Source organism: Vicugna pacos, chromosome 7 (genome assembly GCF_048564905.1).
Source record: "Vicugna pacos chromosome 7, VicPac4, whole genome shotgun sequence".
NCBI classification, from domain to species: Eukaryota; Metazoa; Chordata; class Mammalia; order Artiodactyla; family Camelidae; genus Vicugna; species Vicugna pacos.
The window spans coordinates 2393503-2464456 of record NC_132993.1 but is presented as its reverse complement, the minus strand read 5'-3'; the positions used below and the strand labels follow the sequence as shown (position 1 = coordinate 2464456).

The 70954-nt window shown below is 53.1% G+C and overlaps 3 long non-coding RNA genes across 7 annotated transcripts; 1 reads left to right on the top strand and 2 right to left on the bottom strand.

Annotated features, from left to right (window-relative positions):
• Positions 1-5004: 5004 nt before the first annotated feature.
• Positions 5005-6880, bottom strand: LOC140697269 (uncharacterized). The gene is made up of 2 exons (XR_012074121.1): positions 6675-6880; positions 5005-5271 (listed from the first exon to the last, which is right to left on the bottom strand). It is a non-coding gene; the product is annotated as an uncharacterized lncRNA (long non-coding RNA).
• A 35967-nt stretch (positions 6881-42847) lies between these two features.
• On the bottom strand, positions 42848-49015 carry LOC116278575 (uncharacterized). 4 transcript variants are annotated; one of them, XR_012074123.1, is made up of 3 exons: positions 47988-48082; positions 44438-44966; positions 42848-43343 (listed from the first exon to the last, which is right to left on the bottom strand). It is a non-coding gene; the product is annotated as an uncharacterized lncRNA (long non-coding RNA). The 4 variants fall into 4 exon arrangements; XR_012074124.1 differs by lacking the exon at positions 47988-48082 and adding an exon at positions 48762-49015 and having other exon boundaries at positions 42848-44966; XR_012074122.1 differs by having other exon boundaries at positions 42848-44966; positions 47988-48098.
• On the top strand, positions 48136-49494 carry LOC140697270 (uncharacterized). Of its 2 annotated transcripts, XR_012074126.1 has the most exons (3): positions 48292-48414; positions 48969-49145; positions 49250-49494. It is a non-coding gene; the product is annotated as an uncharacterized lncRNA (long non-coding RNA). The 2 variants fall into 2 exon arrangements; XR_012074125.1 differs by having other exon boundaries at positions 48136-48414; positions 48969-49494.
• Positions 49495-70954: the final 21460 nt, after the last annotated feature.

The window sequence follows — 70954 nt, the reverse complement described above, 5'->3', positions numbered from 1 at the left end:
GGTGATACATGTTCATCGAGGTGTGAAGACACAGACTGCGGGGACGAGCTCTTCTGCAGCAAGAGGTAACTCACACGTCTGACAAATCGTTTCCTGAACAATCTACTTCCCTGCTAATTATACTAAGTTCCTGCACGTACGTGGACCTATTTCTGGATTCTCTCTTACGTTCTATCGATCTATTTCACTGGGGGGGGCCTGATTTAATCATAAAATCTTTCAGTTTTAACGTCTGGTATAGGACAAATCCTACCTACCATCCTTTGTTAATCCAACCTCAAAATTATATTACTATGATTACTGGAATTGACTTTATAAATTAAGTTAGGGAGAAATGACGCCTTATGATATTCTTGTAAACCAGGTCCCCCAGGAAACATGCTAAGATGAAGATCTGCATGCAGAAAAACTTTCAGGGTATGCCCTTCGGACCAACACCTTTGAGAGGGTGAGGGACTCTCCCAGATCCATGGAACAGAACAGAACTGGACAGAGAGAGGAGCTGAACGGCGACAGAGACCTCAGCCGACCTGTGGGGGCTCTGAGCTGGGGGTGGCCCTCCACGGACGTGCACAACCGGGGCACATGGGGCACGGCCCTTGTACCCTGCACTGGCCAGTCACTGTTGACGGCTGTCCTCAGTGTACTCCTGGGCAGGGTAGCGCCCTCGGGGCAACCTGAGGACAGAAGCACCAGGCAACGCTCCCAGCAGCTCAGGAAACCGGCGCCTCAGCCCTGACAGGGAGATCTGGGCGTCACGCGCACGGGCCAGGCGCAGAGCCTTCCTACGCAAGACCACGGGACAACCGCCCGTTCAGCGAAGTGTCCTCTGTAGCCCTCGGGGGTATTTTAACGCATCCCTGGTACAGACCTTGTCAATTACTTGTTACGTTTATTTCTCATAATCTCAAGTTTTGTGTTGCCAGTGTAAATAGGATCATTTCTCCCAATCAGTTATTTCTCGTGTTTGAAAGGTGAAAACTATGATCGCTGCACTACAGCTTTGTGCCCCGACGCCTTACTAAATTCTCTCGTTCGGTTTCGGGTTTGGGTCCTTGCTTACACACACGTGACCTACAAAGAACCAACTTTACATGGGTTTTGGGGTTGAGATAGATATATTTTGTCATGTTAAAGGAATATCCTTGGTGACTTTTTAGAAAATGAAGCCAGAACTGTGCTTTACTACTTCCTCAGCTTTATCCTAAATCTTGTCAAAGATGACAAATCATGGCCTTTTTTAAAAAAATTCAGAACTTCTGATTAACTGCACCAGTGATCACCTTGAAATAATACAACACAGGAGATGAAGGGAGTTGAAAACTAGGTTCTCGCCCTGGTTCTGCCCTTGATGGGCCAATGGTGGCCACTCATGCCCCCTTCGGCGGCTTGGGTCTGCCGGCGTGAAGCCAAGGGGAGAGATGGTGGTGGAGGCAGGTAAGATTTGGTTGAGAGACAGGAGCCCCCAGCCGTGCGAAAAGGGTACAGACGCGGGGCAGCCAAGGGAATGGATTACGTCCGCTGACTCGGGGAATCCTAATTTACCATTTCTTTAACCCTCAATTAGTGAGAAACACCAGATTATAATTATACTCTCAAGGTGTGAAGCACTTCCAACGGGAAGCAAAGATGATCAATGACGCTTGGAAGTCCCCAGGCTGTAGCTCACCCCAGACCCTGCCTTGCGCCCAAGGGCAAACTGTCCCCCCAACCCCGTTCCCCGAGAAGCACTGCAGATTACAGTAAACTTGGGGGAATTAAAACAACAGCCAACGGGGTTTGCCTCTCTTGTAATAACCAATAATGGAAAAGAATCTGAAAAAGAATATATGTGACTGAATCACTTCGGGACCCCTGAAACTAACACAACATTGCAAATCGACACCTCAATTTAAAAAAAGCAAAAGCAGGGTCTGCTTCACCTCCGTGCCCCGGTTCCCACAAGGAAGAGGGAACTGGACACAGAAAATACCAGAGACACGTGTTCCCACTGCGTGGCTGCTCTGACTGAAGGGTCCCCACGCGCTTCCCTGGAAGCCACACTGAGGGGCACAGACCTCCTGAGTGAGCTTTCGCACTGGTGTCCGCTTCCCGCTCCCTTCTTAGAGCTTAGAACATCCACACGGACGCTTGCGTGAATCTTCCCGGGGCGCTGCTGTGTGGCATGCGGCTTCTTCACATTTCTCACCCTAATACTTAGGAATAACTGTTGCGTACAATGTGCAGACTGGTGTCTCCGTCCCTGCGGCGGGGGGGGCACACATGTGCACATGCGCACCCGCTCAGACACACCCGTGCGCACACTTTACCAGAGGCGCAACGACAGTACACACGAGAGAACACAGCGGGTGAATTTAGCTGGTATCGTAAACTTCACAGACATGAAAAGTTGGACTCTTTTGGGGGCTGTGCTAGTTGAGAACATAAGAAAGGTACAGAGGGCATTTTAACATGTGCTCTTACACATCACTTCTTGAAAGAAACCTTTGGATACTCAGAACTTCCGGTTAAACTCAGCCTGCCGCCTCTGCCCCCTCGGGGCTCTCCCCTGACGGGGGGCCGGTGACTCCGCCGGGCCTTTCCACACCGGGTTCTGTCTGGCCCCTCCGAGTCCGGGGCTCACGCCCTCAGGCCCTGGACACCCCTGTGGTCGTAGCAGCCCAGTGAAACCGCTGTCGACCAGCCCAGCAGAGCGGTCCTCGGCTCCAAACATCTAAATCATCTGACCCTCTTCCCAGAAGGAAAACTTCCTTCTATTACAGAAATCTGGAAGAAATTCTGAAAGACCTCTCAGAACTGCACACATTTCTCCTGGTTTCATCAAATACTGTCCACTGTGTGCTCTGAATGCCTCCCTGCATCCCACGAACACGCAGTGAACACTGAGCGAGAGGACAGCCGGTCACCTCTGTCCCAGGACGTGGGCTGAGTCTGGTCCCCAGAAGCCCATCCTCCGGGGAGAGCAGGTCAGGGGGCCGCACGTGCCGGCTGGGCTGGGACCCCATAAGGGGCAGGCTTTCCAAACCACCTTCCTGAATAAATGATGGATTGAGCAGACAGTGTCAGCACTGTGCTGAACATTCTCCATAAATTATCTCATTTCATTCCTTTCAAGACATTTGAGAAACAGGCAGATTTACCCCCATTTTACTGCTTGGACTCGGGCACACCAGTGATACCAGCGTCTCAGACTGTGACAGACACGAAAGCCGAGCGCTTCAGGGAGGGTCGCAGCAGGTGCACAGTGTGGGGAGCCTGCAGGGGTGGTCCCGGCAGAGGCAGAGGGGCCCCCACCCGCAGAGTGGCTCAGATGTGGAGCTCGCTGCCACCACACCCCCAGCAAGAGAGGAAGAAAAGTCCATTACTTGCATGAATGAGGCCTCCTTCGGAAGGGTCCAGGTGCCTGAGGGGGCCAGGAAGGAGACCGGCCTCCGCTCTGCCTTTTTTTTTTAATGTATGTCAATTTATTTTATCTTATCTTACTCGGGTAAGAACGCTTAACACAAGATCCACTCGTAACAGATTTTAAGTGACAGGCAGTCCTGCTGTCGACACCACGCTGTCCAGTCTCTGGAGCGGAGCCCTCCTGCTCGACTGAAACACTGTACCCGCCACAGAGCAAACCACCCCACCCCGCCGGCCCCTGAAAAGCCACCACCCCACTCTGACTCGGTGAGTTCGGCTAATTTAGGTACCTCTTATAAGAGGAATCACGGAGCACCCGTCTCTCTGTGACTGGGTTATTTCACTTAGCATAATGTCCTCAGGGTTCAAGCATGTTCTTGCAAATAGCAGGACCTCCTTCTCTCTTTGAAACCTGTTTTTCCAGTTTTATTGAGATAGATAGATTGATAATAATTGACATATAACATTGCATTAGATTCAAGTGAACATAATGGCTGGATATTTGTATATATTGCAAAATGATCACCACAATCAGGTAGGTTAACTTCCATCACCCTAAAGAGGTAAAACATTTTTTCTTGCGATGAGAGCTTTCAAGATCTACTCTCTTAACTTTCAAATGTTCGACACGGTTGTTTAACTACAGTCACCACGCTGTGCATCACATCCCAGGGCTTACGTATCCTGTAACTGGGAGTTTGCACCCGTCGGCCCCCTTCACTCACGTCTCCCACGTACCCCCCCCAACTCTGGCAATTACCAATCTGTCCTCTGTGCCTATGGATCCAGGTTTTTTTCAGACTCCACATATTGAGGGAGATCATACAATGTTATAGTATCCATCTACCTCCGTCTCACTTCTTCACCTAGCATAGAGCCTGCACAATGTCACAAATGGCAGGATTCCCTTTTTAATGTCTGAATAATATTCCATTGTACAATGTATACTCCATGTTTTTCATCCCTCTCCCACCTTCCCCCTTTGGTAACCGTAGATTGTTTTCTACGTTGGTGAGTCTTTTTCTGTTTTGCAAGTAAGTTCATATCCCACACTTCCAAAATCCATGATCCATCAATGGGCATTTGGGTCTTTCTACCTTTTGGCTCCTGAGACGAGTGCTGCCGTGAACACGGGTGTACAAACACCTCTTTGATCTCCTGGTTTTGATTCTTCTGGATAAATACCCAGAAGCGGCGCTTCATTTTCAGTTTCGGGGGACCCTCCATGCTGTTTTCCAGAGCAGCTGCCCCACTTTACACTCGCACGAACAGTGTGTAAGGGTTTCAGTTTCTCCACATCCTCGCTGACACTTGCGTCTCCTGCTTTCTTGACAGCAGGCGTTCTGACAGGCGTGAGGTGCCACCTCGCTGTGGTTCTGCCTTGTGTTTCTCTGATGACGAGGGACACTCCGCACTACTTCATACACCGGTTGGCCGTCTGTGTGTCTTCTTTGGAGAAATATCTGTTCAAGTTCTTTCCCCCTTTAAAAAATCAGGTTATCAGTTTTTTGCTATTGAGCCCGAGGAGGTCCTTATATGTCTGGGATATTAACCCCTTAACAAGTATATGGTTTGCAAATATCTCCCCCATTCAGTAGGCTGCCTTTTCTTTCTGTTGATTATTTCCTTTGCCTTTTGGTGGCAGTCGGTCTTCAGTGTTTCCCTGGTTCTCTGTAAAACCATTTGCACCAAACTGCATTCCCACCAGCAGTGCAGGAGGGTTCCCTTTTCTCCACACCCTCTCCAGCATTTATCCGTTGTGGACTTTTGAATGATGGCCATTCTGAATACTACTCTTCCATTAAAAAAAAACCAAAATAATGCCATTTGCAGCAATATGGATGGACCTAGAGATAGATCATCATTCTAAGTGAAGTAAGCCAGAAAGAGAAAGAAAAATACCATATGATATCACTCATATGTGGAATCTAAAAAAAAGGGGGGGACACTGTGAACTCACTCACAAAACAGAAACAGACTCCTAGACTTAGTAAACAATCTTATAGTTACCGGGGATAGGGGGTGGGAAGGGATAAGTTTGGGAGTTTGAGATTTACAAATGCTAGCCACTATATATAAAAATAGATTTTAAAAAGTTTCTTTTGTATAGCACAGGGAACTATGTTCAATATCTTTTAACGACCTCGAATGGAAAAAAAAAGAAAACAAATATATGTATGTATATGCATGACTGGACATTGTGCTGTACACCAGAGATTGACACGTTGTAATTGACTGTACTTCAATTAAATAAATAAAAATAAATAAAAAAACATTTGCAAACCCTCCCCTTCCTTCCCGTGGCCCTGCCCTGCTGTGGGTGCAGGGAGAACTGAGGTAAGGCGCCTCCCTCAGCAGACAAGCTGTTGGTGCCTGACCAGGACCGGCTGCCACTACTTAAATGCTGCAGTGTGATGTGGTTTCTGTGAACACACACGACCAGTGGCAGCCAACGCCTTTTCTTTAGAACTGACATTCTCGCACGTCTGCTCGAATGGACTCCATCACTGCTCAGGTTTTGAAGAGGTGAGCAATAAGTGAGCACTGGGCTCACGTGCACAGAGGAGGCTGAGCACGGCACGTCTGCACTCGGAAGCGTGAGGAAGGCCCAGTGGGCACTGACTGTCCCATTGGTGGCCTTCTGTCTCATCTGTGCTGTGTGCCTTCTGAGCAGAGTGACTTTCACTTCTTGTCTAAACCAGGACACTTTTAAGATGGAAAGGAGCATGCCTAAGAATTATGCTGGGATAGCATGTGAGAACGAGGGCTGTTAAGATCCAGACTCCAGAGCAACTCCAGGACGTCCTATAGAACAGTGTGCGGAATTAACCTTTACCTGGAAAGTAAAAACCAGTCTACCAGCAATGGCTTCCCCACCTTCCCTGTGCTCCCTGAAAAAGCTGTGCCGGGCAGGGCTCTGCTGGGCCCCAGGTTAGGTGCAGGTGCCAGTGGAGGGGCACTGCTCCAGCTGGTGACCTCTGCGTAGGGCAAACATGGAAATGTGGTCCTGTCGATGGGGGGGACATCAGGGTGCCAGGCAGTGTGTGCTGGGGGTATCTGGCTTAAAGGCTTAAGGGACCCAGGAGCCTGGCGTCCAGGCCCCAAGTTTATAGTAAGAAATGCAAGACAGAAGGTGAGGCGGGCAAAGAGGAAGAGAGAGGAAGGGGTGGGGAAGCGGTCCAGAGCTGTTGAGGATGGGGTTGGGCGGAAGTCAGCCTGCTTTGGCGACAAACAGTGCGACCGGGCACATCAGGCATGAAGACACTTACCAGAAGGGCCTAGAGGGGCTGCAGAACTGAGAGCCCCTCTGGAGAACCAGGCGAGCAAACGGAAGGCCGCAGGGCACCCGAAGGTTCCCAGCGCTGGGCGCGGGTCAGCTCCGGCTGTTTCCTCAGTCTGCTCTCACTGCGCTCCGAGCTGCAGGACAAGCATCCTGGCCGCTGGGGAAGAGGATCTGATGGCAGCTCGGCCTGAGGCACCCACCGAGACAAAGACGCTGCTTCAAAGAACACCTGGTGCTCCATCCAACAGAAGAGAGAAGGCGTGCTAAGTGGCCCCACAAGTCGCATCCATTCCTACCAGCGTTTCTTTCTTTGGGAACTCTGACTCCTGCGCGCGGAGGGTCCCGCGGTGGGGGGGGGGGGGTGTGTCCAGCTGACCTGGAGCAGCTGGTTGCAGAGGAAGCTGCAGAGGACAAGGAAAGTGGAGGAGGCCGGGCGGGGAGCAGAGGACCGGGGGTCGCAGCCCCGGCTCCCTGCAGGGTCAGTGCTGTTGGCCACGCCCTCTTCCCAGAACTTAGAGCTTCGTCCTCTGTGGGCTGCTGCCACTCTGATCCGGATACCTCTCCCACCTTCCGACCTCTTCTTGCTCCTGCAGTCCCTTCCTCCTTGCCCTGCCCTTGACCTTCGCTGTTCCCGAGTCCCACCCCCAACAGTGCCTTTTCCTTCTTACCCTACACTACCTCCCTGGGGCTGGGGGCTCTCTAGAAGCTTCCGTCATCGTCTCCCGGCAGAGACCCAGCATCAGCGTCCAGCCCAGGTCCCCCGCAGGGCTCGGACCCGCCCAGGCCCCCGACGTCCCGGGGCCGGCGGCGCACGCAGCACGTGCCCGGGAGCTCCCACTCCCTGTTCCGCGCCTTCTCACCCCGACTCGCGGTCGCTTCCTTGCTCCAAGCCCCAAGCCCTGGGGCCTCCCCTCGGGCTCACGACCGACTCACCGACTGGTCCTCCTTCGTCTGTCTCTCTGTACTCGCGGCTCCGGCCACCCGCACGGCCGCCGTCGTCCTGGGCGGCCGTGCCCACGCCGGGGCTCCGGGGTCCTGCGCCCAGTCCGCGCGCAGCCCTTCGACGCGAGCTGGGAGGCGCTAAGGCCCCGCTCGCTGGTGGCCTCCCACCTGCGCACCTTGAAGGGGTCGGTGAATCAAGCCGCGAGCCAAGCACGGAGCCCCCCAGGTTTGTCCCCCAGAGGGCTTCTTCCCGAGGCAGCCAAGCAGACGGAGGACAAATCTCTAACCTGCCTCCTGAAGGCAGGCGAGGGGCTGGGGTGCTGGGGGACAAAGGAGCGGGGCGAGCTGAGACCCGCGGGTGGTGGGTGGCGGGGGAGGGAGGGGACTGGAAATGCGAAAAAGCCCGGGGCCTCGTGGTTCTGCGCAGGTGCATCCGAGCCGCAGGGTGCTCCGCGGAGGCGCGAAGCACGTGAGGCGGGGAGGTCCCGCCCGCCGACGTCACAGCCCCGCCCCCCATGCCCAGCTCGGGGTGGGGCGGTCCCAGCAAGTCTTAGTGAGTTGGAGCTCCAGCTGGACACAGCTGACTCTCAGTTCCTGTAAAAACCCTCAGATAAACATCTTCCTGCTTAGGCTACGTAAGGCTAGGAGGACACGCAAATTTTTGTAAAAACAATTAAAGTGAGCTTGCTCCATGAGCGCGGGGCAAGGCTCAGTGTCTGCTAAGCAAGTTACGGTTGAACGGGTCCAAGTGGTGACTGCCCTGGCTTTCAGAGGCCAAGGTCCTGACTGGCCGAGCTCCTGGTGCCTCCTCCAAAGCGCCCTTTCTTTTCTCTTGTCCGGTCTTCACAGCCTTTCTGCTTGTGCGGGCAATCCGCCGTCCTCTGTGTGTAAGTCTCAGCTCCTGGGAACTCAGCTCAGACGGATCCCCCCAGGACGGGCTTCTGTCCGCCCGCATGCGCACACTCAGGCAGCGCGCACACTCAGGCAGTGCGCACGCGCGCTCGCGCACACAGGTGCGTCCTCTCGGCCCGCCCAGGGGCACGGTACAGAGTCCCTGCCCTAATGTTGCGATTGCTCTTTATTTGTCCGGGTCCCCACCTGGAGGCATAGGCGGTGTCTCATTCATCTTTAATGCTCAGGGCCAGCACAGGGCCTGACATAAAAGGCTCAATCGATGTTAATTAAACGAACCCTGGCTGAACAACGGCTGGGTAAGAGACCAGCTCAGAAGCATGCCCTCCCTTGGGGTCTGATAGCCCAGGAAACGACCGTGTAAATTGAAAGTTAACTGGAAACAGGAAAAAGTGTTGGCCCACGTAGCATCCATCCCTGTATGGCAGCCTGTCTCATAAGGCGGTACGGCCCTACGTGTCCCCTCAAGGGGCCAGTGGGGCAGGTGACAGAAGCTGAGAGGAGGCTTCAGTGCAGGGACCGGAGAACTTCCTGCCCCCTCCTTAGCCGCGCACAAAGCTCTTCCATTATTGTCAGTCAGCTCTTGCCTTCGTTCAGGTGTGTTAGGATTCAGTGACTGCAGGAAGAAAGGGCACACGTGGCCAGGCAGAGGGACCCGGTGTCCGCTGAGGAGCACACGTCACCTTAAACTCCGGTAACGGCCAGCAGCAGCAGTGCTGGACAGCACAGGGGACAGCGGGCATGGGAGGCACAACTGTGGTCAAAAGATGGCTAGGAGGGTCTGTGGAGTCACCCAGACACCGAGGAAGACGAGCACGCTGACTCCTGTGCAGAATCCCCCGCACCCCGTGCGCTGGGACGGCCCGGGGCGACACAGCCGTGGTGCTTCTCTGGTGTCTTTCAGTTCCCCAAAGAGCTTAGAAAGAAAACCAAAACCCATGATTTTCTAAAGACTGAAGCTATTATTTTAAAGGGTTTACATTTTAGCAACCAGCCTCAAGTTCTGTTTCCCAGGAAATACCTTAGGCCTCACACAAAAACAGGTTATTAAGGAATGAAGCTGCCATGCTGACCCTGCCTGCCAGCCAGGGATGGGACGGGGAACCTGGACATTCTGATCGGTGGATGCCTCCAAGAAACACCCGGCCCCGATAATTTAATAGAAAAATTACGTCAAGTCGTTGAAGATTAGAGAACTCTTTTGCCTTTCAAATTGTTCCGGATGATAGAAAGAGATGGGAAATGTCTTAATTCATTTTTTGAAGCTTTATATTACTGCCAAAACAAGACAGAGTGTTTTTTTTTTTTTAAAGAAATACTATTTAATTAATCTCACCTGGTAATGAGGACTCAGAAGTCCTGAATAGGAAATGAGGAAGTGGAATCTGGTGCTACATTAAAAAAATAACAACCATGACAAAGTGGGATTTATTCTAAGAGAAGGGTCATTTGATAATAAGAAATACTTTATTATAATTTCTAAAATGGATAGGTGAAACCTACTGCAAACATGTCATTTCACTTAGGTGTGGACCTAGCACACAATAAAATCCGTGCTTTGCTTTTCCATGCACGATTATGTAACAAGTATTTCCCCGCCATCCTTATAACCATCACTGTGACTTGTTTCCTTGGTCTGAAGTTTCTGGAGAGGGACTACTTTGTCAAATTATTTGGATGTGTTATATTATATAAAAAATTGACCCCCCAATTGTGTTAGTATGTAGATTAACACATAAGTGCCAATTTCACCATAATCTCACCAAGTTTTGGGAGTTTTTTTTTTAAATTTATGCAATCTAAGAAGTATAAAGCTATTTTATGGTTAAAATAGTTAAATTATGGTTTCCAATATTTTACACAATATGACTTACTGACACAATCTGAATTACTAGAGATTTTGATAATTTTTCTTGTATTAATTCACAATTTGTCTAAGATAACCCAGAATTTGCTCCCTTTAGCCCTACCCAAACTTAGTCCCTCCAACCGGACACCTAGAGCACAATTTCCTTCTGTGTGGTTTCTGTTGGGAAGCCTGGCTTGGAACCAAGCCTACTGCACCTTTGCCTCACCTGTGACAGCCACCACTCTTGTCTGTCACTCATTCTGGAATCTCTTGTCTTTTGGGGGCTCTTTTGCTGGGCTCATCTCTCTAACCTGTCCCTCACTCGCACCCCTTGGGGCTCCCAGGATCATAGCACCTTAGAGCTCTGCCGTCCAAACCCCCACCCAGAGCAGCCACCCTGCAGCCATACCTATGCCCTGGGCCTGGCTGGATGACATCTGTCAGCATGTGTCACCACAGCCCTCACCTCTCAGCAGAGGCAGATGGACACCTTATTCACACAGCACCGCAGGAAAGCCATAGACCAACTGAACTAGCCATGTCTGCATCACAGAGGAGCCATGTGTCCCAGCCAGTCGCATCACTCGGAGGCTTTGCTTTCCAAATGTAGAACAAAGACACTTTGTGGTCTTTGGGTTTTGAGTAACCTTCCCCGTTTTGGGCCCTGGAACCACATTCCCAGGAGCCCACCCAGACTGCTGTGCCCGGACCCCAGCTTGGCAGTCAGTTCTGCTTCTCGGTGCTAAATCTTTGCGCTCCAGCAATCTTTCTTCTTCTTTTATACTGGTCTAGGGGTGTTCTCACAATCCATGTCCTATTAATTAAACCAAATAAGGATAAAAATAAAATGTGTAGCCAAGTGCAAGCAAGTATTCACAGAGTGGCAAATGCTCTCAGTGAAGCCGTTGCGAACTGGCCTCCCACCAGCACCTCTTAGGTGCTCTGTGGACTCACCCCACCCGCCCCAGGCCCATTCTCTGATCCCCACCCCTCACATCGCACAGACACTAGGGAGTCTGAGCTGTACTGCACAGGCAGGCCTGCGGATGAGGATCCGGGCTCCTGTCCCTCCGCACTGCCGCTGGCCTCTGCCGGGGGCTGCACTGACTGCCCCTCCTCCCGGGCCTGTGTGGCCACGCTGACCTCTGTCCTGCTAGGGTTCTTACACCACTCCTTCCCCTTGACCATCTGGCCTGGAGGTGGACCCAGCTTCCTGCTGTTGCCCGTCCTGGGGGATTTCACCCTCCCTTCAGATTCCCTCCACCATGCCCTCATTTTTGTGACAATTGCATTCATTAAGTTATCCCGTGTTGCTCCAGTGGGGACAAATGGTCCTGGGAGAACAAGATCACCCGTCTCTCCACCCACATGACCTGGGCTGGCAATCTGCCCCTCACTTCCCAGCATGTGACTGGCTCAGAGGTGGTCAATGATCCCAGCAGGGCCAGCAGAGTCTGGCCTGCAGTTTAAGTCTGGTCCTGGGAGAGAGAGGGTCTCTCTGTTCTTTGGATTCCAGGGTATCAGGATTTAGGTCTGTCTCTGCCAGTGGCCACTTCCCCACCCAGTGGAGCAAGTCTGCCCGAGAATGAAGCTACCACAAGGAGGGAACAGAGCCCAGAAATGGGAACTATCTGTGACACTGTGTGAGCCTGCGGGTCCACACCTGCGTGACGCCACCCTCTGACCTTCCAGGAGTGAGCCATGAAGTCTTACTTGGCTTAGTTTAGTCTCTGTCACTTGCCACCTAAATTTACATATCGGGGGAGGCACTTCTACAGTCCACAGCCCAGTCTCACAGGAGACTGTGCATGTGTGTGGATGATGTGCGTGGACCAGGCACCTGCCAGCACAGTGCTCGTCACGACTCCCCTTCGTTCTCACAGTGTCCTGAGTCCTACTGCCCAGCCCACCACCAACACCAGCACGACCTCCCTCAGCATCCTGCATCACTGACCAGCGCGGCCCCACACGCAGGCTTCCGGCGCCCGGGGTCCAGCCAGCTGGTCAGAGCTCCCCTGGACCCGCCCCAGCCAGAGGCTGCAGCACTGCCCTAGGAGGATTCATCGACCTTCTTCTGCTCTCCTGGTCTCAAGTCTTCGTGGCCCCTGCCCTCCCGGAGTGAATATTTTGGTGATGGAAACAGACATGAAATGATCAGCATTTTTTTCCTAAAGCACAAAACTGCCCTCCTCCTGGAGAGACCGCTGCTGGGGTTTCCACCACCTTCAGACGAGGAGAATTTTCACCGGGATGTTAAACAGCTGCTGGTCCAGGCGCTGCCTGGCCTCCCTCCCCACCCCTCCCTCTGAGCCAGACTGGCCCGCACACGCCCATGCTCACTGTCTTCCCCAAATCAGAAGTGACTGCGCCGCCCCTGAGACGCTCATTGTCTTGGGCAGTGACAGATGATGTCGCAGGGTCCGAGGAAATTAAGTCATCAACCGCCAGGCACCCCTGACATCATCAAAAATGTGCAGGCTGGAGAGCCACAGGCCCTCAACTGATTGTTGGAAATAATGGGTGAGAGGCAGGCAATTATGTGCTGCCATCGGGCTGCGCCGCTGTGAAGGGGTGGGGAGCTGTGATGCCTGCCCGTGGGTCATATCAAAATTTGGAACCAGAGCCCAATTTGAAATAACATAAACTAAAAGAATTGATTAGACCGAGTGTCATTTGGGGTGCACCTCTCTGAACTGCCCATAAATCCCTGCAGGTTATAATCTAATGCACAATAATTACACCCACTTCTAGGGGGCCGGGCAGGTGGACGACGCGTGGGTGACGGATGCTTCCAGCCTTGTCTGGACTCACCTTCCAACCCACAAGACTGCTTACTTCCCTGGCCTTTCAACCCTCCTGCATCATGCAGACCGCAGCCACGGGCACGGGCAGAGCCCGCAGTCATTAAGGAAGATAATTATAACCAGAGCTGCCCATTGAACTCCCCTAGAGGCATGTCACAGAGGAGACAGCAGAGGTCTGGCCCCTGGGCACCAACCCCAAGGTCCTGGGCAGGCCCGGGTGTAACAGACGACACAGAGAGAGGGGCTGGCCTCCAAGCCCATTAGGATGCGGGCTTGCTCCAGCCCGGAAGCGGGGAGGGCAAAGGTCAGGAAAGAGCTAGCCTGGCTTCCCCGAGCCACTCCAGACCTTCGCCTGCACGCCCTTTGTTGGGGCACCACATGCATAACTCCCTGATTTTCAAGTGTGGAGAATTTCCAGGTGGGCAGGGCAGCCACCGCCTCAGCTTGAAGCTTAAACACCCCCAGCATTTGCCTTCCCTTGTCAAGACTGATCTCCCCTCGCTCTGTGCCTGGGGCCTGGGCCTGGCAAGAGCCTCTCTGAGGCCCCAAGGCACGCGGGTAACACGAGAGCCTACGTGGGCCGTGAGCACGGGCCTCCCTGGTTCGCAGCCCCGCACCTCCAGGTCACCGCCCCTCCGCTGGCAAGCACTGCGGACCTGGCTGGACGTCCCCGGGTCCCTGCAGCGACCTTCCCGCTCATCTGCTTACTCATTTAAGAACCCTACTCTGCTGCTCACTGTTCCTGGCCCTCGAGCTGCAGCGGCGAGCTGCCCTCGCGGGGCTAACATCGGTCCAGGGAAGACAGACAATAAATAAGACAACAAGTAGAAACGCCAGCTAGTTACAGGGACTTACAGACACACCCCACGGTGACGTGGTGCAGAGTGTGGAGCCAGTGCTACTCTGGGGCGTAGGTGATGCAAGTCTGGATCGATATTAGTGAGTGGAACACGGGGGTTTGTATGAGTGTTTTGTTTCTTCTATTATGTGTCAACTTATGAAGCACAGGTATCCACTTGTTTCCGTCTGTTTAAGCAGAAAATACACACCAGAAACTGGGAGTCACTCCCAGGAAAAATCCCAAGTAGCCAAGGAAGGGGAGGGTGTAGCTCAGTGGTAGAGCACATGCTTAGCATGCATGAGGTCCTGGGTTCTATCTCCAGCACCTCCATTAAATAAATCAGCAAACTCGTAAAGAGATAAATAAACCTAATTACCTCCTCCCTCAAAAAAACCCCGAAAAACAAAAAACAAAGTAGGCAAGGAGAGGAGGACAGATCAGCACTGGCTGTTGCACAAAAGGACAGGCAAGAGCAGGTCCCACAGGGTCCTCCGAGCGGCCCGTTAGCCAAAGAGGCGGGCCCACCTCACTTCCCACGAGGCGGAACTCTGGATGCCCCTGCTAGCCACAGCGAGACACGTTTCCCCCGAAAGCTGACACAGCAACACACAGAGCATTGGCGAGTGACACCAGCCATTCAAAAAAAGAACGATTTAAAAATACATTCTTGAGAAAAACACAAAGTCTTAATTAATTAATTAATTAATTAAAGCAAACATGCAAGAAGGAGGCTTTGAACGACCCGAGACAGGCAAGAAACCCACCAGCTGGCTGGTGGCCCAGGTTGGAAGTCTATGGACTACAGCACAGGGGAACAGCTGGCTGCCCATGTTCCTATAATAAAACTTTATTAACAAAACCAGAGAGGCGGTCCCCACCAAGGAGAGTCACGAGGAAAGCCCGGAGGGCAGAATCCGTGGACTGGCAGTGGCTGGGAGGGGCTGTCTGGCGTTGCAGCATCCATGTACGTTCTGGTACAATTTTAGTTTTACAAACTGTGAAAAAAAAATATGGATATTTTAGGGATGAAAAGTAACAAAGTACAATTGAAGATTCTAAATATGCTCTCTTGACAAAACAAAATATAATGAGTAACGGATAAGCTAAATACAGCATCAATATTTAAAATCCAGCAGCAGCTTTCACTGACATTTCGTGCACACACACACAGCTTCTCAAACAGCTGAATAAGCAGAACATTTATCCTCCAAGGATAACAATATGATGCTTTGTGTTACAGAAAGATAGAATTTGAAATACAGATCCATTATTCTGTAAAATATGTTAAAATCTTGAAAACCCAAACTCTGAGAGGCGTGGCTGTCTCTGTAGAGAAATCAAGTAAAGCAGGGACTGAAGTCACCACAGGGACAGCACGGGGTCTCCAAGAGCAGGCAGGAGGGAGGGTGGAGGGGGCCGGTGGGGGGAAAGAAGGTCACGGGAAGGGACCACTGGCAGGTATGGGAAAGTGCTTGGGAACTGGGAAGTGCATTCACAGGGTGCTGACAATTGACATTCTAACTGGCAATCGGGGACATTTGCGCAGAAAAAGGCCCGGTCGAGGAAGAGCTCTTCACTGAGAAAGGGCATCCTTCAGGACGCAGCCTAACCATGGAAACCAAGGAGGGGTCCATATGAGGACCCCCTTCCGGTGGTGGACACAAGTTTAGGCTGCTCCTTTTCTGAGCCTTATTTTCCTTCAACCCATCCTGTCTGCCCCCCAACCTGCAGCTGGAAGTAAAAATGAAGAGATCCACACACTTGCCCCACAAAGATCCTGGCACCTGTGAAGGCTGACGTCTCAAGGTGTCTGGAAGGGTCAGCACATACCAGAGAATCAGGAGGTGACGTGCTGGCTGCCCTGGAGGCCACTGCCAGTGCTGGTGGTGATGTCCCCTTTCAGGTCAGTACCTGTCCCTGCCGGGCAGAAACATGGGGGCTTTCTCGGACTCACGCAGCAGGAACAAGTCCACTGTAGCTCACGGTCAACTCCGCTTCCAAGAAGTCCTCCCAGATCACCCCAGAGCCACCCGCCTCGGTGCCAGGATGAGCCACGTGCTGGGGTGCCCCTACCCCCTTCCCATCTTCACTCAAGACCCCAGAGGTCTGGGCGCTCCCCACTCGGGGCTTAACCTTAGGGCTGCTTCCTCTTGGTCAAGCATGTGCAGCTCCGATGACCTCACAGATCAACACCACACTTAGTGGGAGCTCAGCCCCGGCCTGAGTGTGGGAAACATAAGGAGAGGACAAGCCGGCGCCTTCAAGGACCCTAGAGAGAGGCTGAAGCGAGAGAACGTACCCGGAGAGGCATGTGATGTGCGTTTGCCTCATATCTACACTTACAGTCAAGCAAAGCTCAGTCCCGGGCTCCCTCTGTGGGCGGGTCTGGTCGAAGCAAACACTGAACGTGGAAAGAGAGAAACGACTTGGAGACAGCAGTTCAGAATTGGCTCAGCTTGTGCTTGTGCGAACTCCTCCAGGTCTCCTCATAGTAAAACAGTGGGAAAAGCATGCAGTTTTGAGGCAGCTGGACCTGATTTAGAACCTGGATTTGTCTGCTGGTACAGTTTCTTAAACACTCATAAGCCTGCTTTTGGCTTCAGTAAAGTGGGAGTGTTCACACTATCTAAGAACCACCAAAGCCCCAGGCCTGAGAAGCAAGCACCGCACAGGTTTTGACAAACATCTTTTTGTCCTCGCTCCTCCTCTCCCGCTGACTCTCAGGTCAGGCCCCAGGTCTCCCGAGGCCGCACGCTTCTCCCTGAAGCCCCAGCATCCAGCATCGCGGGCTCTGACTGCCGCCTTCATCCTTCCCGCCTCCTTGCCTGAGCACGTGCGCGCCAGCAGCCCTTCACCCCACGAGGACCGGCCGCCCATCCATCCATCCATCCATCCACTGGCTTACTCACTTCTCACCAGCCGGCTCGGGTCTCACAGACATCCTTCCACCATGAATACTCTTATTATCAAGTGGAACCAGGTGAAATTTCTGATATTCGACCATTTGACCGACAAAGTGGCAATTTCATAAGGTTCAAACAAAACATAAAAAGATGGCAATTTTCCAAGTAAGAACATCCCAGACCATCGGACCCCTGGCTCCAGAGTCCTGGGAGATGGATGTCAAAGGCACGAAACAGGCACGCGGACTGCCGCTGCGTTTTCAGCCCCTGTGGCTGCGGGTGCTGGGCCGCTAGCAGGATCCAGGCTGGACCGGGTTCCTGCTGAGAGCGTGGCTGGCGCCACCCTGCTCCCTTGCAGGAAAGGTGACCTCATTCTAGACAGGGGCCTGGGGTCCTCTGCGTCCTGGTGATGCAGGTCGCATCAGTCAGAGTGAAAACAGCCCTGGACAAAGATTCGTGAGCCTCATCCTTGGTTCCGTCACCGTCCTGGTTCGTCACCTGGTCCCGGATGTCTCCAAACAGACAGGAACCTCACTCCCTTCTGGCACAGCACACACCTGCGGAGATCCCCCGTGGGCCCTTTCTCCGCGCTTCTATGCCCTGTCCCCCCTCGTCCCAGGTGTCTCCCTCCGCTTTGCCTCTGTGGTTTGCAACAACCGGCATCTTAGCACCCCCTCCTGAGAAGAAAATGAACCTGCACAGGAGTTGACGTCACCAGATGGCCGAAGCTGCTGGAACCAACAGATGGAAAAACGAAAAATAGAGCCTGACCCCAGGGATCCGAGAGACCACGTGACCTCCCGGGGCCCCGGCCTTCAGATCGTTCACCAGCAGGTCGGGGACAGCCCGGCTCCCATCCTGGACGTCGCCTCACTGTCTGAGTGACCTTGAGCGAGCTATTTATCCCCTCGAAGACAGGTTCTTCATCTGTGAAATATTAGCTACGGCAGTTTTTTTGTTCAGAAGGTGGCTATGAGGATAAATGAGGAGGAAACACACGCGGTGCCCGGAGCACAGCGGCCACGCACGCTGCAGGGGCTCAGGGCGCGGGTGTGGCTCCTGGCGGGTCGGCCCTTGGAGGGGACTCCACTTGTGACAAAGGATTGAATCACCCAAAGCTGTGTGTGGAGCAAACACAGGAAATCCCATGGAAGGCTCCCCTGCCGAAACCCTGGCCAACCACCCGTCCAGCCCAGCGCCGGCCCCCTGCGCCCTCCCGCGCGCACGCCTGCTCCGCACCGCTGGCCGGGGATAACGCACAGGCTGGCCGTCCACTCTGCCAGATGCTTGGGGGCACGGGGGGGGGGGAGTGAAAGGTCCGGCTCTTTCCATGGAGAAACTCCCCCCAGGGACGGAAGCGGCACTGCAGAGGAAGGCCTCTGTCCCTGGGGGAGTGCCACCCCTCCTCCAAGGCTGTCCCACGTGAAGAAGGCGCATGGGTCCTGCGGCCTTAGCGCCCCTACAGCGCGCTCGGGACGGATGACTGAGCGTCTGCATGAACTGGTGTTTTTTCACCTTGTCTGGGTCACAGGCCTCAAGAACCTAAGGAAAGCTGTGGACTCTCTACTTACAGAAACACACCGCACACCCCGGGACTTCCTGGGGAGCCTGGGCATCCGTCTCTGCATGAACGGGAAGGCGCTAGAGGCAGACAGACCCGAGCTGGGATCCCAGCACCGCCTTCCACCAGCTCCAGCTCCACAGACAGACTTAGTCTTGCTGGGTCTTGGCTTCCTTATTTGTGAAATAGGGGTCGTAGCTGCCTGCAGGGCTGCAGCGAAGGAGCAATAAGGTGCCGTCTGCGAGGCACCAGCACATGGCCGGTGCTCCAGTCACGACCATTCTCATCTCCTAGAACAGCATTTTCCAGAACATTGTTCCCCAATAAATTACCAGGTATTAAGTAGAGAAAGTTAGATAAAGAAGGAAAGGTGTTAGATGATGATATGAACGGGAAAGCTTGCGAAAAATAAACGTATCAATCAGCTTCTCAGACTCACATTTTCTCAGAGGCCTTGGTTGGAAACCATTGGTGTGATCCCCGGGTGGAAGACGGAGGCTGTAGCAGTTTATCTGACCTTAGAATCCTTGTGTCCGTGGCCCCCATCTGGACACAATTTGGGAAATGTGACCCTGAGTGGTAAGGGTTCCCACTAGATGGCCAGGTCCTGCAAGTAAGAACCCTCACATGCACTGTCTGAAAAGGCAGCCAACTGTCCAGTGAGAGGGAACGGTCCGCATAGCACCCTCACTTCTGACATCGGTTGTAAGTTTCCAGGTTCCCGAGATTGTCCACAGGTTTAGTAATTCACTAGCAGGACTGACTGAGCTCATAAAAGCTGTTGGAGCCACAGTCACCGTGTATTACAGGGAAAGGCTACAGATTAACATCAGTCAAGGAAAAGTCCAGGAGAGGTCCAAACTCAGAGCTGCCACGGTCCTCTCCCCAGGAGTCCGGACAGCGTGACACTCCCAGCATCAATGGGCAGCTGAGCTCACGGGCTACTGCCAACCAGGGGAGCTCAGCCAAGCCGAGGGTTCAGAGCTCCGACAAATAGACACCACACAGGTTAATTAATTACCCACGTGGCTGATTCCAGGCTCTGTGGGGATCTTCTGATACCACGTGACCGAAGCCCCCACCCTAAATGACATTGTCAGGCTGTCCAGTGTGACCAGAGCCCCAGGCAAACAGGCTCTCCTATCTGGAAGGGTATTCCAAGGGCTCTGAAGTTACATCCCAGGAGCCGAGCGCTAAGACTGGACCCATTTTCCAGCACTTGTAAATTCCTATCCTCACACTGTTGTATTCCTGTAACTAGCACCCAGTAGACCTTCAATGACACCTTGTTGAATGGAAGAGTAAGTGAGATACACTTCTGGAATCGTGTGAAGTCTTGTTAAGTCCCAGCCTGCTCTGGCTCTCCTGTTGGCCCTGTTGGCCCCAACACCCACTTCCAATGATAATTACTGGTTCATATCTCTCTTGTCCAACCTTACCCTAGTTAGCAGCTGAGTGAACGTGGCAAAATGTCAAATTCAATATCTTTTCATGATTAAAACCAAAACCTCTTATAATTAGAAATTAAAGAATTTTCGTAATCTGATAATCTACAAAATACTTAAGAAAATTTACACTCCATTGAGAGCTTTCCTTCAGAAATCGGACATTAGGTAAAATGCTCACCATTGTCACTCCTACTAGCATTGTACTAGAGGTTCCAGCCAGCACAATAAGGCAAGAAAAGGTAATAAAAAACATACAAATGGAACATAAGAAACAGAACGTTATTATTCACAAATGAGAGATTTTATATGCAGAAAGTCCAAAGGAATCTATAGTCTACTAGAATCAATGAATGAACTTTGCAAGATCACTAAATATAAGTCTAATATATAAAAAACAATTGTATTTCTATTCATTAGCAAAAAGTAGAGAATAAATGTAAAACACACACACACACACACTAGCATCAGAAACTTCAAATACCTAGGAATAAATTTAATAAACTTCAGATACCTAGGAAACTATCAGACATTACTGAAATTAAGTAAGACCTAATGACTAGAGATACATACCATGGTTCATAGACTGGGAGACTCAATGTTATAAATATCTCCCAATATTGATTTACAGATTCAACGCAGTATCAACAAAAAGCCTAGTAGTGAGTTTGTTTGTTCGTTTTGAAAGTTGAAACACTGACTGTAAAACATATTTCAAAATGTAAAAGACCAAAAATGGCCAAGGTGACCCTAAAGAAGAAGAAGAAAGCTGGAGGACCTCCGTGACCAGGTCCTAGGACCTGTCATAGAGTGACAGTCATTAAGACGTGGTGGCAGTGACGCAAGGACATTAAGTAGACCCACAGACCAGAACGCAGAAGTGCCTCAGTGGCCCATTACTATGTGACAAGTTTCCCCAGTGGACGCCGGTCAGGAGCACAAAGAGAGAGCAGCGCCCTTGCTCCGCAGTGACTAGGCTTCAGCTGCAGCGGCCCGAACACCAGCGGACTGGCTGGAACAGCCGACCAGAGTCATCTTTCTGGGCCTCAGTCCTCGCCATTGGCTATTTGCATCTGTTCTCCCCCTTGTGGACTCTGTGTGGCTCACTCTGCCTCCCGCACAGCACGGCGGTCTCAGCAGTCAGATTCTTTACGCAGCACGAAAGTAGAAGGTGCCAGGTATCTTAGGGCTGAGCCCACAGCTGGTGCAGCTGCGCCCACTATATTCCATTGTTGAGAAGGCTCACAAGGAGAGGGAAACGGGGAGACAACCTGCATCTCTTGATGGGTGGAGTGTCATGTCATGCATCTGCTATAAGCCCATGTATTATATGGGGCCACCTCTTTGTGACAAAGGTGGCACTGCAACACAGTGGAGAAAGGATAATCTTTTCAATAAATCATGCTGGTCAAACATATATCCAAATAAAAAGTAAAATGCATCTTGATACCTATATTACACAAGACACACTCAAAAAAATCAGTTCAGGGAGGATACAGGCCTAAACATGAGAAATAAAATAACCAGGTTTTTAGAAGAAAATCTAGGAGGATACAGCTGTTGGAATAGGCAAGTGTTTCTTAAACAGTACCCACAAAATATTAATCATAAAGCAAAAAGATGATAAACTGAACTACATTAAAACTAGGAACCTCTCCTCATAAAAAGACACTATTAAGAGAGAAAAAAGTCAAGCCACAGAGTGAGGCAGATATTTGTAATACATAAAAGATGGATATTGAAAACATATTTTAACAACCTATAAATCAATAAGGAAATGACAGACAAACCAATAAATAATAGCAAAATAGGAACTTCACAAAAGAAATGTACCCAATGGACAGTACGCATGTGAAAAGGTGCTCGACTTCGTTAGTCATCAAAGAAAAGCAAATTAAAACCACAGCAAGATACTCTTCCCCGCCCACCAGAATGTAAATGGAAAAGACAGACAAGACAAGCATTAGCAAAGATGTGAAGACTCTAGCACACGCGTGCACTGCTAGTGAGTGTGAACCGGTACAATTACGTTAGAAAATTGTTTGGCAGAACATACACACATACCATCTCTCCTGGCAGTTTCTCTCCCAGCAGTTTCTCTCTTGGTAGAAAATTTCACATATATTCACCAAAACACATGAATAAGAATTTCACAGTAGCACCATCCCCCATAGCCCAAAACAGGAAACCAAGAACGTTTATAACAGCAGAATGGATCATTGTGTTGTGGAATATCTACGCGATAGACCACCACACAGCAGTGCAAATGGATGGAATACTGACATGCAACACTTGGGTGAATTCCCACACGTAGTAAACAACAGGAACCAAGGTCCTGCACATTCTGAGTCCCCTTAGATAAAAGTTCAAAAATCAGGCAATGTTAATCTATGTGCTGGACGTTGGACAGCACCCCCCCTGGCGGGGGCAGGTAACTGCTGGAAGGAACCGAGGCAGCTCCTGAGATGTCAGTCATTTTTGTTTCTTGATCTGGGAGGTGGCTGTGTGAGGTCTTCACTTTGTGGAATTCATTGAGCTGTAAACTTATGATTTGTATATTTTTCTGTGTATGTGTCATGTTCAGTTAGATTCAGTAAAATAAAAGGGGGAAGTCTACTTGCTCAGACATTTGCTTACTCAAATTTCTCCATTTTTCACAATTAACTGCAAATCAGGAGAGAGAAAAGGGGGTAGGTTGGCTTATGAACTCAAGAGAAAAATGAGAAAGAGAAAAAAATTAAAATCAGGGTGTTTACTGAAAACAGTAAACAAAGATATAAAAGGGAAAGGAAGTAATTCTACATCCCCAGTCCTTCCTGTGTTGAAATTAAGTTTTTGCAATTAGAGTTGGGAATGTCTCATTCTCATTATGTTTTGTATATAGGCCATGAAATCACCATTCTAGGACACAGGATAAATTGGAATTATTTTTAGTTCTTATAAGGGCTCCAACTTCAAACAAAATGTCAAGTTTAATGATCCCTCCAACTGCTAAGCTAGAAATCAAATTTTAAACTCATTTATTGTGCCACAGCCAGGTCACCAGTAGACACTGTATTTTCACAAGAAATGGCAGCTCCAGCTATGAGAGTTATGATTTTCTGTACAAACTGTACCAGACTTTTTTCAGAGAAAAATGATAACTGCCTCTATTAGAAGAAAAAAAATCCCTCCCTAGGAATAAATTGAGAAATTAGAGTGCAAATAACTTCATGAATTGAAATTGATTCTCCCAGGGAAGAATTAAAACTGAATCCCCACCAGAACCCCTACATGTGAAGGTGGGCTTAGATGAATGAAAAGCCTAAATGTGAAAGATATAACGTTCATGGTAGAAAATTCAAGAGAATGTCTCTTGACCTTGAAAGTTGGGAAGAATTTCTTCAACAAAACTTCCAAACCCAAAACCGTGAGGCACATACACACAAAATATGCAACTTGATTACGTCAAATTAAGGGTTTCTCCTCCTGCACTGTTGGTGGAAATGTAATCTGGTGCAGCCACTATGGGAAATAGTATGGAGATTACTTAAAAAACTAAAAATAGACTTACTATATGATCCAGCACTCCCAGTCCAGGGCATATATCTGAAGAAAACTCTAATTGGAAAAGATACATGCACCCTAATGTTCATAGCAGCACTACTTACAATAGCCAAGACATGGAAGCAACATAAATGTCCATCAAAAGATGATTGGATAAAGAAGTTGTGAGATTTTATACACAAACACACACACACTAGAATACTACTCAGCCATAAAAAAGAATGGGGGATGGGGCCAAGATGACAGAGTAGATGCAAGAAGAGAAGCAGGGCACAGCCACAGCCACCATGTCCTCCTGTGTGCAGTGCCCAGGCAGGGGCAGGGCCGAGACCTGAATCCGTACCTAAGGGTTTAGCAGCCTCAAAGACCAGACGGAGACTTATTTACAGCCCGAGGCAGATAGGATCCTTCTAGCCTAGTACCTCAGAGAACTCATGCTGCCGAGACAAACAAGGAGCTGAGTTTTGGCACGGAGCAGGGTGGGGCGGTTCCACGGTCTTCCCTGAGCCCGCCTACAGAACGCTGACCCAAGGCGGAGTGCACAGCTGCACAGAGCAGTAGAACGACTGGTGCCAGGAGAGGGCGGGCGGCCACCTGCCTTCCTGGCAGGAACACAGCACCTGACCACGGTGATGGGAGGGGGCACGATCCCCGCCTACCTCACCCAAGCGCAGCGTCTGACTGTGGCATCAGGAGGGGGAATGACCCACCTGCCCGCCATGAAGGAGAGCAGCACCTGACCCAGTGCTGGGAGGGGGCATGATCTGCTTGCTGACAGGCACTGGGAGCAGCGCAGATGAGGGCACCAATGGAGGGCCTCTGGAAACAGCAAGCTGAGTTCACGAAACAGGACACAGACAGAAAGACTTCTTGATAAAATCATTAAGAGCAGTCTCCAGGGAAACACATCCCTTTTTCTTCTTAATCTTTTTTTTTATCTATTACCTTTTCAATCTTTAGTTTTTAAACAATTGTATATGTCTACAGTTTTAATTGCTTTAAAACATTTCTTTTAAAATAACTTCATTATTATTATTTTAAAAAATCCACCTCATTTCATTTTTATTTCTCTTGGTTTTGATCACCTGTTATTGATTATATGTAGGTTTCAAATATTGTGTTTTGGTTTTTATCCATTTTTTAAGGTTTTTAAAAGATGTCTCAACTCGATTGCTATTCTGCTTCAACTTGCTCTTCTATTATTCATCATACACTGTTTTCAAACCTTTTTTTCTCCCTTCTTTTAAAATTCTCTCTTGTTTTATCTCTTTAAAATTCTGTTCTATTTTCCATTACCTTTTAAAATTTTACTTTTTAAACAATTGTATATGTCTCCAGTTTTAATCCCTTTAAAACTTTTCTTTTAAAATATTTTTATTATTATTATTTTTAAAAATCTACCTCATTTTATTTTTATTTTTCTTGGTTTTGATCTCTTGTTATTGATTATACACAGGTTTCAAATATTGTTTTTTGATCTTTTCTCCTTTTTTTAAGGTTTTTAAAAGACATCTCAACTCAGTTGCTATTCTGCTACAACTTGCTCTTCTGTTATTGATTATACATTGTTTTCAAACCTTTTTTTCCTCCCTTCTTTTAAAATTCTCTCTCTCTTTTTAAAGTTTTACTCCTGGATAGGCTTTAGATAGATAAATAAATAAACTCCTTAAGTACCACAATAGATAACTGATACTCCATAAGCCACAGTGCCAGAGAGATATGAGCAATATGAAGAAGCAGAGGAACCACTCCCAATTAAAAGAGCAAGAGAAATCCCCTGAAAGGAAGATCAAGGAAATAGACATTGATGGCCTACTAGATCAAGATTTCAAAAAAGGAGTGATCAAAGTACTGAAGGAACTAAAAGAGATAGTGTTTAGAGATATAAACTATGTCAAAAATGAAATTGAAGCTATAAAGAAAAGCCAAGTAAAGTTGGTAAACTCATTTGCTGAGATGAGAGCTGACCTAAAGGCTGTACAAAGCAGGCTAGATAATGCAGAGGAACGAATAAGTGAACTAGAAGACAGGACAACAGAAAGCACCCAATCAGAACAGCTGAGAGAAAAACAAATAAAAAACAATGAAAGCAATATAAGGGACCTATGGGATAATATAAAGGGTGCCAATCTAAGCATAATAGGGGTTCCAGAAGGGGAAGAAAGAACAAAAGGGATTGAAAAGGTATTTGAAGAAATCATGACTGAAAACTTCCCAAATCTAAATAAGAAATCAGATATCCAAGTACAAGAAGCTCAGAGGGTCCCAAACAGGAAGAACCGAAACAGACCTACACCAAGACATATCATAATCAAGATGGCCAGAGTCAAGGATAAAGAAAGGATTGTAAAGGCAGCAAGAGAAAAACAAAGAGTGAGTTACAAGGGAACCCCCATAAGGCTCTCAGCTGATTTCTCTACATAAACGCTACAGGCCAGAAGGGAGTGGCAAGATATATTCAAAGTCCTAAATGAAAAACAGATGCAGCCTAGGATACTCTATCCAGCAAGGCTATCCTTTAGAATAGAAGGAGAGATAAAGAATTTCACAGACAAGCAAAAACTGGAAGAGTTTAGCAACAATAAACCAATGCTAAAAGAAATATTGACATGTCTACTCTAAATAGAAAAGAAGCAGGATGCTACAAAAATGACAAACTCATAAATGGAAAGGTGATAACTATCATGAATTACAAATAGAATAAACACAAAATTGTAAAAGAAGGCATCTAAATCATAAAGAGTGGGAGAGGGAAGAAAGAAATTATAGAGTACTTTTTTTTTCTTTTTTAAATTTTTTGTTCTCGGTGGGATGGATTTGAGCTTATATTACTACCTGTTTAATACAAACAGTTCTAGTAATGGGTTAATAGACTTACAAAAAAGGGTAACCACAAGCCAAAAACCTACAAGTGAGTCACAAAAACTAAATAAAATCCAAGATAATGCAAAGGAAAATTACCAAACCACAAAAGGAAGAAGAAAGGAACAAAGAGGAAATACCAAATCAACTGCAAAAATAAGTTCAAAATGGCAATAAACACACATCTATCATTAATTACTGTAAATGTTAATGGACTACATGCACCAATCAAAAGATGGAGAGTGGCAGACTGGATAATAAAGCAAGAACCTTCAATATGCTGCATACAAGAGACACATTTTAGGGAGAAGGACACATACAGACTGAGAGTGAAAGGAAGGAAAAGGATATTCCATGCAAATGGAAAAGCCAAAAAAGCAGGTGTAGCAGTACTGATTTCAGACAAAATAAACTTTAAAACAAAGGCCATAAAGAAAGATAAAGAAGGACATTTTATAATGATTAAAGGAGTGATACAAGATGAGGATATTACACTCATTAATATATATGCACCCAATATAGGAGCACCTAAGTACATAAAACAGTTACTAACAGAGATAAATGGGGAAATTGATGGGAATACAATCATTGTCGGAGATTTTAACACCATATTAACAGCACTAGACAGATCTTCCAGACAGAAAATAAATAAGGCAACAGAGAAATTAAATGATACAATAGAAAAATTAGATTTGGTGGATATTTTCAGAGCATTACACACCCCCCCAAAAATAGGATATACATTCTTTTCAAGTGAACGTGGAACGTTTTCTAGGATTGATCATGTATTTGGGCACAAAAGAAGCCTCAACAATTTTAAGAAGATAGAAATTATCTCAAGCATCTTTACCAGTGGGTCAAAGATGAAATCAAAGTTGAAATTAAAAAATACGTTGAGACAAATGAAAATGAAAACACAGCCACACAAAATTTATGGGGCACAGCAAAGGCAGTGCTAAGAGGGAAGTTTATAGTGATACAGACCTTCCTCAAAAAGAAGAAAAATCTCAGATAAACAATCTAACCCACCAGCTAAAAGAATTAGAAAAAGAAGAGCAAAAAAACCCAAAAGGCAGCAGAAGGAAAGAAATAATAAGGATCAGGGAGGAAATAAACAAAATAGAGATTTAAAAAAAAAACAGAGAAAAAATCAATCAAACCAAAAGCTGGTTTTTTGAAAAAGTAAATAAAATCGACAAACCTCTGGCCAAACTCACAAAGAAGAAAAAAGAGAGAGCACAAATAAGCAAAATAAGAAAGGAAAATGGAGAAATTACAAACAATAACAGACAAATACAGAATATCATACGAGAATATTATGAAAAACTGTATGGAACCAAAATGGATAACCTAGAGGAGATGGACAAGTTTCTGGAAACATACAGTCCACCAAGACTGAATCAAGAAGAAACTGACCACTTGAACAAACTGATCACTAGAAATGAAATTGAATTAGCAATAAAAAACCTCCCTACAGACGGCTTCATTGGGGAATTCTACCACACATACAAAGAACTCATACCAGTCCTTCTCAAACTCTTCCAGAAAGATGGAAAAGGAGGGAATACTCCCAAACTCATTCTATGAAGCCACCATCACCCTGATACCAAAACAAGGCAAAGACACCACCAAAAAATAGAATTATAGACCAATATCACTGATGAACATAGATGCAAAAATCCTCACCAAAATATTGGGAAATAGAATCCAACAGCACATAAAAAAGATTATACATCATGACCAAGTGGGTTCATCCCAGGGACACAAGGGTGGTTCAACATACGCAAATCAATCAATGTAATACGTCACATCAACAAGAGAAAGGACAAAAACCACATGATCATCTCAGTAGATGCAGAAAAAGCATTTGATAAAAATCAACACCCATTTTTGATAAAAACTCTTACCAAAGCAGGTATAGAGGGAACGTATCTCAACATAATAAAAACTATATATGACAAACCTACAGCCACCATAGTACTCAACGGTGAAAAACTCAAAAGCTTCCCACTAAAATCTGGGACAAGACAAGGCTGCCCACTATCACCACTCCTATTCAACATAGTCTTGGAAGTCCTAGCCACAGCAAGCAGGCAAGAGAGAGAAATAAAAGGGATCCAAATTGGAAAAGAAGAGGTAAAAGTGTCACTATATGCAGATGACATGATATCATATATAGAAAACCCTAAAAGGTCCACACAGAAACTACTAGAAGTAATTGAAAAATTCAGCAAGGTAGCAGGTTACAAGATCAATGTTTAAAAATCAGTTGTATTTTGTTATAATAATGATGAATCAACAGAAAAAGAAAGTAAAGAATCAATCCCCTTTAAAATAACACCCAAAGTAATAAAATACCTAGGAATAAATATAACCAAGGAGGTGAAAGACTTACACATGGAAAACTATAAAACACTAATGGAGAAAATTAAAGAAGACTTAAACAAATGGAAAGACATCCCATGCTCCTGGATTGGAAGAATCAATATTGTTAAAATGGTCACACCGCCCAAGGCAAGCTACAGATTTAATGCAATCCCTGTCAAATTGCCCAGGACATATTTCACAGAACTAGAACAAATCATAATAAAATTTATATGCAACCACAAAAGATCTAGAATTGCCAAAGCTTACTGAAGAAAAAAAGAGAGGCTGGAAGAATAACTCTCTCAGACTTCAGACAATACTATGGAGCTACATATAGAGCATGGTACTGGTACAAAAACAGACACATAGACCAATGGAACAGAATAGAGAGCCCAGAAATGAACCCACAGACTTTTGGTCAACTAATCTTCGACAAAGGAGGCAAGAAATACAATGGAATAAAGACAGTCTCTTCAGCAAATGGTGTTGGGAAAACTGGACAGCAGCATGTAAAGCAATGAAGCTAGAATACTCCCTTACACCAGATACAAAAATCAACTCAAAATGGATCAAAGACTTAAACATAAGACAAGATACAATAAACCTCCTAGAGAAAAATATAGGCAAAACATTATCTGACATACATCTCAAAAATGTTCTCCTAGGGCAGCCTACCCAAGCAACAGAAATAAAAGCAAGAATAAACAAATGGACCTAATGAAACTTACAAGCTTCTGCACAGCAAAGGAAACCATAAGTAAAGCAAAACGACAACCTACAGAATGGAAGAAAATATTTGCAAGTGAAACCGACAAAGGCTTGATCTCCAGAAAATATAAGCAGCTCATACGACTCAATAAGAAGAAAACAAACAACCCAATCCAAAAATGGGCAGAAGACCTAAACAAGCCATTCTCCAAGGAAGAAATACAAATGACCAATAGGCACATGAAAAATGCTCAACATCACTAATTATCAGAGAAATGCAAATCAAAACTACAATGAGGTATCACCTCACACCAGCCAGAATGTCCATCACTCAAAAATCCACAAATGACAAATGCTGGAGAGGCTGTGGAGAAAGGGGAACCCTCCTACACTGCTGGTGGGAATGCAGTTTGGTGCAGCCACTGTGGAAAACAGGATGGAGATTCCTCAAAAGACTAGGAATAGACTTACCATATGACCCAGGAATCCCACTCCTGGGCATATATCCAGAAGTACCCTACTTCAAAAAGACATCTGCACCCCAATGTTCATAGCAGCACATTTACAATAACCAAGACATGCAGACAGCCTAAATGACCATCAACAGATGACTGGATAAAGCAAATGTGATATATTTATACAATGGAATACTATTCAGCCTTAAAAAGTGACAACATAACACCTTTTGCAGCAACATGAATGTTCTTGGAGAATGTCATTCTAAGTGAAGTAAGTCAGAAGGAGAAAGAAAAATACCATATGAGATCACTCATATGTGGAATCTAAAAAAAAAAAAGAACATAAATACAAAACAGAAACAGACTCATAGACATAGAATACAAACTTATGGTTGCCAAGGGGGCAGGGGGTGGGAAGGGATAGACTGGGACTTCAAAATTTGTATGACAATAAGGCATATGCAGAATAGACAAACAAGATTATACTGTGTAGCACAGGGAAATATATACAGGATCTTGTGGTAGCTCACAGCAAAAAAAAATGTGACAATGAATATGTGTATGTTTTCATGTATAACTGAAAAATTGTGCTCTACACTGGAATTTGACACAACATTGTAAAATGACTATAACTCAAAAAAAATCTGTATTAAAAAAACAAAGAATGCGGGGTAGAGCTCAGTGGTAGAGTGTGTGCTTAGCATGCACGAGGTCCTAGGTTTGATTCCCAATATCTCCATTAAAAAAAGAGAGAAAGAGCAAAAAAAAAAAAAAAAGATGAAGTAAAGCCATTTGCAGCAACATGGATGGACCTCGAGATGATCATACTAAGTGAAGTAAGTCAGATAGAGAAAGACAAATACATGACATCACTTACATGCGGAATCTAAAAAATGATACAAATGAACTTATTTACAAAGCAGATACTCACAGACACAGAAACAAACTTCTGGTTACCAAAGGGGAAGTGAGGGGGGAGGGATAAATTAGGAGTTCAGGATTTGCAGACACAAACTACTGTACGTAAAATAAACAAAAAAAAAAGTCCTACTGTACAGCACAGGGAACTAGATTCAATAGCTTGTAATAACCTATAGTGAAAAGCAATATAAAAAAGAACATATAGATGTATGTTGACTGAACATGATGCTGTACACCAGAAACTAACACAACACTGTAAATCAACTATGCTGCAATAAAAAATAAAATAAGATAAAATAAAAAGTAAGGGTTTCTCTTCCACGGACACCCTGGGCTCAGTCGTGGCAGACAGCAGGGATGGGGGGAGACAGTGTAACGTCCAAAACTGACACACCATTAAAAAGCATTCTTACACCAGCCACAAGGATGCCAGCGCCAACAGGATATGGGTAAAGGGGCCCAACAGGTTGGTTAACAGAAAGGAAACCCAGAGAGGCATTAAGCAAATGAAGAAGTGCCCGCGTCACCATTAATCAGAGAAACACAGATTAAAACAGTGCGCTATCACTTTACACTCATTTGATTGGCAAAAGCTGGAGATTTGGAAACGCCAAGTGCCACAGGCCCCTGGGGACGCAGGCCCCCGTGCTGGTGGCAGTGCAGCCCGAGGCCCCCTGGCACTGCTTAGTCGGGCCAGGTCTCCGCATGCCTGGTGACCTGGCAGTGACACGCGGCAGTGTACCCTCTGGATATCCACACCCTGTCCACGTCGTCTTGCTGCCCCTTCCCTGCGGGGACAGTACACTCGCACCCCGTCCATGCTGGTTGGCCCAGGTGACAGGCCTTGGCCTGTGTGATATAAAGGGCAGGACAAAAGCAGAGGCTCCAATGTGCCTGAGTGTTTTGGCTTCACCCCTTGTGGTCCAACTGTTTGTCATCAGAGGAACATGCCCAGGCTGGACACTGGTCCAAGGGAAAGGAAGAGGTGCGTGGAGCAGGCCTGGGCCCACCCCGCAGCCCAGAGCCGGGCTCTCCAGTCCAGGCACACCCAGGCGACCCCTCGCCAGCAGCCCACCGCGGGCCTGTGAGAAGGAAAGCCGAGGCCTTGCCGTCGTAGCACCGCGGTTAAGGACAGCACAGCAATCGCTGATCCGGGGGGCCAGGCCCAGGAACTCACGGCAGGGCCACCGCACTGTCCAGGCGCGGCTAGCTGAGTGGTGTCCCCCCGAAGACACACACACCCAGAACGTGCCAACGTGACCCCAACTGGGCACAGGGTATTCGCACGTGTGACTGGACACGGGCTCATCCTGGATTACCGTGCGCCCCGAGTCCAGTGGCAGGCGTCCTTACAGGAGGGACAGGGAAGGAGACACACAGGGAAGGAGGCCGAGGCCCGGGCGATGCGTCTCCGGGGTGACGAGCGCCACAGACGGCCGGGAACCACCGAGAGCCAGGAGCGGGGCCTGGACAGACTCCCCCCAGAGCCTCCAGACGGAGCCAACCCTGTCGACACCTTGACTTTTAGCTTCTGGATCCAGAACTGTGAGAGAATAAGTTTTTGTCTTGTCTTTGTTTTTCAGGCAGCCAGTCTGTGGTGCTTTGTTACAGCAACTCTCGGAAACGGATACGGCAGATGAGGTGGCCACCGTGAGGGAACTGCGGTGGTCACTAGCCCAGGGAGGCACCCAGATCTCAGCCCTGGTGCTGCAGCCCCTCAGCGGGCGGGGGCGCCAGGAGCCTCTCCTTGTCCAGGTGGGGGTGGACAAGGGATCTTCCGCCCCCTCTGGGTCCGGCTGGACAGCCGATGTGACGCACTGGTGACATCTGAGTTGCGCAAAGGAGGAGGGTCAGGGGGGCAGATGATCGCATCCCCGACCTCGTCCCGGGGGGAGGACGCTGCTCCCCACGACCAGGGGTTGCTGCTGAGACGGTGAAGCCACAGGTGCGAGCCTGGAGGCCCGGCCCACGCGCCACCTCAGCCCCCGGCGACCTGTGCCAACTCGCACGGACTTCCCAAAGCACCGCCTGCCCACAGTCATCCGAGCTGAGCCCGACGTCACACGGGCCCCCAGAGCCTTCAGAGCGCAGGAAGGACGGCTCGTGTGAGACAGAATGCGTGTTAAAGTCCTGGCCTCGGCAGGTCACAGGGACTCACCCGTCCGCACAGGTCGATGAGTTAACACCGTACTAACCCAGGCTCTTCTCTGCAGGCTGCACTGGGTGGTGACTGCTTGGCGACGGATTAAAGGGTTTCCGTTGGCGCTCTTTCTAAGGGAAACCTTGGCTAAATTCTGCGACTAGAAAACGGCATGCATGCTTATCAGCAGAGCTGTGCGAACAGCACATGGCCCCTGCAGGACGGCAAACACAGCCCGGGGGATCCAGGGCGCAGCTCGGTACTGGACGGCGCCTCTCAGACAAGAGCTTCTCCACAGGGTCTCAGCCCACTTGGGGTGCCATAGCAGAACACCCTAGACTTGGCGGTTTATGAACCCGAAACTGATTCCTCACAGCTAGGGGGCTGGGGAGGCCGGGGCCACGGCGCCAGCAGACTCTGGGTCTGGTGAGAACTCACCTCCTAGACGGCTGCTTTTCACTTGAGCTGAACAGGATGGAAGGGGGCAGGGAGCTCTCGGGGTCTCTTTGGTAAGGACACTCACTCCATTCGGGGGGCTCCACCCTCCCACAGGCCCCACCTCCTAACACCGTCACACCGCGTGTTTCAACACGGGTTCTCTGGAAACGCAGGTGTGCAGTCGTTGCACGGGCAGCTCCGGCCCGGCCCTGGTGCCCTTGCCGGGAGAGCCCAGCTCCCTCGCAGACTGCGCCCTCCCGTGGGGGGCCTGGTCACCCGCACCCTAATTACTGTGGCTTGTATTTGCTCCGTCAAGGCAAGGGCTGTGTCTTCACAGAGCTGGGAACAGATTCATTATGTTCATTAGAGCGATTACAGGACGTGGGCTGGGGGCGGTCCAGCCACGCTTGCTCCTCAAACCCTGACGGCTGGCAACTGCGGGTGAGGTGGCTTGGTTGTCACCATTTTATAGCTACATTTTTTTCCCCATCCAGACGTGAATTCTTTAATGTATCTTTGCATCTAGACCTCTCCTTTGGGAAAATAACTTCAGTGGGTGGGATTCTGTTTTTCCTTCAGAAATAAAAGTCCCATGAAGGAACCACCGGGTGACTGCGTCAGGGGTCAGGCTTGTGCTGTGGGCCTATTCGCACCTCTGCAGACGGTTTCCTTCAGGAAAGGGCTCATTTCCTTCAGGAAAATGTTAATTAAAAAAAAAGTTTATAGCACACCGCCCCTGAAATGTATCATTAGTTCTTGGGAGATGTGTGTGATTATTCAATTAATGACCCCCGGGAGCCTGGGAGGAGGGGGACCTGGCAGGAAAGTGTAGCAGGACGTCTTCACCTCCCACTTTGGGGGAGGAACCCTGGAGAAAATCGGTCTGGGAGCCGGGGGTTACTGGAATGGATGGGGGGTCACGGACGTGGGACCCTAACGTGAGCCTGGCCTCCCCAGTGAAGGGGCAGGGCCTGGCTGTCCAATGTCCGGCAAAGGCGCTGATCTGAAAATGGGGTGACTTCGCACCTGTGCCCTGAGCTGCTCGGAGATCCGCCCCCACAAGGACAGACTAACGTCCCAGCTCGGGGCCGGCGGGGCTGAGGGAGGAAGAGGTCCCCTTGGAGGAACTCGGGGCAGGGCATCCCCTGACGGCCACCCCTCCATTCAGCAGCTGCGTCTCTTCTTGAGCGATCCAGGAAGGAACCTGGCTTGCACGTGCTGTGCTGCCGCGGGGAAGTGCCCTTGGAACCGGAGGGTGACTCCCGCGGCGGCGCTCTAGAAGCGGAGGCTCTTGTCACAACTTCAGTCTCCCTGGAGGCAGATGATAACCAAGCCGGCCAGCGATAACACGCTCATCCATGCTTCAGGCATACCTCTGACAAATACAAGTTAAGGAATTGCTATTAATTCAGAAGTCACAAAAAGACCTGATAGCATGGGTCAGAAAACAGTTTACCGCTGTCAGGCGAGAACCAGCAGGAAGACAGAGGAGCAGCTGGTCCAAGGGGTGTTTAAGGGACAGAGACTCGCCGTCAAAAGAGGGCCTGGCGACAGGACGCGGGGGGTGTGACCGCTCAGCCTCCGGCAGGGGGGTCTGAAGCCGCTCTGGGGCCCCCTCTCCTGGGCGGTGAAATCACAACAAGTAACCAGTGCGTGGAGTTAACCTAACCCTACAGGGAGGTAAACAGGCAACACTTGTCGGGGTTGCAGCGTTTTAATCAAACCCACAGGAGTGACAGCTACGCCCCCAGGGGTGTGGGCTGAGCGCTCACGGACGCGCAGCAAGGTGCCGTACTGCTCAGGCAGGCTGATTAGGGACACTCCGCGTGGCACCGACTATTAAGCAATGACAAAACGTCCACTGTTGCTTTCCCGCAAGTCTGGGGCGGTTCCTTCCTCCTCCCGCCTTCGCACGGGGCACCGCGGAGGGGCCGGCTTGGAGGGAAGGGAGGCCTGCACTTGCTCCGGAGGACCCGGGCAGTGCGAACACCTGCACCGAGTGGCCGTGCGTACGGCGGGAGGGGTAGGAAGGGTGCTCAGAGGCAGGAAAGTCTCTTCAGGAAACTGAGTGCGGAAGTCCCGGGGCGGCTCTCCAGGCCGTTGGGGCGGCAGGGGGCGGCTCGTCACGGCAGAGGAAGCAGCCTGTGCAAAGGCAGGTAGGGAGCGTGGTGGACGCAGAGGCGTGCCCGCATGGGGCTTGGGCTGCAGAGCTGGGGGAGCACGGCGCGGAGGCTGACCCCTCAAGTCCTGGGTCGGGCAGCCGGGGCCACACCTAGACCTGCCCCATGTTGTGTGACTCAGAGCAGGAAGCTCAACCTCTCTGAGCTTTGCCTCCCTCGTCTGTGATACGGGTCTCGTACTGATCTACCAGCCTCAGCAGAGATCAGGAGACGATGTAAAGGTGAGGCATTTTGAGCTGCACCTGCCGCACGGTAACCTTTAGTGAACGTTAGTATCACAGCCGTTGCCACGAAGCTAGCCGGGGGTACATGTCGACAAGGACACTCCTGAATGTCTCCTGCTGGGCAGTGAGGACTTCTGTCCTGCAGCGGATGGGAGGGAAGTCCTGGAAAAGCTATGCAAGGGAGTGGATGACGAATTCTGGGCAGAGCAGCTGAGAGCTGGGGCAGGTGTCCAGCCCCGAGGCCCAGGGCCCCCGGTTTGGGAAGGAGTGGGCCTTTCTCATGTTCAGCGACAGCAACAAAAATCTTCAGGGGCTGCGCTAGGACCTCGGCTGGTTCGGGGACAACCTCACTGCAAAGCAGACTGCACCACAGGCCAGGGCTTCTCAAGCTGGGTACAGGAGAATCACTGAGGGGCAGTTTCTAACTTTGATGTCTGCACCACACCCAGGCCAAAGGAACCAGACGCTCTGGGGTGAGTTCCCAGCGTCAGCCCCCACTCCCTGGACATCTCAGGGGCCTGAGGGCGATGAACAGGGTAGTATCACTCCTGATCATCAGGGGAGTTTGGCACATGAGGCCTCAAGGAACGCAGACGTGCATGAGGATGAAAAACAAGCGAGGCTCAGGTCGGAAGGCCTGGGGTTTGGCCTCAGGGCCATGGCTATCCAAGCCAAGTCACAAGGCACATCGACAGACTGTCCGCTGGCCAAAACCCCAGGCCAACAAAGACACCCCTATAAACAAGACATTCCAGGGCCTGGAGGCCACCTCTCAGTGGCCCAGGGCACAGGCCAGATTGCTATCCAGGTGAAGTGAACTCTTCACAGCACAGCCTCTGGACTTCCATTTTCTTTCTGCTTTTCTACATTTTCCATAAAGACCAATTTTACTTGTATGATTCTTGCTAATATGATTAAGAGCCAGGACTCTGGAACCTGCCACCAGCCTGTGTCCCCTCCCGGCTGCTCAGAAAGTGAGGACATGCGGGCAAAGCTGCAGAAGTGGCAGCTGGGGCCCTGGACTTTCTGCGACCACCCCCAGGCCTCTGCCCTACTCAGTGTGTGCAGACGCTGAGCCGGCCCCAGGGACCTTCCCGACTGTCTCCCACCTGCCCCACGGCCCTGTCTTCTGGAGAACGAAGTAGTCGCTAGACAGGTTACAACCCGATTCCATGCAGCTCTGAGCAACCTTATTTCACACTCGGTGTCACTAAAATCAGCCTCTTCAGTCAAGGCCACGTGGGGCCACATACGTCCTCTCTGTAGGCTGTGGCAGGTTCTTGGTAAATGTCAGCTGCCCCCAAAACCAAGCCACGTTGTCCACAGCACTTTCTCTTGCCAGTGGCACCTGCAGGAGTGGGAGGTGGGCCCACCCTCTGCAGGACCAGGAGCCACAGGAGCAGCTGCTGGTGGGGCAGCAACCTCCCCAGGCTGGCGCCCTGGGGCAGGGGGTCTGGCCGCAGCTTCCCAGGCAGAGGCCCGTCCTGGCTGGGCCCGCCGAGCCAGCGGGAGAGGCTGCCCCTGTCGATGGCGCGTGTGGCCTGCCTTTCCGTCGGGAAGCAGCGGCGTGGCAGGGCGCTGCCAACGGCCTGTCCGCCAAGATAATGGAGAGGCCTCCCCAGTTACGTTGCCCTAAATCGGAACACAGGCAAAAGGAAAAGCCCAGAGATGGAGAAGATGCCGGGGGGAGGGGCCCGGGCCTGATCCTCCCTCCACCTCCATCCACACCTGGACGCCCGGCCCTGTGGCCTCCACTTGCTGATCTGGGTGTGACCCACAGGCCCACATCTCTCCTGATGCTGATTCAAACGGTCCAAGCCCTGCGGTGAGCCCGGTCTTCCCATGATGTCCCTCCCAACCTGCCTGAGAAACTGCACTGACGCTCACGCTCTTCGACCCGGTGGCATCCTAGGCTCACCGGGTGGAAGGAGCAGCAGCTGCACCCCGGGCAGGCCAGAGCTGCTCCTGGCCACCCGCCAGTCCTCCTGCTGCCACGGCCCCGCGCAGTCCCTCCAGGCACGCTGGTGCGTCGGGCAGGGTACTCAGACTGGAAGGTACAGTTCTGGGGGCATAAAAATGGGAGGCTGTAGAGACAGGCTCATTCAAGCACCATCCAAGGGGCCTGGGGACTGGGATAACTGGACCTCAAGAATGGAACCCCATTGGGCCAACCCTGCCTAACGGGACTGGGGAGGGCCCGCCTGGCGGGTCCCAGTGCTTCCTGACCGCGGTGCTGCTCAGATTCCCCTACGTCTCAGGGAGCCTGAGAGTGACAAACAGTTCAGCGTCCGCTGCCCAGCTGGGCCCTGTGCCTCTTGGGGCTACGTGACTCGGGTTGAAGCTGTGCACAGAGCCTGGAGGGGTGGGGCCCAGCCGCTTCCCAGACCAGCCTCCGCACAGAATGCACAGTCACAAGCCCAGAGGCCTTCCTCCAGCTTCCGGGAAGCCTGTGGGGACCCTTGCTCACATGCACCCCAACACCGGTGTCCCTCCTGGGGAGCCCAGGAGCTCCCCTCTCTCCCCTCTGCCCACGGGGCCTGTGGCCCTTCTCCAGCCGCCCTGACCCCTCGGCTGCCTAGGAAGCCTTGGAGGACCAGGTTTGTCTACGGGACGTCTGTGCCGGTCTGGGTGTCCATCCACGAAGGACAAGGAGGAGCAGAGAGACGCTGATGGCAGCTGCAAACAGCAGCATGAGGTGAGGCGCTTGCTCGCTTCGTGGAAATCAGTTACTTAGGCCCCTTTCTAGAACAAAGAAAGGCTTTCTGTGGCTTTCCAGTTCATGTCTCTGAAAAGGGTAAAACGATCAAGCACACAGAATCAACCTTCTTCTCAAACCCCCGCCCCTCCTCCCCTCTGGCCTCTCCCGACCTTTGTCATGACAAGACAAGAAAATTTTAAGCGCACAGTTTTTCTCTGCCCGCCTGGGCCTCCTGCCTGCTCTCTGGAGTGCAATCTGCATCGGCACTGTGTGTTCACCAGAAATGCCTGCTCAACCATAAAGGTAAAGTGTTCTCTCTTCTGGCACCAGCCGTGGAACTCCTTAGGAGGTAGCATTCCTCTCTCAACCCTGCACGGGGTCAAGGTGACCCACCGCTCACCCTGGACGTGCAGACATCTTTGGTGGACCTTGTGTACAATGCCGGCGCATCACTTCCCTTAGAGGCAGCAACCGGTGCAGAACAGGCCGGTCAGACGACCTGGGGAGACACTGGGCCTCACCTAACAGAAGGTCTTAGCTCAAGTGCTTAGACGCTTTTCTAGAACAAAGAGAAGTGCGGCCTTACTAGTGCTGCTAGCTGCCGCGTTCCGTGTGTTCCGCCAGGCTCGCACTTCCTGCGTTATCAGACGCAAGCCTGTGTCTCAGACAGAATCAATGACGACTAAGCAGCTGGAAACCATTGCTCAAACATGCGGCCCTGTAAGGCCAACGACCGCAGGCGTGCAGCTCTGGGTATGGAAGACCATTTCCCGAACCGTAACAGACCAGTAAGACAGGCAGGCAGAGGCCTTGGGCCACTGCTAGCAGGGCCCAGTCCAGTAACAGCGCGGGGAGTGGCGCATCAGCGGAGGCCTTGCCTGACCCTGGAGCGAGCACTCCCGGCGCCTTGGGACAAATCGGCCAGGAAATGCCTTCCAAACCTGAGTCAAAATTAGGACCGAAAGGGAAAGGATTGCGAAATAAAAAATGTTGCACCATCCAGTTCTACAAGAACCAAGTCAAGAGCCGCTGCAGTTCACATCCTGAAAGGAATTCAGGGCTAAGGTCAGGAGGAGGCACTTTGGTCTCTGGAAAACTGATAAAATTGGCCCTCAGATGGTTAGATATTTTCAAGAGAAAGTTTTAAGAACCCGATGTCTTGCATCTTCCCCTACTTAGACAAGCACTCAAACCATCAACTAAGATACCTGCTCCCTGGGACCAGCAGGAGCTTCTACCCGGATGAGTGCTTGGCTGCACGTTCCCCCTTCCCCCCAAATTACAGCTATGCTGACCTCCCCACCCCTTGCTTCTTCGGAGCAGTCCTCAGAGTTCTCTGTGAGAAAACGTCTCCCGGGTTATAACCCCCAGATTCACTCCAGTAAAACCTTCCATTTCTTTCTTAGATTGACTGTGGATCAATCTTTTTGTCCACGGGGACCAGAGGCAAAGAGACTGTGAACACTCACGGGAGAATGGGCGCTCAGGGGCCTGACGGCCTGGCCCATTCCCGGCTCTGCATGATTTTGAGCAAGACTTAACCTCAGTTGCCAGCTATAAAATGGGGTGACTGCCACTGTTGTGGACTGAAATGTGTTCTCCAAAAGTCATGTGTTGTAGCCCTAACCCTCAGTGTGATTGAATTTGGAGACGAAGACTTTAGGATAGTAATTCAGGTTACACGAGGTCGTAAGGGTGGTGGACCTTGTAAGAAGAAACACCAGAGCACTCTTCTGAATGCACGCAGAGAAGAGGCCGCAGGGGCAGACAGCGAGAAGACGCCCTCTGCAAGCCAGGAAGAGAGGTCTCCGCTGGACCGACCCGATGGCACCTTGATCTTGGACTTCCAGCCTCCAGAGCTGTGAGTACCCAGTTCTGTGTACTCAGGGACCTCAAACTGAGGTCCAGTTTGTCCTGGGCACCTGAGCTGACCGAGACGGCCACCAGCTCTGCAATCCAGCCATTGGGCTCGGACGCTTCATCACCTTCCGCAGGCTCAGCCCATCACGGCAGCCAGAGTAGGTGGCTAAGGACACCAGACAACCCTGCACGTGCCAAATGCAGTCACCACGGTGATTTGGGAACCGGGAATGAACACACAAACCACTGCTTTGCCTCGCTTTCCTTTCCGCCACCGAAAGTGTGCGTACAAATTCAAGCACCACCATCACAATCAGTATTCAGGAAGGTTTCGAATCCCCGGCTGGACCCTGCACTCCCAGGCTCGGCCGCTGGGTGGCACCCTACATGCAGCATGGCGGGGCTGAAAGGCTGAACCCAATTTTAATTCAGCTTGAAAGTCAGAGGCAGTGCAAGCTGTTTTTGCTTTAAATGCACCTTTATGATTGTGGTAGGATGACATTTCCCCTTAATGGTTGAAAATTTAGTGTCTGACTTAAGATGTGCTGTAACCATAAAATATTCACCAAGTGTGAAGACCTAACACCAAAAGAAAGTGAACTAGTGTAAACACATTCTCATATGGCCTGCACACTGAAAGGGTATTCGGTACCTTGGGTTACATGACTTTGGTAATTTCCTCTGTTTCTTGTGACACCTTTCACGTGGCTCCAGCATGTTTAAATTGCATGTGCAGCCCACAGAGCATTTCTACCTGGGACCCTGGAGTCACCTCCCTCCTTCCTTCTGACTCAGCCAGAAGCACACGAAGTCAGGACGCAGAGGGCCTTCTCTGGTGCTGGGGCGGGGAGGGTTGGTGGGAGAGAGACTGAGGTCCAGAGGGGCAACGTGCCAGGTCAGGGCAGACTTCTGTGGTCTTACAAGACTCCATGTAACCAAGGACTCATCTTGGGCCTCTGGTTATGGGCTGGGTCCCCCATCAATTCAAGCAGTGTTGACAGCACCAGGCGCACTGGCCTGCAAGGGCGCAGCACCAGCAATGGAGGACCCCATGCAGGCCCAGAGTGACGGGGTGGGGGGGGAGCTGGCATGTCTGAAGTCAGCAGGGCAGGCTGGTAGACTGGAAATCCAGGGAAGAGCTGGTGCTACAGCTCAAGTGAGTCTGAAGGCCGTCTGCTGACAGAACGCTCCTTCTTCAGGGAACTGCAGTCTTTTTCTCTTAAGACCTTCAACTGCTTGGGCAAGGCCCACCCACATTATGGAGGGCAATCTGCCTTACTCAAAATCTGTTGATTTACATGCTAATCTCATCTAAATTATACCTTCACAGCAACATGTGGACTGGTGTTTAACCAATTATCAGCACTATGGCCCAGCCAAGCTGACCCAAAAAATTTGCCATCAAACCACCCTGACATCCAGGAAACCAAGAGCTAATGCTGGCTGCCTCCAGCTGTTGGTGAGTCCTTTCTGGTTGGCTGGTGCTTCCCTTGCCCTCCTGGGCCATGCATCCTTATCAGTATTTGGAATCTCAGCCGTGGGTTAAAGCCCCTGGGGGATGTCCTCCAGTCTCCACCCTATTCTGCCTTTCTGAATTCTGCCCCATGGAGACCAGCTCCAGTTCTCCTTCTCCAGGAAGACCTCCTGAGACCCCCAGCCCCCACTCTCACTTCCTTCTCTGAAATCTGTGCCACTGACTCGGAACAGTTTACTTGGTTCCTTAAACGTATTTTGTATGTTTAATTTGTGGGTGTTGCCTCAGTGGGCATAGCTAGACCACATGTTCCCGAAAGCCAGGGCCATATCCCCCATAACCTGCTCTGGGAGGACTGTGTCAGGCAACAGCATCCAGATGTCCACCAGCTCCTGGCGCCGTTCAAGAAAGCCTTCCTTTCCCACTGGCACGAGCTTGTCTGATCAGGCCTAAGACCTACAGATGAGGTGTCAGAGACGGTGCTAAACCCACTTACGGATGGGGCTCAGAGAGGCCGCAGGACATTCTAGCCACAACAGAGCTGGGTGTGGAAGTCAGGTGTCTTTTCCAAATCCCACATTCTTCTCACTTTGGCCAGAGCCCTGGGAGGGGCTGCACATGATGGGTCGAGGGCAGAGGGAGCTCCCCCCAGTGCCCTGGACCGGCGCCTGCGTGTCATGTGCCCTGTGGAGTTTAATACAAGGGAAATCCTTTAGGTGTCCAGACAAAAAGACAAGGGAAAGAAGTCAGACCTGGTCACTTTAGTAGACGTCCCCACATCCAACACACGCCATCATTTCCACCACCTTCCACTGGTTACACAGAGGTGCCCTGGCTGACGTAGGAGGAATCACACAAGGGGATGTTGACCTCAAGGGTGAGGGGCTCTGGGACCACAGGGAGCTGCTGCCACAATCAGGGACAGATCCAACTCTGCAGGTGTAGCCAAGAGATTCACCCCAAACTCACCCAGGTATTTAAAAGGAAAAAAAAATCAAAGTATAGGCAAAGACATACAACAAAAAAAAAGGCTCAAGTTTCAGTCTTAATATGGACAGGGTAGTTTTTCAGCCACAACACATGAAATGAGGCAGAGCAAAGACACTTTGAGGCCTTTAGCATTATAATTTACAGCAAAGATGTAACAATCGTGAACATCAACACACTCGGTATTACAAAACTTTCAAAAAGCAGAGATGACGGAAGACACGAGGCAGGTCAGCAGAAGCACATGATTTGCAGGAGATTCTGTTTGTCCTCTCTGGCTGTGTCCCCTTTTCCTGCCTCCTTCAAGTAAGTGGAGTATTTGCTTAGTATTCCATTTTAAATGCTCTCTTGTCCTTTTGGCTTCATCTTTTTGTGTTATTTTATTAGCAGTTGCTCCAGAGATTACAGCGAGCGTCCCCAACAGCTCATGGTCTGCATCCAGTTAGTATTCTGCCATTCCATGGTAACTGCAGAAGCCTCACAACCACCTTGGTGCCTTCATAATAAATCAGTCAATCCGGGAGATGTGAGGGTGCTTGATTTCGACAGTCGCATGCATTGTAAAGAGTTTAAGAGAAGAGTCTATTAGAATATCCCATTTCTGTGCTAGCTTTATTCACAAAAATTGGCCAAGTTGTAAGCCACAAAATAATTTCAACTAATTTCAAAATAATGTAGACAATATTTTTAATCATTGTGAAATAAAACTGGAGGTTGATAACATCACCTGAAAGTTTTATAATTCCCTATTAATCAACTTTTGGGTCAGAGGGAAATACAAAGCGAAATTACAGAATTTCTGGGAAACAGTAATAATGGGAATACTAGATCAAATTTGTGGGCTATAAATAAAGCGTGTTCATAGACTTAAATATTTACGTCAGTGAAAAAGAAAGTAAAATGAATTCATCGTCTTGCTCAAAAAGTTGGAAAAAGAACAATTAAAAAACTGAAGCAAAACAGAAAAAAGGATTAATGAGGATAATAGAAAAAGTGAGTTATAGAATAGAACAGCAGCTAGATTTATAAATAAATTTAAAAGCTGGTTAATTCCTCATCAGAGAAAAAGGAGGAAAATTTAGAAACACGAAACAAAAGCCGGCAAAGGTGGCACAACCCCAGGCGCCGTGCTAAGTGCCGCCCGCATACGATCGATCGCGCCGACTCTCACCACAAGCCTCTAGTGGCAGCTGTTGTTATCATTACTATATGCGTCCCCGTTTACAATTGAGACACTGGGGCCCTAAGAGGTCTCATGACTCATGTCGGTCTCCAGCTCCAGCACAGGGTGGAGCTGGTACCCAAGCCCTGGGCTGGCGCCGTGATGCTGGGACGCTGGTCTCCCGCCCTAATGCAGCTGACGCGTCGGGTGTCAGAGCAGGTGCAGGGCATTTTGATCTGCTGTTGGCCCTGCCTCTCGGTGAGATCAGCGCGGCATTGCCTCCTCTCTGGGGCCAGGACCAGTTTACTCCGACAGTGTTTACAAGCATCAGGAGGAAGACACCTACTCACCTTTCCTGGTTCCAGATACACAGCCCCCCCCCCTTTCTGATGAAGGAAAGTGGTTCGCAAGAGGGAGACCCAAAAGGGAGGACATGAGATCTACTATTCTTAGGCCATTTTTCTTACATTTTTCACTTAGCTGATTGAGACAGAGAAGAGCAAACTGTGGTCTGGAAAACAACCAAGTACACTCGTGCCCTTTGATCTTTGTTGCGAGCCGCCCGATGAGACTGGCAGGGCGCCAGCCAGGAGGACAGCCCTCCGCTTCTGGGTCAACTAAGCGTCGACAGTGGATTCTAACTCGGTCCTCCCGCCGTGCTCGGGAGACCAAACAGCTGTCTGTGCTTGGGGACCGCGGGGGGGACGTCAAAAGGACAGAGCAGAAGCAGAGAGATTGTCGGGGCTGCAGGATCTTCAGGACTCACATTCCCCAACCCACCCGCGTTGCAGACGAGGAAGGGGAGGCCCCCGACTCACACGTGGACGCTCAGCTGGCTGGGCGGCGGCTCCTCTGTCCACTCTTCTCCCCAGATCACCGCTTGCAGACTGTCTTTCCACGCTGAGCCCAGCAGCCATTCCCTTGAGTTGTGTCAGACAAAGTTGCCCAGAACCTGCCAGTCAGACAGGCTCAACTCCTCTTGTGACGTCTAGGGACCTGGGGGGGGGGGGTCCAGTTTTGCCAACGGCAGGGAGACGGGCCCTTGACAGGAGCCGGGAGTCACTTCTGCTCCTGATGCCTGCACCCCACAGCCCCTTCCCTGCCTCGGGCCTGAGGAGACCCCAAGCCTTCTCCCTCCCTTCTTGAAAAAGCTGTTACAGGGAAAGGCCCCGACCTCAGCTCCTCACCTGCTGAGCCTCTCGTCTCCCTGAGCCGAGAAAGGCCCCACCTCTAGGCAGGGCAGCTGGGGCCGGCGGAGTCATCGGGGGCTTCCTGATCTGTATCCCTGGCTCCTGCCCCAGGAGGCGACTTCCACAGTGTGGGCCCAGAACCCCTGCTTCAAGCCAGTGGTTCTCAAGCAGCGGTGCGTGGGCCCCCAGAGGACATCCCACAGTTCTGGGGCGTTTTTGGTGTCGCAGCCAGGGGGTGTTCGCTGCTGGTAGGCAGTGGGGAGAGGCCAGAGCTGCCAGGGCACCTGGCCACGCACCTCTGAACCATCAGAACCAGCTGGTACAAACTTCCAGTCATGGTGCTGTGGGTGGGGCGGCGTGCTTCACGCCTTCCAGGCCCAGTGCTCAGACCCTCAGGCGCTGGTGGCACACAGACTGACTGACAAACTCTTAAGGGAAGAGCTTAAGTGACAGTTTTCTCATCCACAAAGTGGGAGATGACAGCACCGACCCAACAGGACTGTTGCGAGGGCTGAAGTTGTTGAAATCTGCTTGAAGGTGGCCACGTCCGGGCGCCACACCTGGGATCTCCCTGCAACGTGGGGCCACCTACATCTCTGAAGAGGAAGCAGGCGTCACAAGGGTGTTGCCCCCGAGAGCTGTGTCCAGCCAGGACTTCTCCCCTCACGGAGGTGGGTACCCAGAGCTCTGTCGATAAGATGATCAGCTTTGTGCTGCCTGGGATGGTCCTCTGTCCTCCTGGCAGGATGCTGGCTTGGAATTAGGTGGTCCTTATGGTCACATATGAGTCCAGAGTCGGATTCAGGTGTGAGCCCCAGAGACCCCTGGGGGCCAGCCCTGCATCACCCCAGAGGACCCGAAAGTGACACAGGAGGTCACTTTCGATCTCGATGTTTGGGCACAACCTCCCCAGCTCAGCTCGTCTGCTGCCATGTGGAGTTCCCACTCCCCATCTCCCTGTCAGGCCAATAAAATTCAGACTGCGGGCAGCAGGTGCAGTCCACGCCCACAAGAATCTCTGGGGTCCTCAGTGATGTTTAAGAGTGTGCAGGGGCCCTGAGAGCAAAGTTTGAGCCGTGCTGCTCAGGAATACGATGCAGCAGTGACGAGACTGAACTCGCTCTGTTTTACTAATTCGAAAGGTCACCATGTCGCCTTGTTGCATAAAAAGACAAGTTACAGACCCATGTCTGTGACCTGAGCCCATTTATATAAAATCAAAGAAGCTGCGACAGTCACTCGCTCAGCTGAGATGACACACGCATGTATCTTCACGGCAAAAGGCCTGGTGGGAAGCTGGCCAGAGCTCCCGGCGGCTGCTTCCTGAGGACAGCGCGCAGCGTGGAAGGACTTCAATTTTTTTCCTGTGTGTCTGCTTGTATGGAGTTGTATACAGTGGGATTTGTTCATTTATTACACAGGCTTTTTAAAATAAGAATGAAGGAAGTAGAGGCCTGGAGGGGCTAGGCCGGTCAGTGGAGGGGAGCCTCTCAGGGAGGCTTTTTCAAAATATATCTGGGCTTGTTTTCATAGGAAATAAGTTTTCCCGAAATTTTGCTGTGTGAGAACATGCCATGCTGACCACGCAGCTTGATGTGCTGGCCCACGCCCTGGTCCCTGGGGCCAGCAGCCATGGCCTGCAGACCAGGCAGGGGTCTGAGGCTGTGAGGTGGGCCACCAGGAGCTCTGGAAGGCCTCCCGCCCGGGAGCCTGACACCCCAGGCTCGTGTGTGGCCCAGGCGCCAGGACTTAGCAACTCCCAGGGGGCCGGCTGCGTGCTGACGCCTGAGCCTGGAGCGCCACGAGGGGCTGGGGACGCGGGCGGGTCCTGGAGGAATCTGCAGATGTGCCCGGGATGGCACGGCCCACGGGAAAGGCCAGCTTCTGTCCCCAGGACAGTAAGAGCACCGCAGGTGCAGCAGCCCCTGAACAAGCCGAGCACTGAGGGCCTCGAATACGTCACCTCATCAGCCTTTGTAACGGACTTCTGAAGGCCGGACGTGTCAGAAGCCACTCACAGACAAGAAAACCTGGGCTAGGCAGATGTGGGGAGAAGAGCGAGGGTCTCCTCCCCCAGGGGTGAGCCCTAATTACCCATGTGCGGGCCCACCCCCAGAAATGACGTCCAATCACAGCGTCCCCATGGCAACCTCGTCGCCGTGGTAACTGGAAACAGGTCTGACCAGTCCTGGTTACGGGAAGACCTCAGGTCATGAGGTTCGACCCCAGTGCTTGACAGAAACGGAAGCCAGGGCAGCCCTCATCACTGGGCATGGGTGCCGCGAGTCCTCCCAGCAGGGCTGGCTGCACCCCTACCCCCCATGCGGCCCCGGCCGCTGCTGTTTGGATGAGAAAGTGAAGAGCCTCACCCACCATCTAACTGCTGGTGGGTGGTGGGCGGCGTGAACGCAGGTCTGGGGACTGGGGACTGGTGACCTCACAGCCACCCAAGTGGAGAGCAGAGCTAACTCCACATGTCCCCAACCTGTCCCTTTCACAGCGCCGGCTGCTGGGGGCTTTGCTCCCTGGGGGCACCATGCAGTCCTCACTGCGTCACTCCCGAGTCCCCGCTGGTGCCCACCTGCTCCGTCCCCGCAGGGACCAGCCTTAGACCCGGCCCTGAGCTGCAGCGCCCCACGGTGTCCACAGGGTCGGATGCAGAGGCCTGGGGTGGGCGTCCTGGCCTGCGGTTTTCTCAACGTGTGCATTCCTGCTTGTGCACACGCGTGCGCAGACACACACATGTGCACCACCACTCCCACAGACGCACACACACCACAGACACACACAGTTGACCCTCAGACAACACAGGGGTTGGGGCACTGACCCTCTGCCCAGTGGAAAATCTGTGTAGGGTCAGCCTGCTGTCCTGGGTCCCTGCTGTCCTGGGTCCCTGCTGTCCTGGGTCCCTGCTCTGCTAGAGACTCTGCCACTAGGAGGACATGGAACTTGGAACACGGAAGAGCTTACAAAACAAAAAGCCCCAAATTTGGTACAGGATACACGTCTTTGCCTCTTCTTACCAACTCACAAATTCCTTCATGTATTCAATTAAAAAATAATTAAGGGCCACTGCGTCCCGGGTGCCAACCAGGTCCTGGGACACAGCAGTGAGCCGGAGGAGAATGGTTCCCGTCCTCAGAAACCTGCCATCTGGAGGGGCGGCCGCCTGAACCCCCAACCCTGCCTCCCTCTGCGTCTCTCATGTCCTTGGTGACTGTCCCCGGTCAGGCTCCTGGGAAGCCCGCTCTAAGGTGCAGGTGTGAGGGGCTTCCTGGGGGCTGTTGAGAAGCGGGGAGGGACACAGGGAGAAGCTGAACTCTGTGCCGTAGGGAGCTCAGGGGCTGGGTGGTCCTTGGGGATACGGGGGCCCAGCCAGAGCTCCGGTGGACCAGTCAGCATCCAGCCGCCCCTAGGAGGGCAGTGATCTTGGGCAGAGCCCCTCCTGGGCTGAGGACGATTCAGAGAGGGACTTGGTGATGAGTGGTCAGCAGCGGACACCTAGCCTGGGAGGGGCTGCTCTGGTGGGGAATGTGCTGGACTTGGAGCAGATAACTGTGGCTTCGAGGACAGAGGAAATTCCGAACCTCTGAGTCCTTACCTGTCCCACGGAGGGTGGAAATGGAGTGAGGTGGGCAGACATTCCTGGGCGCTGTGGGAGGGTGAGGGGCCACCCCTCCAAAACTGAGTGATGTTGACCGGTCCCCAGATCTCGGGGGGCGGGGGAGTTGGTGGGTGGAGCTGCACAGCTTTGGCCCTTGGCTTCCTTCCCTGATAATCTCTTCTTAATCCTCCACACCTGCTGCAGCTTCTCTTTCTAAGCAGACAATGCGCACCACTCTCCTTCCCGTGAGCCCTTTCCCGTGGTCGGGAAGCCGGGAAGCTGGGACGCCAGGCACTGAACACGCCACCTGGGGGCTGGCGACAAGACCGGGCTGGCGCAGGCACCGGCTGCGTTTCTGGCTGGAACTCTGTGTCCTCTCAGGTGAACTCAGCAAAGCACAGCTGGTTTCCTGGCTCGTCCTGCACGGGCCGTCCTCTTCAGCCCCGACCCCGCGGGTAAAGCTGACGCTCGCCCTTGTCGTGCAGAACTCCCGCCAGCGCCCCGTCCTGGTGCCTGCGCGAGCTGACCAGCAGCACGTCTGCGGGCTCTCGTCCGCTGCTGAAGTGGCCGCGCTCCTGATGAAGACGTGGGAAATTTGTGGATGTGTTTCAGCACACGCATCCCGACTGCAATTTCGGGCTATGTTGTCCCTGGAGGTAAATATTGATTTGGTATTTAAGCTCCATCAGTATTTGCCTCTTTGGTCAATAAAGCTTGATGTTTATCTCAATTGACGTTGATATCTGCTAAGTTTATTCTACTTCAGACCTCCCATCCAGCATCGAGGAGGAGAATGGGCTGGTTGGGGGGAAGGAGCCAGGGCCGCTGGCTGAGTCCCCTGGGCGGGGGGTCTCACCTCCTGGCACAGGGTGACTGCACAGTTAGAGGGATCAAGTAACCAGTTTCCTAAGGTTTCAGAGTGGCAAAGTGGAAAAACCAAACGTTATTTTCCATTTGGATGAACTGAAATCTTGTCTGCACTGATTTCAGCTGGGACTGCCTGGGAGCCAATTTCTGGGGAAAGTCTTAAAACAAGCCTTAAGACGACCAGGGAGGTGAGGACTCTGGTCCCGAGGGCGGGGCCCTGCTGGAGGGCACAGGAGGGTCCCCACACTGCCCCTTGGCCTGAAGGAGCCATGCAGGCCCTGTCCCGGGGCGGGGGCGGCCCCAAACCAGCCCTGTGAGGCCAGCGTTCCCAGAGGCACTGAGGGCGGCATCACGGGGTAGAGGCTGCAAGGCCGGCCAGTCCAGACCCCTCGCTTACACTGAGGGCGGGCGCGGGGGCTGGGCTGGGGTGAGAGAGGCACCGATCTCCTGTCTCCCAGGATGGCAGAGTACCCTCAGGCTGCGCCGACACGCATCAGGTTCTGAGCCCGGGGAAGGAGGGACCTGAGCAGCCCTCGCCGGATGTGACGGTTAATTTTACACGTCAGCTCTGCGGGGCCCCAGGCGCCCAGACTTCTGCAGGTTACTCCAGGTGTGTCAGTGAGGGTGTCTCTGGATGGCGAAATGCACACTTGAACTCGTAGGCGGAGTAAAGCAGACGGTCCTCCCCAGTGTGGCTGGGCCTCCTCCTACCCGCTGGAGCCGGGATAGAACGAAAGGCAGGGAGGAGAGCGCGCCGTTTCGGCCTGTTTCCGAGCTGGGACGTGGCTTCCCCTCTGCACTCAGGCTGGACTCACACCGTCGGCTCTCCTGGGTCTCCCGCTTGCAGGTGGTGGGTCGTGGGACTTGTCAGCCTCCATAACCACGTGGCCAGGTCCTTACAACGTGAATATATATACACACATACTGGTCTCTCCTGCTGGGTCTGCTTTTCTGGCGACCTGGCTGCACGCTGCACTCATTGGTCTGAACTCTCACCTGCTATGGCCTTCTGACCTTGGCTCTGCCAAAGAGGTGATGGTGACATCTCCTGGCCACCAAAAGGACGGCCCGGCACGAGCCTGGGTTCCCGGGCTGCCGGGCTGCCTTGAGGACACAGCACACGGTGCAGGCTCATCTTTGCCTTCAAGAGGGACGTTGGTGCCCAGGCCTGGAGGCTGCGTGGACGGCCAGCACCACCCAGGGCCCGTTTGCACCAGGGAGTGGGGCTAAGTCAGCTGTCACTGCTGCCGTGGGCGCTCGAGGGACCTGGCTGAGGACCTGACATGTTCAGAGCCAGGTCACTCGGATCAAATCTCTGCGCTTGAGAGCTGAGAGCCGGGTGTGGGGCCAGCTCCTCAAGGCGGGCGTGCTCAGGCGCGGCAGCTCCGAGGCCCCTGGGGGAGCAGGTGCGCCGTGTCCCTGGGCCGGCCGCCCCTGGGTGAGCCAGCTGCCCGCAGCCTGTGCCCACGGGCCTCGGTGCTGCTGCCAGTGGCGTTTCCCGAAGCTGGCGTGGAGGCACGCAGCTGGCCCGGCGCTCGGCCAACAGCGCAGCAGCGCCCTGCCTCGCCCACCTGGGCGCACCTGGAGGCCTCTCTGCGCTCCGCTCCCAGGGCTCTCCAGGTGGAACCCTCCCAGGCCTTCACTTCTCAGAACCAGCCCACGCACCTGAGCCTATGACTCAGAAGCCACAGGGGTGAGCGAGCCTGACGGAAACGGAGCCAATCTGGTGGAGCCCGCGGGTCAGCCTGCTGCATGCCCCCGACCCCCCCACACCCCACTCTGCCGAGCACCTTGGAAACGCAGCCTCCCCGGAGCCCCAAGGCCCTTTCAGGAGACCCGCAGCCCTTCCCCACTCGGCTACATGTCTGTGCACCTTCCTTCAGCCTAAACACATCATGGCAGGTGGGTTGCAGGAGCAGGCAGGAAAACCCGGCATCTATTAAGCCAGATGGTAAAGAGATTTGCAAACATGTAACTATGGCTGTTTGTCATAAAATATTTGTGTTAAAATATCAAGGGTTTATTGTTATTTTTAAATGGATTAATGTTTTTAAGTGTTCTTGGTTTTGTTTCCTAATATGGCAAGTTTGTAACTGATCATTTCTGATGTGGCAAATGCCACGAGATACAACCCACAGAAACAAATGACCCCTGGGGCCCTCTATCACTTCTGCACATGTGAAGAGGTCCCGAGACTGAGCGCTTGATTGTTGATCTGATCACTGCACCCGCTCCAGGAAACCAGTGTCCTGTGTTCCTTGTCACCTGGCACCTGGGCCTCTCAGGTGAGGGTTAGAACAGCAAACACGCTGTGCCTCCCATCTTCTAGGTGCTGTTCTTAATCCTCATAATGCCAAGAGGTGAGCTGTTATCACCCCCGATTACGGAGGAAGCACAGAGAGGTTAAGATCCTTGCTGGTGGACACACAGCTAAGAAGGGACAGAGTCAGGATCCAACCCAGGTAGGAAGACCACAGGGCCCAGGCTCACCCTCTGGGCTGTTTCGCCTCACATGCTAAGTTATTCATTACTGACACTCAGTAGCCCACGTACTCCCTGAACCATGTTTGCACATGAACAGTAGCCTTGGCCCCGTGGTTTTCAGTCACAGACCATACTGCCCCTTATGAAAAATGTGTGAGGTGTCGGGGGTGTGTTCTTGTGTGTGCGCGTTAGCGTCCTAGCGCTGCCACGACAGCACCACGCCTGGGCGCCTTACTCAATGGAAATGTGTTTTCTCACATTTCTAGAGGTTGGAAGTCCAAGACCAGGGTGTCGGCAGAGCTGATGTCTTCCAGGGCCTCTGTCCTTGGCGTGTGGATGGCCGTCTTCTCCTGCGTCCTCATGTGGCCGTCCCTCTGTGTGTCTGTGCTGACCTCTCCTCTCCTAAGGACACCGGGCAGACTGGATCAGGGCCCTCCTACTGGACCTCACGTTACCATCATCACCTCTTCAAAGGCCCCACCTCCAAATACAGTCACATTCTGAGGCACTGGATTCTTGAAATACTGTGAAATTCTCATCTTATTTAAAAACTTCAGTTCATTCAGATGACTTTTCCCATGGGCTGAGCACTGTGGTCCCCACCTTTTGGGAAACAGACAAGCCCCAGTCTCTGGGAGATGAGTCCACTTCCTTGTCCAGAATCTTTTCCCTCTCGTGTGTCCTTCCTGTAAGTGACCAGCTTGCTTTCAGGATTAGCCGATTAGTGGGACAGGCACGGCAGCTGCTCGGTTCAGGGATGAAGACTGAGACCCCAAGCCCTCCTCTGACCCCCTGTACCCCAGAACCTCCCTTTGTCTGGTGCGTACCAACCCGAACCCCGGGCAGGTCCCTCCAGTCTGGCCAGCCTGCACTCAGTGTGATTGCATTGGCCGCTGTCCTCCTGTGTCTGCTCCGCAGTGACGTGTGCAGCGCCAAGGACAGCAGCTCTGGTTTCAGGGTGGACCACACATCTGTGAGCTGGTGGGGACAGGGAAGCCCCGCTCACCGGGGCTGGAGGCACAGAGACTGACTGCAGGGCAGGTCTGGGGCCGGAAGTCCAAGACCAAGGCGTCAGCAGCTCTGGCTCCTCCTGTGGCCTCTCCCCTGGGCTGGGACGTGGCCACAGTCCGAGGTGCTGGGGGTCAGGACTTCGACAGATACATTTCGGGGGACATCACTCAGCCCCTGACAACACCTTACACAGTAGCATTTCTGCTTTGCTTTAATGACAGCGTCCATGAGCGTGCGGGGCTGGCCTCAAGGAGAAGCCTCTGGAAGATGAGCAGTCCCTGCTCAGGCGGCTGCCGGGGGCCCTCAGTGCCCACGTAGCCCCAGCCCACCCTGCTGCGGTCCCTGTTCCCACTGGTCCTCCTCCTCTCTGCTTTGCCACAGGCGTGACTTCGAAGCTCAGTCCTGGGAGAGTCCCAGTGCTGAGGCCACGGCGGTGCAAGGAGATGACACGGAGACCCCGCTTCCACACTGACCCTCGTGCTGCCCCCGCCACCTCCCCGTCACCCATGAGCATCCTCCAGGGCAGCCCCTCGGGGTTGGGGGCTGCAGCTAGGTCCTTGGTTTACACACAATAGAGCCACCAGGGAGAACTGGTGCTTCTGAAGACTGTCTTGCAAAATATAAATGAAACATCGAGCCCAGTTTACAGCAGTGAGAAGTCAGGGTTGTCTATTTGTAGTCAAGGGCTCCAGTTTTCAGTGGCTCCTCCCAATGGCCAGCTGCCACCACCCCCGCCTGGAGCTGCGTGCCACGGTCCTGGCCAGCAGGGCCACTGCTCTGCTGCCTGCAAGCCAGCTCTGTGCCTCACAAGAGTTAGTCAAGTCTGTCCCTAGACCCTGTCGCAGTACGTAACTGAGTTAAACAATACAGAGCTGATGTCACTGGGGCACAGAAAGAGAGCTTCGTTTCTGTGAACACTGCGCTGGAGTACTTTGGGGAGATTCCATAAACAGCCTGCCTTAGGAAAAACTGCTATTGTATTAGGTGTCAGCAAAACCCTTGGAAAAGATAAGGAAAGTCATAAAAATTTAGAATTCCACCCCAAGTTTATATCGTGTCTTTAGTTCCCAAGCTACCTTATTTTAAAAGTTTTGTACTGAGGTAGAAGATGCGCAAAGCTGATCTTAAATGTGCAGCTTGGTGAATTCTTACTCTGTGACCACCGTGTGGTTTAAGATGGAGAACATTCCAGAACCTGTGAAAGCACCCAGTGCCTTCAGCAGTGAGTCCCTCTCGTCCCTCCCCAGGACGCAGTTGTTATCCTGTGCCTCTCAGGAAGGTCACCACACTCAGACTGACCCACGCTGGGGGCCCCAGACCAAGATCGCAGGCACGGTTTGCACAGGGGAGGGCGGGGAACGCCCATCAGGGGACACGCACTCCAGGGGGAGGCTGCGGCCCGGCACGCTAAAAATACGAAGGTGAAAGTTACATTTTTATGTTTGAAATTTAAACAAGACATTTATATGTCTGTGGGAAAAAAGAAGTTGCTTCTAGCTTTCACAACTTTTTCAATTAACCAACCAGCCAAAACCTCTGTTAAGAGTCTGCTACAGTCATTGACACATTAAAATGAGCCTGAACTTTCCAGTCTTGGTCTATCCCCCATTCCTGGCTCTTCCGCCCCGGAGGCGTCCTCAGACCACCTGTTCAGTGCGTCAGACATTCTGGAGGTTTGGCCCCACGAAGCACGAGGCAGCGCACGTGGTAGCGCTTCTCCCTGTGGGTTGTGTTCAGACGCCTGTTCCTCGACTGACCCGGTTCGCTGGGTTAAAGGCGCCTTTACTCTCTGCACGTGGAGGTCCTCAGACCGAGTGTGAGCCACCTGGGGCCAGGCCAGCCATGTCTGTCACTTATGGAGTCAGCACACATCCCGGCGCCTGGAGGTGGCCCTCCTGGCTCAGCACGCACCGAACGGCCCCTCCCGGGATGAGGCAGGACAAGCCCCTGGAGGGCAGGAGTGAGTCCCCAAACAGCAGGACACAGACCACGTGCAGCCCCATTTAGGTCGCCCAGAGAGTTGATGTCCAAGCTCGTGAGCCCAAGGGCCAGCGTGGCGGGTGGAATAGGGGTCCCCAAAGTGATGTCCAACCCTAGCTCCAGGACTTGTGAGTGCGACCTTATTTGAGAATAGGGTCTTGACAGATGTCAAGTTAAGATCTGGATTTAGGGTGGGCCCCAAGTCCAGTCCATGGTGTCCTTACAAGAGAAAGGACAGGGAGATCTGAGACCCAGAGAGGACAGGGCCGTGTGGGGACAGGCAGTGAGGAAGCCCCAGGCGGAGGGTGGACGGCCCCCACCGGGAGCTAGGAGAGGCGGCACCGGGTGCCCCCACGCCCTCCAGGAGGGCGCCGCTGGCCAGCAGTAGGTCTCCGCTGCAGTGAGCTGGCCGGCTTGCGGCGCTCCGAACCAGCAGCCCAGGAATGAGCCCGGCAGGAGTGTCCATCACCCAAGGACGGTCCCGGCCCACCACCAAGCGCTCTCCTCGGGCCCTCCCCCGTGCATGAGAGGACCTCCAGACGCTGGACCTTTAGGAGATCGGGAGCCGAGACAATCAGAACCCATGGCTTTGTCTCCCGTGGTCAGTGTCAGGAGGACTGAAAAGCTGGGCCTGACCATCCGTGAACCCAAGGCGGAACATGCACCCGGCCGCCCGGCATGGCGAGGAGTTCCCGCTGTGTTCTCGCCTCGCATGGGTGGCGGGGCGGTGCTGCCGGCTCTGCCAGAAACTCTTAGGGCCCTGGTACTGGGGACAGAAGGATACCCGCGGTGCATCAGATACTCACCACCCGGCTGTTCTGTGCACCCCGTGGTGGCCTAGCATGGCCAGCAGTGGTGTGTCCGCGGGGTGGTCCAGGCACCAGGGAGCCACCTGCTCGTTCGTGGTGGAGGCACAGACAGGGTGACACAAGGACTGAGGCCGTTTCTCTATGAAGCTGCGGGTGGGTTAAAGAGCATCTCAGGGTGAGGTGGAGCGATTTCATGGCGGGGGTGTCTCTAATCTAACGGAATTAAACCTGGTTTCTTTTTCCGCATTGACATGCATGTCACTCAGAGCTACTAAATCTTAAACTAGGAAGATATCTCAAAATGTCTGAAAGGCTGTTGACTCTGCAAAGCCCCTCCCACTCGTTACCTGCTCCTCTGGTAGCTTTGGCCCTTCCGACAGACAAGGAGCCTCACTGGCCAGGGCAGGAGTCCAGTGCCTGGGAGGGGGCTCACAGGCCCCAGTGGCAGAGCCCAGTCCTGGGAGATCAAAGGCAGCTTTCAGACCAGCTGCTCCCAAGGCCTGTCCTTCACCCCCAAGGTCAAAGGAGAAGATGTCGACTCCAAACCCCAAGCTCACAGCGTCCCTGCTTTCTCTGAAGCTGCTGGTCATGGGTGTTTCCACATAGAGGTCAGGGGTGTGAAATCCTGTTCCCGTGCTGGCCTGGAGTGTGTCTGGGTGTCAATGTCAGTGTGCATGGGCGAGGATGCTCCACCAGCTTCCAACGCTGACCTCCGCTGAGGACCGACTTTCTTGCTTGCCCTCCGGTTAGCACGGTTAGCAAGGACAAGCACGTGCTGGGAGCCGAGCACCTTCCTCCCGAGTGACCTGCTGTGATGTGTGTCCTTCCCCCAGTGCCTCCCTGTCCACATCTGCTCCTCTCCAAAGCTGGGTGAGCCCAGCCACGTGGCATAGATGCCCCAGACCCCAGTTGCCTCCTGGAAATGAGGAAATTTCTCCTGGTTTGCGACAGAAGTCAGGGTGCCAGTGACTCCATTAGTGAGAAAAGAGAATTTTGAGGATTTGGTGCCTGACTGGAAGTTAGACACAAAGAAGACTAATTATTCTAATCAGGCATAACTCGGCCTTTCTAGCCTAGGGCTGCAGGCCTGGGAGGCTGGGAGATGATGGCGCCACTCACCTGGACACCAAGGTTCTTAGGAAGCTGCCTATTTGACAGGTGACATGAGCTCCATTTGGGGAAGTGGGAAACAGATGAAAAACACCGTTTCAGACCCGATACAACACAAAGTCTATTTGGAAAGCTGAAATGTGCATGCATGATGCGTCTAAAATAAGTTACAGATAAACAACCACGTCCTACTACACAGCACAGGGAACTATACTCACCACCTTGTAGTGACCTACAGCGGAAAAGAATCTGAAAAGGCACACACATGTGTATTTGTGTAACTGGATCACTATGCACCAGACCAGACATTAACACACTGTAAATGGACCACACCTCAGTGAGCAGAGAATCACAAAGCAGAGCTTTAACCTACCCCCCCATTAAATAAAACAAGTTATAAAGGAATTTACGTGTAAAGACAAAACAGCATATTCCAGACTTACTGCATAAGGGCAGAGAGAATTGATGAGTTCATCAGAAAGATATGAGAGTAATCCTGGAAGCCTTCCTGCAGGAGGTAAATCTCAAGCCTGATTTTACAAAGAAGCACTAGTCAATACTCCAAAACAGAAGCCTTTTATTCAGAAGGTTTGCTTTAAGAGAAAACACTGAGAGGCAGGGGAGGCGGGGGGAGGAGAGAGGGAACAGAGCACTTGGGAAAATAACTTGAAATCTTTTCTGGGAAGTGCCTCCCCGTTCTCTTTCGGCTCCTCTGTAGGTAAATACTCCAGACCTGAGGTCAGGATGTTTGCTCAGCTCTGGCGGTCACGGTAAGCTCATTTCATTAGAGCGATGATTTCAGGCTGCCAGTGGGAGTCAGCGAGACCTCAGCCCTGCCGCCCCCACCCCCACACAAAGGATTCGCCCCCACCCCCACCCGCCATCCTGGGGGCTATTTTTATCCGCTTGATGTTGGTGTGATTAGTAAAGGCAATTAAGCAGTCAGATCAAAGCTCAGGGCCGCAGCCTTTCAGATGTTCCTTAACAACCCTGGAAGGGTTTGCAGAAATAAGCCCGGGAGGAACCGAGCATGGCCATGAATACACATCACCTGAGCAGCATCGGGAAGCTCTCCTTCCACCTCTGGAAGAAAGTTCCAGAAAGCTTTGGGAGGGGCGGCTGGCTGGGAGGGAAGGGGACAGCCTCCCACTCCCTCCCCGTGCGCTTTTCCTGCGACTTTCATGTGCACAGACCATCCGCGGAGGAACGACCCCTGGGTGCTAAGCAACACACCTGTTCCATCTAATTCGGGGAGCAGTGCTGGCTTTCTGCTCTGCTGCAGCAGTAAACTGAAGTCACCAGCAGAGGGGCCCCCCAAGGCCCACCCTGTATTTTGCTGTGGCTCTTTTTTAAAAAGTTTCTGAAACAGAAGGACTTGGTCAATATTTGCAGAGCCTCCACAGGGAGGGGTGGAAGGTGCATAAAGGACTCCAGGGTTCAACACTGCTCCCCGTGCGCAGCAGGGAAGCTCCCAGGAGGAGAGAAAGGGCCGGGGCCCTGTGCCCCCGGCCACGGGCCCCATTGCCGTATGGACTGATATGAGCGCTGGGCCACCCGGGCAGTGGCTGGAGGGGGCGCCAGGCCAGAGCCGGTCTCCAGGCCTTTTCACACCCAAGCTGCTGACGGCCTGTGGGCGGTGAGGGCAGCGGGCAAAGGAAGGAGGTGCGGGGGTTCAGAGGCAGGGCCCTTCCTCGCTGAGTGCTCTGCCGGGTGGGGGCTCTGACTGTCCTCGAGGGCCATCTGCTGAGTCGGTGCTGCAGCCGGGCCAGGCAGGCCGGCTGACCTGGCCCAGGGTGGACACCTGGGCGGGTCGGCCACCACCCGGAGACCATGCGAGCGGGGCCAGGGCCAGGCTCTGAGGACCCCATCCTGGGAAGCCACCAGGGGGCAGCTGGCCAGAGGGGTGGGTGTGCAGAGCACAAAGGGGGTCGAACAGAGACACAGAGAAGAGCAGAGACGGAGAGCTGGAGAGACGGGGAGGCAGGGAGAGATTAGGGAAGGAAGGGGGCATTGTCCTGGCTTCAGGGGCTCCCCAGGCCCTGCCCAGCCCAAGGCAGTGCCTCCCACCCTAGGTTCCTGGAGAACCTTTCCCTGTGACAGTCTCTCCACCTAGGCTGTCTGCGGAAAGTGTCGTCGCCTTTTAACCAAAGGCACCAGTTCACCGTGAAAGGGAAGGCTGCGGGAACTGACCACGTGGGGTGCAGGGGGCAGGCCGGGCACGGGCGGGGGGTCGGGGTGGGGCCAGGTGGGCACCAGTGGGCACCTGGCTGGTGGGACGTGGGGGACAAGAGAGGAGAGCGAGCTGGGGTTTTGTTCTGAAGAGCGAGGGTGGCGACCCTCCCACCCCTCGGCCACAGGGGCCTCCGGGACAGCCCACGCCGAGCCACGCTGGTCATATGGGGGCGGGGAGGGGGCGGGGTCAAAGGCACAGACCTCCAGTTATCAGACGCGTAAGTCGTGGTCGTGTGTACAGCCTGGCGACTCAGTTGACAGACTGCATTTCATGTTTGAAAGTTGCTGAGAGCAGGTCTTACAAGGCCTCGTCACAAGGAAAATAGAAGACACGTCTGTGTGAGGTGAGACACCAGCTAAGCTTACTGTAGGGATCATTTCTCAGTATGCACAGAGAGCAAGTCATTAGCCGCACACCGGAAACTGACTCAGCGTTGTATGTCAACTGTGTCTCGACTAAGCTGTTTAAAAATGTAACCAATAATAAACGAACAGTGAACTTCAAGCACTCGCGGCAGACGGAGCTTGACTTCCCCAGGCGGAGACGCGAGGCTGAGCCACGGCGCCAGGGGTCCTGGCTCAATCCCGTACTGACAGAAAAGCGGAGAAAAACTTAAAGCACTGGCTCCCCGGCCCACTCCTGCCCCAGCCCTCCTTGCACTCTCAGACTCCATGATGCCACCCCCTCCGGGAGTGACGTTCCTCTGCACCCTCCCCGCTTCTCATCTGCCCGAGCAAACAGCTGGTGACGGGCCACGTGGTCCGGCCAACGAGCTGCCTGACCCTGTACCCACCGGCATTCTTTGTGGGGTCGGCGTCACTGATCGTGCTGAAACCAGTTAAATCCTGGTTATCTGGGCAACTCTGCACGACACCCACCCCGAACGACGTCAGTCTGGAACACTTTCTCGCAGGTGGAGCAGGGCGTAGTCCGTGTCAGGTAACTCAGCACTGTCCGCCACCCACCATCGTTTCCACCCGTGGGGACAAACAGCCTCGGTCAGCCAGACTGTGTCGTCCCCCTAAAGACCCAGCTGAGGGTGCTGGGGTCAGTGACGGCAGAGTCTGGTCCTCGTGAGTTATGTGCAGGACGGGCTTTTACTGGCACAGGAGAAGCCCATGAATCTTACAGTGAAAAAGACCAGAAAATCATCATGTCCGTAAACCAGAGAGAGAAGCAGGAGACGCTGCAGGGCGCTGAGGGAGGAGGCGGGGCTCCTGGGAGGCGGCCCTTCCTTCAATGGCGCCAAGAACGGCCCGTTCCACCCCAAACCCTCACGATAAGACCACATGGAGGGCCTGCTGTCCGAGGCACACCCTGGCTACCGCACATCCTTACTTCTTCAATCCAAGGCTCGGGAACTCGGGAGGGGTCACCCTCACCCCGAGTCCACGTCACACCAGGTGGAGTGGAGGTGACCGCACATCCAGATGCGCTTTTTGAAGAACACGGGCCAGCGAGGCCACCACAGCTCCCCCGCCCCCGCTCCTGTTCAATAGCGCCGCCCGCCTGGCTGACTTGCCGGGGCTCTGTCTACCCGCGGATGGCTGTCAGAGTCCACCATGCGTGAGTCACACGGGAAGATGGTAGAAGACTGCAGCTTCCCAGCCCCACCCGGCCTCCGCGGGGCTGGGCCGGGCAGCAGAGCTCTGCCCATCGACCCAGCACCCCTGGGATTCAGACACTGTTGGCCCAGCACGCACACCCCAGGACACTGCTGCAGACTTAGCAGGGTGCCCAGACCTCCGTACGTTTCTGGCCCTGGAGTCGGCCTTCTGGAGGAACAAGAGCCTGGCCCTGGCTCTCCATCACTGAGACTGGCATCACAGGCACAGACGAGGGCCTCAGTGAAGATAAACTGGCCCCATCCACTGCAAAGCACAGAGTTCCCAGAGATTTAACAAGAAGGGACATCTCCAGAGCAAGGAATCAAATGCTTGACCAGAGCCTCAAACTGACGGACAGACATCATTATTCCAGACTGGCCGCAGCGGCTACTTCGGCAAAGCCACGTGATCTCTGTGTCCTAACCAGCAGAAGCTCAGATGGCATCACCCAAGTTCACTCCCGGGGTCGCCAGAATAACGGCTCCCAGCGTCATCCCCGTCCTGATTCCCGGAACCTGTGAGCACCTGAGGTTACGTGGGAAAAGGCAATGCATGATGCAGATGGAATTAAGGGGGCCAGTAGATGACGTCAAGTGGGGAGACTTGCCAGGAGTCTTCAAAGGGGAAGAGGGAGGCAGAAGAAGAGTCAGAGGAAGGTGTGAGGGCAGGAGCAGGGGCTGGAGACACTGCTGCTGGCTTTGAAGACAGACGGGACCTGGAGCCAAGGAACGTGGGCTGCCCCTAAGGTTGGAAAAGGCCAGGAGACAGATTCTCTGCTGAAGTCTGCAGAAGGAGCCAGCCCTCCAGCACCTTGCTTTCAGCCAGGTGAGAGCTGCCCGGACTTCTGAACTACAGAACTGTAAGTTCATTCCTCTGTGTTGTTGCAAGCCGTTGAATTTGTGATGATTCATTAAGGCAGCAAAAGGAAACATGGAGGGAGGGTATAGCTCAGGGGTGGAGCATGTGCTTGGCATGCACGAGGTCCTGGGTTCAATCCCCAGTACCTCCCTTAAAAAAATTAAGAATTTATAAAATATGTAAAAATGCAAGCCCAATTAGAAAAAAAAAACAAAACGCACACGGCCCCCTGGTTCTCACCAGGACTGCGTCACTGGGGCGGAGGGGACTGCCGGTGGGGACAAGCGGCTGCGCTCAGGTTTGTCCCGCTTTCATGCCGAACATTTGGCTGGTTCGTGTTCATGCCTCTCTGTGGCAGTCTGTTTGTTCCTTGCCCGTTTTATATCAACTCAGCACAACAGCAGCATTGATACTACTGATGGCAGGAATCCCTGATGCCCCTCCCTGCTTCCCTGGGGCAGACAGACCGAGTTCTGGCTAGCAGAGCTGAAGCAGGGGCGGCATCTTTAAACATTTACGCAGTTCAGTCTTGACAGTGCCTTTGAAGTAACTGCCCTCCCACCTCACAGGTGAGAAAACAGCTCCGAGGCGGCAAGGGACCAAGGCGGCGGGAGGCAGCTCCCAGACGCAGACCCAGGCGCTGCCCACTGCTCTCACTCTCTGTCCTGCCTCTTCCAGGGCCCTGGGGCTCTGATCAATTAACATGTCAGTCCAGACATTTTAAACTGCTTTTGAGGAACCTGAAACACATGGCCAAATGACTGAGATATTTGCTGGCAAATCTCATGCCATTGAAAGCGATAAAGCCAGCCTCAGACCGACTGGTATCTGTACGCACACAAATTCTGAAATTGGCCCAGTGTGAAGAGACTGGCCTGGTAAATGTATTTCCAGGTGTGTGTCCCACAAGACTCGTCTGGGAGGTTCTGCGATCTAACACAAGTTATTTCCTACTAGAAGTTTTTACTCTGTTAACCAAACACTTCCCGACATTTCATCATGTGGGGAAAAAAAAGGGAAGAAGTTTTCTTCAAGTAGCTTTTGAATTCACACTGGACAGATCCAAGTTCACTGGCTTCTGCTGTCAGTGAACAACAGCCTCTCCAGAACATCACTGCTGTTTATGTTCAGTGATTTAACCGCCAGTGATATTTGTGCTCCTACTGATAACCAGGGAAGCACGAGACGCCAGCGAGGGCTCGTGTGGCGGGCGAGGAAGGCAGGTCTCTAGTCCGTGGTCAGAGCCCCAGACCACGCTGGCAAGACAGCAGCCCCGCACGGGCCTGGGAGATGTGGGATGTGTGGCAGGATGGGATTTCTCGAGGAGTGTGGGTGGTGCCAGATTGCACATAATTAGAGGGAATGTGCAGCCCAGCAACAAAGCCGGGGAGGGCAGGCGTGCGGCACTCTGGTCTCTGGGCCTCGCTGGCCTTGCGGGCTGTCATGTAGCCTGGCGTAGCAGGCCTCCACCTGCACCAGGTGCTCAACCTCTTACTCATCAGGGAATCGCACGGGGAGCCCAAACGCAGCCGCACCACCCGCCCACCCGGAACGCCTCAGTTATCCACCCACCACACAGCGGATCCTTAAAGAAAAACTGAAATATGCAAAACCGCAGCACACTCAGAATCACCGGAAGGAAAAGGATGGAAAAGGAGGCTCACCGGCACAGCCTCCTGACCAAGTGTGCACCTTGCTGGCGCCTCGTCTGACTTCTGCGATGGCCTCTGAGGTGGCGGTGCAGTGGACGGCACCAGCTCCCGCTGAGGGCCCCGCGTGGGGACGGACCCGGACTCACGCCTGAACCCTTCCAGTGACATAACCGTAAAGAGAAAACGCTGGAATAAAAGGCAGTAAGCGTCAGTTCTGTCCCTGAACCCCTGGGCTTCGCTTCTCATTGAAAACCTGCGTCTGTCCGGGCGGCGTCCGTCCCCTGCGCAGGTGGGAGTGCGACGTGCTTCTCAGGCTTGATGGCCTGTTTCTTGGAGACACAACATTCCAGAGCCTGCACCCGGCGGTTCCGATGACCGCGCCTGAGCCGGAACCGGAGTCTCCTTCCTCTGCAAGGCTCCCAGGCACTGCTGCGGCAGGCGGGCGTGGCTCCCAGCGGGACACCATGGAGAGCAGCCCTGATGCTGCTAACAGTGGAGCTGGACCAGCAGCTTATGCGGGGACTGACGGGAGCAGGCGCGTGGGAGGTCACGCGGAGGCAGCCCACGCTCCGGGAAACATCCTCTGCAGTGTCACTGGGGGCTGGCGCCGGCTGAGCCATCAGGGTTCTGACTCACGTCCGTCATGGACATCGGAAGAGGGTTTGTGGTCAACTGTGGGTCTGAACACAGAGACCAGACGCCACGGTGTTGTCCTTCTTCCCCAGGCTTGGGGGTCGCTGCCCGGTGACAGGCCACTTCCCACCTGGCTCAGACACGCTTGTTCTTTCAAGGGCCACGGTCCGTCACTGCCCTCTTTTACTATCACCTTGTCTGTTCCCCAAAGACTCTCAAGCAGCAGTAAAGTGCTGTCGGCTTTTATCACTCTAAGATGTCTCTGTTTGGCAGCCGGCTCTAACCCCGTTCCCCGTCTGCCTCTGTCGGGAGCCCTGGTTTGCGGCCCTCTCTGCGGCCGCCTGGAAGGAGGGCTCCATCTCCCCGTCTCTCAGGCAGTGAATTGTGGCTACGTCCAAGTTCAGGACGATGAGATGGCGGGGACTTGGCTTGTCCTGCCAAGCTTTCAGGAAGTGTTCTTAAAGGTAACACCTTCCTCGCCCTTTCCTCCTTCTGGCTGGAATGTGAACCCACCAGCTGGTGCTCTGGCAGCTCTCTGGGACCATGAAGTAGCCTTGCGAGTGGAAGCCAAGCATGGTGGGACAGTGGGCTTAGAGGGAATGCTGTTCCCTGAGCTGAGAGGCTCTCTGCTAGCCGTGGACAGTGTGCTTCCAGGCTGCTTGGCCACGAGGGAGAGAATCTTCTTCCACTTTTTCACGCTGCTCTTACTTGGAGTTCTTCTGGTGTGCAGAGCTAATTCTAACGGATTTAGAATCTTGCCTTTTCCTCCTGTCTCAGTCAGTGTTGGGGAGAAGGACGGACAATCAGGGGCAGTGCTGGGGGGCAGGGAACCAGAGGGCTGACGGGAGAGACCCCCCCACGGCACGTCCTTAGACTTCCCTGCTGTGTTGTCTTCCGCTTGGATTCGTTACTAGGCAGCATTTATGTCAGCGTGATAGCTCGAGATGAAAGTCTTTTACAAGCACAAAGCTCTTTGGAGTACGTCTCACATGCTTCTGTCCCCGGCGTTGCGAGGTGGGTGGGGCAGTCACGACCCGCCCATGGGTGGCTGTGGAGACGGGAGCGTGGAAGTGGCCTGCTCTCCTCACGCAGCTCGGCACGCCCTGCACCAGGCCGTCCGCTCCGGAACGCGCCCGAGACCTCGCCACGTGGAGCGGACAAACCATCTCGAGCATCTGTCTCCGCCCCTCCTGCGAGGTGTGACGCCGGCAGGGCCTGCGACCGGCCTGGCTTCTGAGGTGCAGCCCCTCAGCTGTCCCGTCCCTGGAATCAGCAGTTCTGACTTCCACCTCGTCAGAGCCACCCCTCTCTTCACGGGCTCCCAGCGGCCCAGCCCAGCCCCCTGCCCCGGGGCCCCCACCCCACCTCTCACTCAGTGGTGTTCCTCAAAAACAAAAACTCGAACTAGCATGTGACCCAGCATTCCGTGTCTGGGTGAACACCCAGAGGCCTTGAAAGCAAGGTCTCAGCAGGTATCTGTGCGCCACGTTCACGAGCACATTCACAGCAGCCAAGAGGTGGAAACCACCCAGACGTCCATGGACGCATGAACGGATAAGCAAAATGTGGTCCATCCACAAAGTGGAATATTGATTCGGCCTTCAAACGGAAGGACATCTGACACCTGCCACAACACGGACGGACACTGAGGACATGACGCTCAGTGCAACAGGCCAGCTCCAAAAGGACAGATGCTGTGCGATTCCACTTACATGAGGACCCTAGAGTGGTCAGACTCAGAAAGACAGAAGCAGACGGTGGGGGCCGGGGCCGAGGGAGGGGAGTGGGGAGTTAGGGTTTAACGGGGACAGAGTTTCCGTTTAGGAAGATGGAAAATCTGGAGACAGTGGTGGTGGTGGCCACACGACAAGGCAAATGTGCTTACGGCCACAGAACCGCACACCTGAAAGCGGTTAAGTCGGTAAACATCACAGTGTGTGTGTCTTATCACCACTGGAAACAAACCCTAAACTCGTCTCTTGCCCCAGACTCTGCACTCCTGCCCTGTGTTTCTGACCGGCTGATGCAGCAGCGTGCCCCTGGGGGCTCAGGCCAGGGAGCGGTCACCCCAGACTCGTCCCTTCGCGCCCACATCCAGCTGGTCGCCAGGTCCCCGGGAGCCGTCCCCGCCACCCTTGGTGCTGTTTCCGCCTCTCCTCCCCCAGAGGACACCAGACCCTCCCAGCTGGTCTCCAGCCCCCGTCTGCCACCCGGGGTCTATGTGCCACGCAGCCATCTGTAGAACCTCTCTAACGTTTGCTGTGTTCTCTGCTGCTCAGACGCCCCTGCAGCTCTGCCCACTCGCGCCCTCCCCTCCCAGAGCGCACCTCGCCTGCCCATCGCTGGGCCCAGCCCCTGCTCTGCCTGGAACGCCGCTTCTCTCCTGCATCAGCTCAAGTCCCCAGAGCATCACTGCTCTAGAGAGCATCCTCGGGGATCCCTGTCGTCCTCCCCAGGGGGCCAGCCAGCCCTGGCCGGTGCCCACAGCTTCCTAGCACCTGGAAGGGGTGCAGGGGCCTCTGACGCCTGACTGAAGATGTGGTGGGGGCAGGGGAAGGAATGCCACCGGCCACTCTCAGTCCTAGCTCTTCTCTCAGCTGGTGGATTACAGACCAGCTGTGCAAACCTGAGGGCCGTGGGGTGGGGGCCAGTGCAGGTGCTTCCTCAGAAGTTTGGGTCTTTCCCACGTGAGTTAAAAGAAATTTATTGGCTTCAGGGACCAAATATGCTCTTAAAACTTAAGAGCCAATCTCGATAACGAGAGTTAAGAAAGCACATTAACTTGTAAAGCCAAAGTGGGTAGCTTGGGCAACAAGGATCTGACTTACAAGATCCCTGGGCAGTGCTCTTTTGAAAAACTTACAAGCGAATGATGTTACTGATATGTTCACACAAATTTAACAAGCACTGAGTAAATGCCTGGGATGGGGGACACAGAGGGCAGGCTCCCGACTGAGGGCACCTCGAGAAGGGAAGTGGCCTCCATTCGCTCCCCGAGTGTCTACTGCACACGTCCGTGTCCCAAGCATCCTGCTGGGAGTCTGGGGGTGCACCAGCGATAGGGACGACACCCTTGATCTCCAAGAGTTCGCATCCATGGAGGAAGACAGTTCAAACAAGGGTCATCGAGTCACGTGGTACAATTTGTGGGTGGTGATCAGTGACGTGAAGGGGAAATGGGACCAGTGAGTGAGCAGGGGGAGAAGGCCTCTCGGAGGAGAGGACATTAGAGCTGGAAGTGAGTGATGGGGAGAAGACGCTTCTGGAGGCAGGAGAGGTTCCAAGTGAGGAGACCCACAGAGGCGGTGCCCACCTGGCTGTGTCTGAGGGCAGGAAGGAAGCATCGCAGGGGACCACGCCACCGGGTCGGCAGGGCCCGAGGAGTCGTCCTGCACGGCGGGTAGCCGGGGGGCTCAGAAGGGGTAGCATCTGCGTCTGACCGACGCCCAGGAAGCGCACCCTGGGTGCAGAGCAGAGGGCCTGAGGACGGGGCCGTGGCGCCCAAGGAGGGAGCGTCGGGAGAGCAGGGAGAGGGGCAGCCTCGCTGGGGTGTGGCTGTGGGAGGTGAGGGATGTGGGAGGACCGAGGGTGCTTTCCAGGTCACAGCTGGGCGAAGGGCGCTGCCGTCCGTTTGAACGTGGAAAACTGAGGCAAGGCGCAGATTTGGGGGAAATCAGGATGCTGCCTGGCGCTGGGACGTGTAAGAGCCCCCTCCCCCAGGGGGTCCCCAGCCACCAGGTAGACGGTCAGGGCGGGGGTTCCGGCAGAAGGAGGGGCCAGAGAAGACGTGGAAGGGGCATGACAGCCTCAGAAGACGGGGTGCGGTCACCGACGGCGGGCCGGCGACGAGGGGCAGGAACAGAGGGACCTGGCGGCTGGAGACACACAGAAGTGGTGTTTGGACTCGGTCAAAATCACACATGAGGTTTTCACAAGCAGAGGAAAGACCAGGAGTTCCAGGAGACTCGCACAAGCTGCACAGGGAGGCTGGGGGTGGTCTGGGAACACCTGGAATTTCAGCAGGACGGGAGTGAAGAGGGAGGCTGGAGAGGCCAGGCCAGACCTCCCGGGGCGACGCTGCGCGATCACCGCCCTGCCCCCCGGGCTGGCGCCCCCCGGCACACTCTCTGTTTCTTTTTTGTTGACTGGGGGGAGCTTCACATCAGGTTTTTTAAATTGTAGTCAAGCTGGTTTTCAGTGTTGTGTCAGTCTCCGGTGCACAGCATGGTGGTTCAGTTACACACACAGACTTTTCCAGACTCTTTTCCATTATATGTCACTACAAGGCACTGGATGCAGTTCCCTGGCTGTACGGTCGGGCCTTGTGGCTTATCTGTTTTATATGTAGACAGTAGTTTTATACACAGTAGTTTGTATCTGCTAGTCCCCAGCTCCTGATTTATCCCCCGCCTCTCCCCTCTGGCAACCAAAGGTTTGTTTTCTGTGCCTCTTTCTGTTTTGTAAATAAGTTCATTTGTATCATTTTTTTTAGATTCCACAAATAAGTGATATCATACGATATTTGTCTTTCTCTGGATAAAGAAGATGCAGTATATATATGTATAGATATAGACAATGAAATACTACTCAGCCATAAAAAAGTAACATTATACCATCTGAAGCAACATGGATAGGCCTGGAGCTGTTTCCTAACTGGCCGGGGAAAGGATGGATCTGTTAGTCAAAGACCTCTGGTTCTGTGTGTGACTCAGAGACGAAGGCACACAGACACGCACACCCCGCAGCGCCACACACACATAAATCCTGAGGTATGCTGAGGGGGCTGTGGATATGAACATGCGCCCCTCCCATGGGGGGCCTGTCAAGGGCCAGACTCTGCGTCGAGCCCCCAGGTTCAGGTCCCAGCTCCTCCCCACACCGTGCTCCCGGTTCTCCTCTGTAAACGGGGTAACCCTGGCCCACACCCCAGAACAAAGTTGGACCATGAGACCAGACACCTCTAGCAGCTGCCCCCCCACCACTGTCCGGCTCCGCGCTCGGCCTCCCCCCGCCCCCTCCCCACTTCGTCCCACGACCGGCACACCTCCGCCTCCCTCTGCCTCAGAGTCTGACCCTCCAGACTGGCTTCTGTTTGGGCAGAACCGGAACCATGGACTGAAAGGTAAAAAGCCCTCCCGTGGGGGCGGCTGGCTCTCACACTGTCCGCGTTTCTGTCCACCCGCCCGCCCGCCTCTCTCGCGTCCACATCAGTGGACGAGCCCGGGTCAGCCTGCAAGGATGGCAGCGTCCACGATTCTTTGCAAGGACGGCGCCGGCCGCCGTGCCTGCGCGTGAACTCTTCTTGTTTGCGGTGTGTCCTGATGCGCCAGTTCCACTCAGTCAGGAATTTTAACGAGAAGCAGGTGGAAAAAGTCAAGGATCTCAGGGGCAAAAACAGAAGAATGTGCTCCTCCAAGGCAGGCTCTGAACAGTCTGAGCAGGTGCCTTGACCTGCGCAGGCCTTCTCCCCTCCCGGGGCAGGGGGAAGCTCGCCCCGGGCAGGCAGGGGACAGAAACAGGAGCCCTCGCCTGTGCCCGCCCCCGTGCCGGCACCACCAGCCTCTGTCCCTCCTGCAACTCAGGCTGGGGGGCGACAGATCCATCCCAAGACTGCGCACCCTCGCGGCCCAGCGGGGCCCAGGCCCACTCCGCAAATGGGCCCTGCTTCACCACCGCGCCCACACCGAGCGCTGCCTGGAAGTGAGGCGGGCACCGAGGGGCAGGTGGCAGGAGCAGAGTGCAGGTCTCGGGGCTCTGGTGTCTCGGGGCTCCAGTGCCTCGGGGAGAGGACGCTCTTGGTCTCTGGCAGCTGCTGCAGCGCCATTAGCCATTAACGCGGGCGGGTGTTCCCAGGCCCCACTCCGGCCACCGCACGCTGAGCCTGTGCATTTGTGTGACTGACCGCGTGGCATCTGGGAAAGGGGGAGGGGGCGGGTGTAGGAGCACGGGACAGCTGCAGGCTCCGCCCACCTGAGAAGGCGGCCCCCGAGGGACCGGACCTATGGACCCAGTCCTCCACGCCGCCCGAGGCCCCACGGGGCACCCAGCCTAAGCCCAGCCTTCCTGGGCAGACCTGCTGGGAACACGTCCTCCCAGCCGCTGCCAGCTGCCCCGGCATCCTGTCCTCGGCAGCTCCCCTCCCCGCAGCCTGAGGGACAAGTCCGGGCGGCAGCGAGGAGGGCGGCCTGCTTCCGGTTCTGCCTAGAGCAGGCCCATAACCCAGGCTCCCAGGGCCTCCGTGGGGCAGGCACGAGACCCACTCTGGGACCCACAGGCAGCAAACACGGCGAGAGCCCCGGCAGAAGCGGTGAGAGGTGGGGCTGGAGGAGGCCCCCAGGGAGCCCGGGACACACGTGCTCCAGGAGGGACCTGCTGGGCCAGACCTAGGCTGGGCCTGCGAGCGGCGCATCGGTGCTGGGCGGCCAGCACAGAGTGCCAGACCTCCAGCGGCTTCAGACACAGACTTTTCTCTCTCCCGTCCTGGGGCCTGGAAGTCCCAGATCCGGGTGTCAGCAGGACCAGTTTCCCCTGAGGCCTCTCCTTGGCGTGTGGACACTATCTTCTCCCCGTGTCCTCACACGGTCATGTCTCGGTGTATCTGTGCCCTCATCTCCTCTCCTCTGATTGGATCAGGGCCCACCTATATGGCCTTATTTAGCCTTAATCACCTCTTTAAAGACCCCCATCTCTAACACAGTCCCATTCCGAGGCCCTAGGAGTTAGGACTCCACTTTGTGAATCTGGGGCAGGGGACACAATTCACAACAGGTGTTATATCGTTTTAATCTGCCTGGAAGCCCTGCAGAGCCTTGGAGCTGGATTCTCCAGGGCCCAGATGCCCACACCAGAAGCGACTGACCCAGGATTCCCAAAGACCCCTCCTCCCTCCAAGTCCACAGCACCCGAAGCCACGTCCTGGCAGAAGCCCCAATCTGCTCACGGACAT